The following is a 71,754-nucleotide window of genomic DNA, read 5'->3' on the forward strand; positions in this document are numbered from 1 at the left end:
TAAATACATTTCAGTTTAAACTTGGCATTTCTTGTGAGTATCAAAAACACAAGGCATTAATTAAAAAAAAGAGGAATACAAGTTTGTCATCTTGTTATAAAGGTATAATTTTATCCAACTGTGGTATCTCAGTCGGATCACTAGAGGGCACTATATAAGAATATCGTCAAAAAGAGGCAAGGAAAAGGACACGAAGAGGAATGTAGTCTCATGTCAAATAGATGCTAGCTGTGTGCTGATTGATAGAAGTACATAAAGTACAAGACTGATTCTTGACAACACTAAAGGAAACTGTAATGTACAGGAAGCCCATACAGCGCACGGTCGGCCCGGCGTGCTATTTGCGTGATCACTCACAAAGCTAGCTCCTAATGCTAACAACAACAAGCATACGTAACATCAGCCGTGCGGTTCCCACAATGCAATGTGGATGTTTGTTGTTGCAGTTTCTGTGTATGTTAACAGAGTTCTTGAAATATATACCTTATTTAGCTGTCACATCTATTGTTGATTTATGTTGGATTAATTTAGGTACCGTGTGGAAAAAAAATCACCTCTTGGCCAATTCCTCTACCAGAGTGTGCCCAACAGGGCATTAACTGTTAAAAGATAATAAGAACTACTTTCACATTAGCAATGATGGTGTGGGACACTTCAAAGTCTGAGCTGCTGTATGAGGCTCGCAGTCTTCAGGCTAAGCCAAATGCGTGCGCGTTTATATAGTCAGGCAGTGCTGGTTGTGGTTTCTGCCTGCGTCATCACAACATCATGTCTTGGATGGGAAGGTTATGTGATAAAAGAATCTCAGACCGACACTGAAAATGCAGTTTGGGGCCATTTTTGGCAGGGTAAAATCTTCAATGACTTAGACATTTGTGGGCCAGTGTCTATATTTAGGTGGTTGGCTCGACGCAGTGGCCTCGGGCCACCGTTAATGTGGGACCCTGTACATAAGACAGACTTATTAGTGCAAGGCAGTGATTCTCAAAGTGTGGTACTAGTACCACTACAGGTACGCAGGCTCTCGCTAGTGGTATGCAAAAAATCACTGCCCAAGTACAGTTCAGTTGTATTTAACTTTTTAGTACAACACATTGTCTTTGAGAATGGTTATTCAGGGGCAATTTGTATTTAACTTATGTGCAATATATTTTAATTGAATCAATATATACATTTTTTTATTTTCCTACAGTTAAGCGCAGTGTTGATATTCAAACTGTGCATAATGTTACAGTGGCTTATAATCATTTTAATATACTTTAAATTAAACCTTTGTCTCACTTTTGATGAACACTTAGGCCTACTATGCTACTACTGCATTTTAATGTTGGTCATGATGGCGGTACTTGGAGAGCTAAGTGTTTTTTTTGTTTTTTTTTTAGGTGATGGGGGGGGAACGAGAACCACAAGTTAATGCCATGACTCTTCAGCAAAGTTCAGCAAGGGGTCGTTTTCAAGCATGAACGCTCTTTCACGCATGAGCGCTCTTTCTAAAACATCTAAATCCCACCAACACAACGGCAAGAATATATTGATCTTGTGTCTCATAAGATTAGAGCTCTACCAAATGCTTGTGGGGAAAAAAAGACTAATAAATACTGTACTGTTTAATACTGTTAAGAACTGTTCTGCAAGATTTATAGAAAATTTGTCAAAGCAAAAAAATATTTGCAATAAAAAACACAAAAAAACAGCTACTTTTTGCAGATTTTATTTAAATCTTTAATGACTTTTGCAAGCGAATCAATGTGTAAATAATATGAAGATACAAGCATGTAACAAAACAATGCACAAATCACCAACAATTTAAGTCATAGAGGTTTACTGATGATGCACACAAGGCTTATACACAGACTATTAAAAAAAAAAGCCCTGTTATGCATTTCGAGGACATTCATTTTCACATTCACAGATCATCTAAAACTAGCGCATAACCAGAAGTTTCACAAGTACATGCAGTGAGTTGCCAGTCCTGGGTCAAAAACATCTTCACTGACTGATGAAGACTGCTGGAGAAGCAGAAGGAGTGCTAAAGTTCACCAAAAAACATTCTCAAATTGTTCATCTTCTACCACTAATTTATGTTGAATAGGAAAAAATGAAACTCCTGTGGTAAATAGGTACGCCTGAAAACCTACTTAGCCAGCTTGTGCCAGGCAACCATACTTGCTTGCTACGTTGCTGACACCTATTTCTCTCTCTCTTCATCCAGGCCAGGACAAGGGTGTCACTGCTCTGGCACAGCTGTGTCATCCCTCTCTACTGCCCCCGATCCTCCTGCCTCTAAAAACAGAAACAGGCGAGTGGAGTTTAAGCACTTCAGAACACAAACAGAATAACTGCTATTTGTTATTAACGAGGTCGAAGCCACCAATGGTTGTTTGGGAAAAACACAAGAACAGTAGAACCTCTAAAGTAAAATAAGTACATTCTGGCACCGTGGTTAACCTCAGATATTTTCAGATTCCCAAATATAGCCAAGCAAAAGTGGAGTAAACAGACATCCATAATTGGGGTGATTATGAGCATCCCCACACAGCAAAGTCAGATGTGCCTAAAAGATTATCCGGCGTGATTATCCTGGTGCTGGGTGTGTTAAAAGCAACTTCTCCTCCCCAATCTGGAAACAGTCGAGGCCAACAATCGCAAGTGTTGAACCTGTTCAATATTTACAACGACAAATCTTTATGTGAGTGGTTTACAATGAGTTCGGCCGAGCCATGGACTCAGTGATCGTGAGGCGAAATGTAAATATAACCAATTAGGAAGCTTGCGCTGTTGCCAAATAGAGGAGCAACTGAATTGTGGTGAGTGTTTGTCCAACCTGTCTTACAAGTCAGCAGTCCCCATAAAACTGACAAGGAGAAGAGTTTACAAACACAATGTAGATACTGGATTACAGTTAGCCTAGCTTCTTCTATTTCTTCTTCTACTCAGTGGCAGTTTCTGGCATGTGCTGACACAGAGTGGCATTTCTGGGGGGATGGCAACACAGCCCCCCAAAAATCTTCTATTGGCATGATGACATGTAAATCATTGGCATTTGTATGGGGAGACATCATAAGGGGTCTTCAAGGATTTTACTTTGCCGAGTGGTTAACTAGGCGACATGGTGGACGACCGGTTAGAGCGTCTGCCTCACAGTTCTGAGGAGCGGGGTTCAATCCCCGGCCCCGCCTGTGTGGAGTTTGCATGTTCTCCCCGTGCCTGCATGGGTTTTCTCCAGGTTTCTTCCTACATCCCAAAAACATGCATGATAGGTTAATTGAAGACTCTAAATTACTCATAGGTGTGAATGTGAGGGCGGATGGTTGTTTGTTTGTATGTGCCCTGCGATTGGCTGGCAACCAGTTCAGGGTGTACCCCGCCTCCTCCCCGATGATAGCTGGGTTAGGCTCCAGCACTCCCGCGACCCTCGTGTGGATAAGCGGCTCAGAAAATGGATGGATGGATGGAGTGGCCCAATGGTTAAGATCATCTCCTGCCACCGTGGGGGACCTCGGTTCAAGACCCCGACTGGACCATCCGCCAACATCCCCCAGCTGCCCCCTGCTCCAGTGTGTTCCACTAACATGTGTATGTGTTCACTGTGATGCATGCACACGAAACAAATTTCGTGTGCATGCATGTTCATGACAATAAAAGGTGATTATTGCTTGACAATCGACAATTGCAAGTTGTGGTGTTCTCCACAGATGTTGCCAATGAATGGGAGCCAAAGAGGATCTCGCACAGTGTGCCATTCCAGCTAGGCCTACCACTGCTTCTACTACTACTACTATTGCTCTTTCTTTGTATTTTGGGTGGGGGCAGTAACCAACTGGATCCAGCAGCTGGAGCTGCACTTACAGGGCTGGAGAAGAACAAGTTGAGATTTACGCTCAAATGAATTACATATATATATATTTTTTTCAATGAATATAATGTTAAGAGTCACTGGAGAACAGAATACATCCCACCGGGACACGCACTTATTGTGTATGACATATAATGATAACAAGTAAGTAAGGATTTGGGCCAAAAAATGCCAGACAAAAGACTAAACATGATCTGACTTCAACAAATAATCATAAATTATAAATATGCTTTGCAAATGTTGCCATGTACATAATGCATCATTTTCATGTCAACTTTGTTCAGGTTATGTAACTTATTTGTATAATAGATTACCTCTGTGCCACAAGTGAATCCATCATTGCATGCGTTTACTAATGCACCTTTAATGTATTATAATTATTACCACCAGCACATTTACACATGGAACATCCTCACTTGGAATGATGTCATGTAACTTTTGTTTTAAATTCCATGTTTTGTTGTTAATTTTGCATATCTTCAAGGAAACCTTACTGGACTGTCTGTGTGGTATTTTGACAACGATATTCAGCAAGGGGTGATTGTGAGAACAAAAAAATAAATAAATAAAAAAAATAAAACGTGTTGTGAAAAGGGGGTCTCCCCCAGTGGGAGGTGTTCAGCGGGCTCCGGATTCATTCTGACAGGTTCATTAATTCTGCTTGGCCCACTAAAGCGCATTCTCTGTCTGTTGCACCTGCAGTTATAAATACATAGCCCTACATAAAATAAAGGCAGCCAGCGAGTGGGTTAGATGCAACCACTGGTAGATCTATTGGCCCCAAGCCAGCTGCTATATACTTGATCAAGAGTGGGGCCATTTTTCCTACCCAGCCAATTAAGTTTTAGTCCTCAGAGAGCCATACTAAATGTATGAAAAAAAATATGATCCATGTTGTTTTTGCCAATTTCGGCCTGGCCCATCAGGGGTTTCCACAGTGAATCACTGGCATGATTTTCTTGGCATAGTTTTTACGCCGGATTTTGCTCACAGAATTTCCCCACTTATTAAAAGAATTTTACGGGTTAAAAAAAATAAAATAAAAAATTCTCCATCCAATTATAATGGGCATCAATTATCTGACGGTTTTGACTATTTGCGGTCTGGCCCAGTCACTATCCCCCGTGAATAGCGGGGGTCAGCTGTACAGACATACATGGAGATGGTCTCAACAAAGCTAGGTAAGCTGCAGTAATATTCATGGTTTTTCGCAAAGGATAAAGAAAGTATGCCCATGAATATTGTTATATGGTTTGTCTACATGTGTTGGTCCACCGTTTGTGTTTAAATGGCATCTATCCATCCATCCATTTTCTGCACCACTTATCCTCACAAGGGTCGCAGGCGTGCTGGAGTTTATCTCAGCTCACTTCGACCGAGAGGCGGGTTACAACCTGAACTGGTTGCCAGCCACTCGCAGTGTTTAAATATCAGTTGCTTAAAGCAGTGTTTCTCAACTAGGGGTCTGTGGACCCCTAGTGCTTTGTAGTGTCATTGCAAGGGATCCATGAAAATAAAATCTTTTTATAAAGATCCTATGACATTTATGGGAATAGGATTATTTCACTCAAATGTAAGACCTTTATGTACCTAAACTACAGAGGGCGACGTTAATTTTTTTTCTCTAATTCCATCTGTTTCACAAGTGTAATTCATTGTATTTTAATAAGAGAGCTCTCCCACATTTGCATTAAGTTACTGCATGACACTGTTAATACAAACTTAACATTATCTGCATTCTTTTGAAATTATGAGCCCCCTAGTGTTTCAGTGGGCATACACCATTCTTTTCTTAATGATGATTTTATTGTGAAACAGCTGTAAGAAGGTATTTTGTGATAACTGATTAATTTTACAGGCTTCAGGTAAAAATAAATAAATAAATATATAATTTTTTTTGTTACATAGTTTTGAAGTCTACTGCATAACAAATCTGTTTTGTTACATATTTCTGGAAACACTGCATATATACGGTGCTGTGTTATGCCAGTAAGCTACTGCATATGTATGCTGTTTTGTTATGGAAGTGCTGCTGTTTCTATCAAATTGCACCTCCACCCTTTAGATCGGGGGGTCCTCAGGGTCGATCAAAATACTCTATGCAGAACCCAAAAAGAGACACTGCGACACCGATGCTATTCGTTAGCTACTGTCTACGCTGTTTTGCATTGTTTGTTAGCATTAATCTTGGGGTACTATCCTAAGGCAACGTTATGTTGTTGTTTAAAATCCATGCGTACCGTACCTCTCTTTGTTTTGTGTAGTTCGACAGTTAACTTCAACTGGCATTAAACACTTTGATGCCTCTTTTTGGAAGACTTGTTCACTATTTGTCAAATTGCTGCTAGTTGTGAAGTGTGTTGAATTCACTGCTGCAATACAGTGCTCGTATCGCAAATTTGTGCTTACAAGTCCATCCATTTTCAACACCGCTTATCATGGTTAGTTAGGGTCACGGGGTGCTGGAGCCAATCCCAGCTGACTTCGGGCGAAAGGCAGACCACACCCTGAACTGGTCACCAGTCAATCGCGGGGCATGCTTGCAAGTCAAAGCACAAAATCAACCCAAGGACGGCTCGTATCTCGAGAAACTCACAAGGCGGGTCACTTGTATCTGTCACGGTTCCAATGTACAAAATATGATCCAGATGTTTCTGATTATGTGTTTCAAATGGCTCAGTGGGCTGAATTACATGCTCACACAGGCCGTATACGGTCCACGTTCTGTAGGTGGCCCAACCCGAGATTATTTTAGAGGCTGAAACAACTCTTCATAGCTTTGCTTGGCAATAAAACGACAAAAACAAGTGCAACCTTTTTGCATTTTTAACAATGTCTTTTGGATAGCAGCGATTTCTCTGACTTCCTGCTCGAATAACATTTCATTCTCTTGCTGGTGATTTAAATTTAATTGTTGAGAAGCAGGCTAATTTATAAGCACTTTTAGAGTGAGGATTCACTTGGCTGCTGCTGGAGTGCCCATGGTCACTCAGTTATGCATTACATTAATCACACATAACATAACGCAGGGTGGGCTTTAATTGGTGTAATTAATTATGTATGGCTTTTAAATTGTGTCATTGTCAATGATGTAACGTGAAATAAGGTTACATACAGTAACATCAGCAGGTATTTAAATTGAATGCCTTGAAAATGGATTCTTCCCAAAATATGCCAGACATATTGTCAAGTCTAATTGTTCCACTATGATTGTGTACTTTGAATGTAGCACCTCTCTAATAATAATAGTCTTCTGTTAGCATCATTAATGTCACCAAGAATAATATCCTTAGGAGCAATATGTGATCATAAGCCATAGGTCTTTACATCTTACCTCCTTTCCTTCTGCTTTGTCCTCTGGCTTCATCTTCTTACGGGTCATATGGCCACGGAAGCCAGCCTGGATCTTGGCGGCCGCCCTGTTGGCCTCAGGGTCATCCAGTGGGATGTCCATGATGTCCTCCTCCTCCTGGGGTCTGCTGCGTTCTTCCTGCTGAGAGGACCAAGGCATGATGGAACATTATACGCCTGATTTTAATTTTGATAGCAAGCGATACATGCTGAGTGGTTATACGCAAGAGGTCAGTAACCCACCACTCATTTTTCTCTCCATTTCTCCTTGTCATATTCTGTGTTACCGAGTCGGTCGATTTACAGTATAATGCATTGCAATTTTCTCAAGTTTTTAACATGCTTTGTTGTTACATTAATCAGAAACAACATTAATTACACATCATGGGGTGTAAGACTGCGACTTTACAGATCATAATCCCATAATATTAATTGTCACAGGTAGTGTTTGTAGTTGGTGTAGAAATGGACGACTGCATTCTGAGAGCTTTTCTTACGTTTGGCTTCGCTCACAGTAGCAATCCTCCATAACAAATAGATTCACGATAAAACAATTGATTACTGAAGCATATGACCTAGTCTACTGCCGACACTGCTTTTCTAACATATAATGTTCAGTTTGTGCTATTCAAGTCTCGTTTTTAGGACGCTGTTTGAAACGTCAACGTAATTGTGGCGCCCAGACGTCTTTCGAATTTCGGCCCGAGCTATTGGTGGCTATTTTCATCTGAAACTTGTCAGCCAATCGGAGAAGGGGTTCCCCAAGTTGCAGACAAAATGTAACGGTCGAAGAGATATGTTGAAAAGTTAGTTTTACTTGAATTTGATACTTTACACTTATGAATTTGATACTTACTTCAAAGTATTGGAACGGCAAGCTCAATTCCTTTGTTTTTGTTGTATACTGAAGACATTTGGGTTTCTGATCAAAAGATGAATATGAGACAAAAGGTCATAATTCTAGCTTTTATTTCATGGTATTTACATCTGGATGTGTTAAACAACTCATGACAAAGTACCTTTTGTTTGAACCCGCTCACTTTTAAAGAGAACAAAAGTATTGGAACATTAATTAATATAATATTAGGTGACATAACCCTTGCAATAAATGCATCAAATCTGCAACCCATTGATGTCACCAGACTGTACCATTCTTCATTCATTCATTTATATATACACGAACACACACACACACGATATCACATAAAAGTGTTTTTTTTCCTCCAACACAACAAAACTAAATTTCTCTGGAATCCATCATCCGCTTTTCTAAATTCTTGCTGCGTTGTACTCAGTTTGAAGAGGCCGTTCCAACCAGACTCCGCATTTTGACAGACTGTCATTTTTGGCAAAGCTTGTCATGTTGCTACTCACGGCTAAATAATATAACAAAAATACAGTGCCTCTCATAAGCCACAATACACTTCTTATTTTCTATTTTTTTCCATTTCAGACATCATTCGGACAGACGCGCGGCCATCAGCATTTGACAGTTTAGCTTTGCAGTTTCTGTCAGAATATTCATCCCTTGCCCATGGCTCACTGACTGACACTGGCGCAATGTTGAAAATGTGCCGCCAATACGTTTTTCTATCCACAACTGCAGTTCAGCGTCAGTTTGAGAAGCTTAATGGCTGTCACACTGCTCCAACATGTAGTACAATTTAGGCTATCCATGGCAAGTTTCTCCGCATCAACAAAAGCTCAATACAGCGGGTGCTTCGGATAGTGATTAAAGCTTGTCCCGTACCGACTTGATGTGGTTCAAAGACTTCAAGTGGAATGATGCTCAACAACCTAATGTTGGTAGGCGTAAAGCCACTCTACAAACGATCCGCCGAATCGAGCTTTTGTTTATGCCAAGATCCACTCGAGCCCTCCAGATATACTTTTCCTGGCTTTGTGCGAATGCCTACACTATACGTTCGGTGTTTTCATCTGTGGTGGAAGTACCAGACAATCTGCTTTGCGGTTTGTAAAAACATCCTGTTTTGAAAAACTTGCCAAGTACAACGTAAATTGCACTACATGTTGGAGCAATGTGACAGCCATAAAGCTTCTAAAATTGGCACTGACCGGGAGTCGGCAGTGCTGGTCCAATCTTCTCACAGGCAAGAGAATAACATGCAAAAACTGTATAGCCTAATCTGGCAAATGTTGATGGCCCCACACCCGGCCAAATGATACATGAAAGGAAATAGAAAAAAGGCAGTGGACCATGACGTTTGGGACCCCCTGTATTAGAAACAAACTTCCAGTTTAACACGACTGCAAACTGCAACCACAATAATAAACACATGCATTCAAAACATTTTTTATACATCTCTCTATTATGTAATGTATATTGCAATAACATCCTCATAACAATATTCAGTGAGTGAGAGTGTCTTACGTCATATCAGTTCATTTTTAATACAATGTAAGCATGCAACAAACCACAAGCACTTCACAGAGACCGGTAGAATTTTTGATACAGTTCATTTATGATGCAAATGTACCTGAAAGAGCAGATAATAAGTGCATCATTTTACTAGTTGATGAAAAGTGTACTTCTGTTGTTAAGAAAATATTTGTTTCGGAAAGTGAAAAAGGATTCAACTCTTGAGATTCAGCTAAGAACCTAAGGAAACACGAATTGCAAAACAAAGTTATGGCTCTGGACCATGGCATGGAAAAAGGATGACCCTGAAAAAATAACATCATCCTCGCCTTCAGCCAGCATCCAGCGTCCTGAAGGAGACGTGGTGGACAGAAGACTTATCAAAAAAAAAAAGTGGTAGCAGCATGTCGCCGGGGCTGTTGACAACTTATGTTAATAGCCATTCAAATTCTGCAACGCAAAAACCCAAGAGTATTGCTGGGGGAAGCAGATTGACATTTCACACAAATGGCAGCCCACGAAGCGAGCCTACTGTCGCCCCACTGCATCACGTCTCTGGTGTAACACCCTCCAGTGTGGGAGGGCGACCACCCACCTGTGCAGCCAGCCACCATTAGCCTCTGTGTCTGACTGCTCACTCAGCTGCCAGCTCTGGGAGAAGGAAACCACTGAGTGGGATTGTGCTGCTTATCCACCCCATTACAGAATGTTTCAAAATACTCTGACACATATCTCATGGAATACACTTTTGATGAAAACTGCATAATTGGGCAAGCTGTTTGATTACTTCTCTCAGAGTTCAACAAACAGTTAAGCCAGTAAATAGCACACAACTACTTCTGCATGCAAAGCTCGGCGGCAAACTAATATGTTCAAAAACTAAAAAAGTTACCGTGAAGATGTTACTTACATTGTGGCAGTCCATGTCTTAACTCTCAGATATGACCTCGGTCTTCAGGTGGCTGTAATGCGTCGCTGTCGCTTTCTATAAGTCACTCTCCGCTTTTATATAGATGCCTCACTGGCTCTTACTAACAATCATTGCATGCTCAGTAACACCCGCTCACACAGAGGAAGAGAGAGACACACACACCCGGAGGGAGGGAGTGAGGAAGGGAAGAGAGACCTCCTACAAACATGTCATCATGTGTTCTGTCTTTTCAGTCTCATTAAGTGTGCTGACCTACTGATACAAACTAAGTGTACATTCAACAATGTAAAGTTGGACAGATGTCGGGCATCGTGCACAGTTACAAGTGAACAGATGAGAAGAATAAATTAGAATGCAGAAATGCTCATCAAATAAATATTTCTATCTTCCAATTCCAGCTAGTAACAGTGCAAAAATAAAACCAGCGGAGTTGCGCTGAGTGGTGTTATAAATGTATTAAAGGCAGCGTGAGATAACAGCCTTCTCCATCCCCCTGATCCCAGCTGGTGAGGCCGCCCACACACCACTGCCAGCCTCATAGACAAGATGCAGGGGCAGAGGAACAGCCATTAATCTGAGTTCCATCTCTCCCAGTCATTCTTCCACTACTGCTTTGCTAAATGATTCCGCGTTAACTGAGCATCACGCTTCAGTTCTCGCTGGTGACTTCAATTGAGTTTACCGTCATCAATCTTGAGGCAGCCAATATGAAAAGACTTCTGTCGATGGTTAGTAGTTGTAAACAACGAGGTGTACAAACAGGTAGTTTTAGGAAAACAGCAGAAAGAGTGTGTTAGTGGGAGCTAAGCTGTCAAAAGCGCACAAAATACAGCAAACGTCAAACACATCCAAAGTTCTGGCGATTAAGGTCCGATTACTATTACAAACCATCCCCATCAACATCACCATGTCCTATTAATTTCATGAAGAGAACGCGGAGTGAGTAGTGAGGTGTTACCATGGCAACGTTCTCAGCAACTCTTCCTACTCCACCACTGCACTCGTTTGACGGCGCACTTGCTTTGTCCAGGCAAATCAGACGAGGGGGCCAAGTACGACGCCGGCGAAAATGCTAAAACGCCAAATTCAGATGATGATAGACGTCTCAATCAAGTTTCAATCTGTGGGCGCATCGGCGACGCCACTAAACTGGGAGCCATTTGGAACGAAGAGAATTACCATATGACAATGAGGAAGGGCCTCAAATGGCATGTTCTAATACTAAGGCACTTCAAAAGGATCCTTGATTCATCCATCCATCCATTTTCTGAGCCGCTTCTCCTCACTAGGGTCGCGGACGTGCTGGAGCCTATCCCAGCTATGATTGGGCAGGAGGCGGGGTACACCTTGAACTGGTTGCCAGCCAATCGCAGGGCACATACAAACAAACAACCATTTGCACTCACAGTCACACCTACGGGCAATTTTGAGTCTCCAATTAATGCATGTTTTTGGGAAACCGGAGTGCCCGGAGAAAACCCAAGCAGGCACGGGGAGAACATGCAAACTCCACACAGGTGGGGCCGGGGATTGAACCCGGGTCCTCAGAACTGTGAGGCTGACGCGCTAACCAGTCATCCACCGTGCCGCCGTATCCTTGATTGTTGCTGTATATTCACATTGTATTGAAATGAACTAACACTGTGAAAGTTGATGTAGCATGCACTCACTGAACACGTCATCTTCTCATAAGCTCCAATACAATAGCTTAATATTGCATATTTACTAAGATAATGATTACTCCTTCAGGCAGAAATAAATGTTTATCATTGCTTACGAACTACAAGCACAATAATAGACATTCTGTTGAATCAAAAAGGAGCATCTTTGTAAAGCAGGGGTGAGCAATGTTTGGCCCACAGGTTCTTTAATCTGACCTACTGAGCATTTACATTATCAAGAGAACTGTTATAGTTGTTGCATTCATTTTACTGTTTGTTCCTCAAATTGTTTTAGGGAAGGCCCTATCTAATTAAATTATTTGTTTATTGGTTCATTTTTAATAATGAAATGAAAAAAGTTAGTAAAAGAAACAATGTTACATATAGATTTAGCATTTTTTATTTTCTTAAATAATTGGTTCATTAGTTAGAATTGAATGTATTATAAATAATACGCAAGATAATTAGCATGATTATTTTATTATACAACCAAACTCTAATACATATTTTCCATACACATTTTGACAAAACAATTTTTACCTCATGACTTGGATGACAGGCTCATCTGCCCATTATAAAAAATCAAATGTGAACTTTTTTAGGTAAATTTGCCCAACCCTGGTGCAAAGAAATCATTTTTGACACAGCATAGGATGTTATGACAGAATATTGCATGTGCTAATGTTATGTCTGGTTAAAAAAAAAAATTATAAATTGAAAGCAATATGGGTTACTGACCTCTTGAGTGTAATCACTCAGCACACATCTCTCTCGATCAGAATAAAAGTATGCACATCCTATCATGTCCTCTCGGCAGGAGGAATGTGGCTGGCCACAGGAGGAAAAGGACACCATTAACACCTGGGCCTAGAGGACCAGATCCAGGCTTCAGTGGACAGATGGCCCGTAAGAAGATAAAGCTGGAGGACAAAGCAAAAAGAGAGGTGGTGAGTTAACATGCATCAGGGACAAGTCTGAAGTGTACAGGTTTTTTTGGGCTAAGCTCATGTAAGGCTATCAAAGAGGTCATTATAGCTGGTGACATTAATGACGGTAACAGACGTTAAAACTAAAGGTATTAGTGACTTGCAGTAATGAAACTAAATAAAACACCACTCCACTGACTTTAGTCTGTTTTGGGAAAAGGGCAGCATGGTGAGTTGTGGTTAGCATGCCTCACAGTTCTGAGGTTTGAGGTTCTAATCTTAGATGCAGCCTTCCTGTGTGGAGTTTGGATGTTCTTCCCATGCTTGCACAGGTTTTCTTTCAGATACTCCGGCATCCTCCCACATTAAAAAAACAAAACAAAAACAAATAGACGTGCTAGACTAATTCAAGTTATAAGAGGGTGTACACAACGTGCGCAACGACATTATTGTGTATTTTTAATTCCTCTATCAAACAAAACAAAAAATCCATTGATGTGTACAGGTTATAGGTCACACTAATGGTGGAAAACGTTTTGAAATGATTTATCTTGGTGTCATTAGTGATCACAAAAAGCTGGCCTGTGAACAGGAGTGTGTAGAGTTTTTATATCCTCTGTAAATACCTGACAATAATACATTATAGAAAATGAGACTATTTAAAAGCCATATATAATTCATGACACTAGAGCCCACCCTCTGAGCTGTTTTGTGTGATTATTCCAATGCATAACTGAGAGACTCTTTTAATTACCACACTGGCTCTCCAGCTACTGCTGATTGAATCCTCGCTCTCAAAGCGCTGATAAATGACACGTTAAACACATATTGTCAAATTAATACAACACCCCCGATAACAACTAATTAGCTTTTGAACAATCCTTCTAGCATATTAAGGCCCTTACCACAGACCACACTCATCTTAAATAACTACCTTAGAGAATATACAACTGTATGTTTTTATGTTGCTTTTATTCATACTGTCATTCATTTCACTTAGCTTTTACACTTCCAATAACTTTTGTTTCTTCTGACATTTGAACTCACTTGGTGACATGAGTTGCATTGCATTAGAATTAAGGTTTAATGAACTTCAAAAACAATTTAACAGAAATGTATTTTTGTAGTCTATGAAATTTCAGATTTTAACTATGATGCTTCTATTCATAATAATGTCAGTATAACAATGTTTTTTTTCAATTGTATTTAATGGTAAATTTTAATAATACATTTTGTTTTCTGATCGACTTGTAGAGATAACATAGTTCTACTGCCTTTAGTGCCATATAGTTATCCATTTTGACTCAAGTTTAAGTTCCTTGCCTAACACTATTGAATGTGAACCAGAGCCAATAAAAACTGAGCTTTATTATCTTTGTAAATCCAGAATCTTTAATAGCAACAGGTCTGGTATTGAATTTTATTAGACAGTGCAAGTGTACCTAATGTTGTGGTGATATCCATTGGCAATTATTAAAAATATGCATGAAACAGTACCTCGTCCCCTTCTAATCATTGGGCTCTGGTGCTTCCGCTGGCCCGGCCTCCTCTCGAGGGTCATCAGCTACTTTATCTGGAATTCAGAATGGAGCTGATTGTTTGTTCATTCTGCATTGACTCACTTTTTGCATTGTCATAAGGGACTCTATTTTTGTAGACGGCACATCTGTGGCGGAGCACAAAACTGGCGTATAAACTGCCGCATTGTAATTTTCGTGCAAGCGCAAGGCTCGCTGCACGTTTGACAGTTCGGCAGACCAGTCTATGCCATGCTGTGTGTTCAGGCGCATTGAGGGTGTGCCCTTTGACATGCACCCGGCGGAATGACAATTCGGTGGAGGTCTGTCTAAACAGACACCTGCTAAGATCATGTCTCAGTCTGGTGCAGTCGATAGACCGCTGTTCTAACGAAAATTTGGTTGATTTGATCGAGGCACAGGCAGACAGATACTGAGGACTGGGGACATGTGCGGTGGATGTCTTTTTTTTACATTCCAAAAGAATGATGAGAATGATGAGAACCATTATCCTCAAATGGAGAAAACATGGAACAGATGTGAACGTTACCAGGAGTGACCGGCCTATAAAAATTACCCTAAAAGCACCACGACTAGTCGTCCAGGAGGCCACAAAGGAACCCAGGACAACATCTAAAGAACTTCAGGCATTCCTTGCCTCAGTTGAAGTGATCAATAGAGAAGATACTGGGCAAAAATGGCGTCCATGGCAGAGTTCTACGGTGAAAACCACAGCTGACCAAAAAGGCTCGTCTTACTTATGCCACAAAAAAAAAAAAGAAAAAACACAAATGAGTGTGTAGAATATTCCAAGACTTTTGGGAGAATATTCTATTCTACTGTTTACTTGGGTTGTCGTTGTCTGATATTTACATTTGTTTGATGATCTTAAACATTAAAGTGGGAAAACTGTGCAAAAAATAAGAACTTGAGAAGAGGGCCAATACTATTTCACAGCACTATATGTGAGCGGGCATCAAATCCACTGACTCACTGCAGAAATCAATTCTTTCAACACTTTATTATTATTTTTATTATTATATTTTTTCAACTATCCATCCCACTGGGATGAACGATCACTCGAATGATCGAGGATGGGTGTGGGTTTCCAACTGCCCACTTTACAGCGCAGCTCTGTGATCTCCTCCCAAGCCAAATTTACATCAGCTGCCCGTGGAGGTCTGCATGCAGTTCTGTATAAATATACTTTGCCTGCTTCGCCCTCCAAGACTCAGTTTCTTCTTCCACCATGTCAAAGACTGTCAGTGCGCTTCTTGTGTGCTGCATTTAAAGGGAATAAGAGGAGCCACTTTGATCAGACAGGATTGAAGTCGCCTGTGATCGTGCGCACAGCAGCGCAGACGTCCCTCTTTTAAATGCGCTCAGGTCCACAAAATTACCAACGCCGGGTCTAACTCGGTTCCACGCAGAGTTATGCCACGCGCGGCGCTGGTTTCACACCAGTCACGAAAATAGAGCCCTATGACTGAAAGTTGCTTCATCCAACACATGATTCATTGTGTTCAAACCCTTGTTTGTACCTTCCATTTCCTCATTGTTGGCGTCATCTTGCTGTCCCTCTATTTCAAGCTCATCGTTGCCTTGCCCTTCCTGTCTCTCCATCTCTGAAACATCCTCTACACCTTCTTCTTCTGGTTGGTCCTCCGCATCAACACTTTGCTCAGCCGGTGGAATCTCCATGGAGTCAACCTCAACGTCTGTCGGTTCATCGGTGTTGTCCAGATTTACTTCTGCATTAGCTGATTCGTCATCTTCCTCATTAAGAGCCTCGGTTACTGCACCTTCCTCCTCATTTGACTTTTCGGCCTCAGCTTCACCTTCTTCTTCCTCATCGAGGGTTTCGCGTTGAGGCTGTGCTTCTTCAGTTTCTTCTGTCTGGGCTATGAGGCTCTCGTCATCAGCAGCCTGTGAATTATCAGCATCTTCATTATCAGCACCTGTGACTTTTGCTGTAGTTGTCTCTCCTTCTCCAAGCTCCTCAGCTTGCACCAAAGTACCTCCTTCAGCATCCTCCTCTGCGCCCGCCTCAACCTCCTCCTGAGCCTCCTTTTGAAGCACCTGCTGAGCCTCCTCCTGAGCCTCGTCCTGAGCCCCCTCCTGAGCCTCCTTCTGAGTCTCTTCCTGAGCCTCCTCCTGAGCCTCCTTCTGAGTCTCTTCCTGAGCCTCCTCCTGAGCCCCCTCCTGAGTCTCTTCCTGAGCCTCCTCCTGAGCCTCCTCCTGAGCCCCCTCCTGAGCCTCCTTCTGAGTCTCTTCCTGAGCCCCCTCCTGAGCCTCCTGAGTCTCTTCCTGAGCCTCCTCCTGAGCCTCCTGTGCCACCTCTATAGCCTCCTCCTGAGCTACTTGCTCAGCCTCCCCCATAGCCACTTCCTCAGTCTTTCCAGCTTCAGTGTTCTCTTCTCGCTCTAAGACTCCACTTTGTGTTTCAGACTGCGATACATCCTGATCTCTCTCGTTGAGAACCTCTGTCGGGTCAACTTGATCAGAGGTTGCTGCTGAGACTTGTTCTGTGGCTTCTGCTGACTGAGCAGGCGTTTCTTCAGTTTGTAGCTCAGCTCTTTTTTCTCTGAAATAAAAAGTTAACAAATGTAGGTTTACTTATTTTTTGTTGGATAGTGTTGCCTTGAGATACGCATAACCCAGCTTACAAGTTTTTTGAGATTTTAGCCGTCATTCGGCTGATTTGTTTGCTTTGACTTGAGAGCACAAACTTGATATACGGGCTCTGTATAGTGGCAGTGAACTCAAAGTCACTACACAACAAGCAGCAGTTTGGCAAAGATATAGTTTGCTGTCGAACTAAGCATAAACATAGAATTACATGTTGTGTATTTAAACGAAAGACTGCTTATCGTAATGCTAACAAACAATGCAAAATACAAATTAAATACTAACAGTTAGCATCAATAGTCACAGCAGAAGCAACTGATATTTGATCATAAACAGTGGAACAACATATGCAGAGAGATAATATAAGACTCACTACAGGCATACAGTGGGTACGGAAAGTATTCAGACCCCCATTTGCTAAAATCGTTTGTTAATTTTTTTTCTTCATTAATGTACACACTGCACCACATAATCACAGAAAGAAACAGAATTGTTGAAATGTTTGCTGTGATGACCCTGACAATGACCCTAAGCACACAGCTAAAACAAATTCAGAACAACTCCGTGACTGTTCTTGAATGGCCCAGCCAGAGCCCTGACATAAACCCAATTGATCATCTCTTGAGAGACGTGAAAATGGCTGTCCACCAACGTTCACCATCCAACCTGACAGAAATGGAGAGGATCTCCAAAATATAGGTGTAAAAACTTGTTGCATGATTCCCAAAAAGACTCATGGCTGTATTAGCTCAAAAGGGTGCTTCTACTAAATACTGAGCAAAGGGTTTGAATACTTATGGCTGTGGGATATTTCAGTTTTTCTTTTTTAACAAATATGCAAAAGTTTCAACAGTTAAATTTTTCTGTCAATATGGGGTACTGTGTGCACATTAATGAGGAAAAAAAACAACTTAAAAGGATTTTAGCAAATGGCTGCAATATAACAAAGAATGAAACGTTTAAGGGGTCTGAATACTTTCCGTACCCACTGTATATTCTAGTCTTTATATTTAATGACAAATAATACAGCCTCGTCGTTTGTGTCTGCATGACTGTATTAATTATACTGGTTCCCGCGGGCACACCAGAAAGCACAGCACAATGAACTGGATTGCAGCATTGAATCATGATGCACAAACTGTTTAATATGTTACATTTTATTTAATTATGTTATTACTGTTTTTATAAAGCACAATAGGAGTAGTTTTCCTTATTAAAACGCAAACACAACATTTTGTGTTTTTTAGGGCTAGGCTGGAATGGATTAATGGCATTTCCATTCATTTCAATTGGCAAAGATTGTTTGAGATATAAACGGTTTGATTGTTATCACGGAACAAATTAAACTTGTATCTCAAGGCACCGCTGTATTTTGTTATTATCAACTTCTCTTTATATATATATATATGACAGAATATTAAAATGTTACTTAAAACATTGCCGGTACAAAGACCGATGATGCCAATAGTTTGAGCATGAAATTAATAATAAAAAAAGTTCAGAAGACCAACAAACATTCAGTCACATTCATGGCAACGGGCAATTTAGTTTTCAATGCATCGAAAATGCATGTTTTATGAAACGTGAGAGAGAAGCTGGAGTACCCAGAGGAAATCCATGCAAGCAGTGCTGCCCTCCCCAAAAGCATGATTCTATTTATCCATACAGTATATATAAAGCAGCACAGTGGTTTAGTGGCAATCATGTGTCCCTCACAGTTCTAAAGTTTGGCTGGGTTCGATTCTCAGCACTGGCCTCCCTGTGTGGAGTTTGCATTTTCTGCTGGAGTGGGTTTGTGCAAGTGTGAATGGTCGTTTGTCTATATGTGCCCTGCGATTGACTGTCGAGGGTGTACCCCGCCTCTCGACCAAAGTCAGCTGGGATAGGATCCAGCGCTCCCGCAAACCCTCATGAGGAAAAACTCTACATGTATGAAAATAAGCAGACATGTTTACATAAAAACAACATTTTTAAGAAAAGGAGGACAGGGACACATATTGTAAATCCTATATTTTCTGACCTTTATTTCAGAGAGACATCTACATTTCACATTGAAATTTCCCTTTAGCCTCTCAATTTAAATAGATCCCCAGTCTTTTAAATGATTTTTAACTTATTCTGCACATCACTGTCTTAATTACCCATTCCATAATTATCTAAAACCTTGGATTTTATGAGCTTTCTCAATATTTTTGTTTCTTATTTTACTTCAAACTTCACAGGTTTAGCTACTATACTCATTCCCATCACTTTGGTTCTAAATGTTGGTATTTTAAAAACTTCTGTACCTTTCAAATTGTAGTTGCTTACTCTTTTTTTATTTTTTTTATTTGAATATTTATTAGTAAGATATGTTCATTAGCCTTGCATCTCGTTTGTAATATTTTAAAACCTACTAAATCGTGGAATTTCAATGCCTTATATTTCCTAAATAATGGGTTAGGGGGATCCCAGCGGCGAATATTATTAACGATTTTTAAAGCTCTTAATTCATTCAGTCATTAAACATGTTACAAGGAGAACAAGGCAACGAAAAGCAAAATAAATGCTGGACTGCTCCACAAAGTCAACTCACTCAGGTAAAGGGACTTCTGTCGCTGGCTCCTTTTCAGGAACAGCCTGCAGAAGAATAATACAACATCAGAGTGATTGTAAAGGACCAGCGGCGAGCAGTATAGGCACACGGAGAGAAGTCTAATAAGTAAGCTGGAAGGCGAGATCAGTCACGGCCGACGTTGATTGAGCACCAACTGGCCTGAAATGCACGGTCGTTGTCAAATCTATCTTCCAGGCTGGCAGCCCACTCGGTTGGGTCCACGCCACTGCCTGCAAGCCAGAACAGGCAAGTGACACACCACGGCAAATAACGCCAATGAACAAATCCGAAGCTGCTTACCATCTCGTTGGCTGAGAAGACGTTTGAAGTAGAGGGCGGCATATATGGGAATGTCTCGAGGTTGGTCACGAAGAATTTCTCGGACCAGGCCTTCCAGGAGGGCTCCGAACCCCCGTGGAATCCTCAGGTGGGTGTTGCAGAAAGGCACCGACATGTCGACTAACTCGCAGGTCGCTCGCTCTCTCTCTCTCTCTCTTTTTATTTTTTTTTATAATTATTATTGTTATTTTTTAAAAATTGTTTTTAGCTCGCCAACACGACGTCCATGAACCTCTGAAGCTAGCCGGCTGCCACTCTAAAGTCACAAGTTGCAATTGCAATGTCTGTCTCTATCGCTCTCATTCCACTAAAAATAGCCTTGTTTCAAATGTATTTATGTCCGAGTTTGACAGTTTAGAAGCACCTATCAAGCTGTCACTTACCTCGAGTGTCCGAACGTTTCAACAAACTGCGGGCTACGGTGGAGATTGTTGTTGTTGTATTGTTGTTGCTAGGCAACTTTGGTAACTACGGACCACGACCAGGCTCAAATCTAATAGTAGCAAAGTCAAAACGGGAAAATGTCAATATTTGGATACAGTTGTTGCATTTGGGGCATTCTACCGAATCGGAGGTATTTGCCTTTTGTAACGCTAACAACACGAGTCTTATATACTGTACGTATTTTTTGTTTTTTTTTGGTGAAACTATTAGCGAGGACAGAGCAACAATTACACATATTAAACTACTCAAAATGTGTATTGGCCCATCTTAGGCAACTTTATTGTTTATTTCATTGTTTTATTATACTGAACACCGAATTTATGACTCAAAGTTACACGAGTGACTTTTTAAGCATAGAATTACTGTAGCATACATATAGCCACATGGAATATATTCTGATGGAATGTTCACACTATTTCCAGTGATTCAGTAAAATAAATATACAAGTAAAGTACACATAGCTTGCCAAAAAAAATTACTTTGGTAGAGTATAGATCTATTTAAACCTGCTGGAACTGATACACACACGCACAAACTATCATCCATCTCTCCAGCTATTCATTTATCCATCCGCCTGCCCGTCTGTCTTTCTACTATAGCTGTATCCATCCATCCATCCATTCATTCATCTCATAGCAGGGACAGAATAATCAGAACTCGAGTCAACCGTACGTGATGACTGCGTACTCGGAGTTGGTGCTCATCTTGCGGCTGACCTCCCTGGTCTGCGGAAGGTGAAGCCTGTCAGCCGAGCGTGAGGCCTGCATGGGACCCCTCGATTCGCAGCCTTGCCACTGAAGCAGAACAAAAGCGGAAGTATTACAGTAAAATACAACAAAATGAAACCAGCCTGTGCACAAAACCGCAGTAATTCACACTTGACATTGGATTCAAAGTTGTCTGTCTGCCCTCTTTTTTGTGTGCAGAACGCAGGTCATTTTTATTTGGATCACGTTTAGATTTTGTGTGCAGTAACTCACGTCATTGCTCAAATGATTAAAACTGATTTAAATTTGTTTTAAACAAGACGGTTGAGCTGCTACAGTACTTTCGCAGCCCAAAACATTTAAGGCTTTTCATTTATTGGACTTTTACTCCAGGGATAGGACAATGTGAGATCATAGAAACGCAGTGATATCATGGCATTGCCTGAAACTTAAGCGTCCAGTCAGATTGCTCCGATGTCATTCCCTATGCTTTTCATAGCTTCCAGTGGGTTTATTTGCATTGCATCTCAGGATTGATTAGCTACCGTATGCTGTGATGTATTAACCAGTATGATAGCCATCACTTCATTCCTCCTTGTGGCATTTCAGCTTGGTGATGATATCGCTCAGCACTCACATGCAGTTGACGAAAGAAACCCCTCATTAAAAGAGTCCCTCCGAGCGTGCTGATCATCAGCAAGTAATCGGAGCATAACCTCAAGGTGGCCAACACTATTCTTACAGAGGCAAAATAATCCTATAGATGGTGATCGTGTGAAGTGATGCATTTCTCATGACATGTTTCTTGACTAAGTGCCTCAATGGTGATTGTTGCCCTTGTACATGAGATAAGACGCCGCACATATACCGTATAAACAGCGCGTTGAGTAAACGAGTTAATTCCTCATTCCCATAGCCAACGTGTCCTGTGTTTTTGTTGGATACAAGTTGTACATTAAATGTCGAAGGCAGATACAGTATATTAGACAGAGTCTCTTGGCTTACCTGTTGTAAGTTTTCTGTTGCCAAGTAGCTGACCTGAGTGAGTTCTGGTGTACTGACACCTCTGACTGAAATCATGATTTCGGCATATGGAACCTCACTTCGACTCTCAATGTCTGTACATAAAAAAATATATACATATTTTAGTAATGCATTAATATCCTTATGATAGTGTTGATCCAGGGGCGAGCTCACCTGGTGAGGAAACTCGTAAAGTCAGTTGTTCATTTTGGGTTGACCCTAGGTAAAATAAAGGAATGGTGAAGAGCAGTCTTTCAGTGGCTGCATTCACTTTTTCATATTAATTACACCGTTACCATTTACGGGTGAGACAACAACTTGGGAATGCACTGGTGAACTGAAATTGGAGAAAACAAAAAATAAGCAATCATTAAGTCCTGATTATGTTAATATAGTGTACAAATAAAAGCTAACCCTGATCTGGGCACATCACCATCATCATCATCATTATCCCCTGGAATGTGTGTAAACATAAAAGTTTAAGATTAAATTGTGTTTCAATTTCATATTTATTTTAAAAAAATTACAATTTTGATCATCACCCTTACCATTCCCGCTGCATCGGTTGTGGTTCACACATAAATAAACTACCAGTGTCATCATCGCCATGACCACAGCGAGGGAAAACATTGCCAACATTTTAGTTTCAGTTAATTGACCTGCTTCCCGGGGGAGGAAAAAAAAGATTATTATACATCATTGTTAAATGAAAATATTTGATATTGTGTGCTCACAGTAAGTGCTACAATGGTATCTCACCTCCGCTTGAATCCCTTGGCTGAACAGGAACCGGAGCTGTTAATGAAAATCACAGTTTGTGGTGACAAAAGCGATGTGTAATGTAAATAAGTGCATTTAATGAGTTACTCAGTATGTAAATTACAGATTGCCCAATTTACTACTTACTATTACTTGGGGCAACTTTCCAAGTCTGGGCACTTGTCTGAGCTATAAAAAAAATATATATATATATATTTTAAATTAGATCTGTATGATATGTTAAATATATTGTAGAATTTTGTACCTTTTACAAATAGAGATACAACACGGTGTGTTTTTTGTCGAAGCCATGGGTCATCTGTTGCTCGTGTGTAACAAGTGTAGTTGTACTTGAGATCTTCAGTGGAAACAGTGGGCAGATGAAGAGTTACTCTGCAAAATTCGCGGCTTATTTCCCCCAGGCAGACAGAGTTATCGGACACTTTGCTCCAACAGCCCCGAACAAATCCATCAGAGCAGTTATAATAGCATTTTAGTGCAAAAGATTCCCCCAATGTAACAGTCCTGAACTCAAAGGGCACCTTGATGTCCATGCAGCACACGGTGTCTGTAAAAAGAGAGATTTATTTGTAATATGAAAGAATTCGATTCTGAAAATACTATCCATGTTACCTTTGGTCATCCACAGATAAAGCAGTGTTAAATAAAATTTCTCGGCATTTTTCCTCACATTTATCCAGATGAGTTCTGCCTTTAAAGTGCAATTCAATATGACATGTTCATTTGCACCTATGCATACATATACTTACAAGCCCACACCCATTCAACCACAGGAAGCGGTGTATGCAAGATTGTAAAAAAAACAAAGAAAACCTTTCCGTTTGTTGCAGCTGTTGCATTGTAACGGAAAGTTCAGTTGAGAATGTTTAGCCAACAAGTTCATAGTCAAAATGATATACCCACACAATAAACCCACACATTGATATTTAAAGGCACTAGAGAACTGTTGTTCTAGTTTTTTTTTTTTTTTTTAAAAAAGCTCAAGATAAATGATAACAATGACAATGCAATAGATGGAGATGTGGTTTACATGTTGGAAGAAGCACGGCTGACTCAAACAACAGGATGCGTCTGATGTTAATCTTTAAATCATAAATGTGTGTGGTGAAAATGGGTATATCATCAGTTGCTCTGAAACGATCTTATGTATTGTATTGTATCTTTCCATGTTTTGTTCTCATTGTTACCACCAAATGAATAGCACAGGCCCCATGAATAATTACAAACACAGAAAAGTTCTTTTTAGCACATACTCATGCATTATGAATGTATGAAGAATCCAGTTACACACCATCACCAAACACCATTATCAACTTTGGCGGTCCCTCTGGAATCACATTGCATGTTCTCGTTTCACTTTTAGCAACTGAGTGCTTCTCACTTTCATACATTAAACAGTCATGCAGGCTCAGACCAAACAGTTCTGAATGAACATGGCCAATAACAGCAACTGTGTTGCCTAGATTGGAAAATTACTGACAATGCATCTGTTAAGGCTTTCAGATTTGTTGATTTCTCTGCTGTGGACCCAACTTGCACTGACATCTGGTAAGCACAATGACTATTAAAAGTATATTTGAAAGTATTTAATCTATTTTAGCAAAAAACGTGTCATGGTGAAATGTTTTTAATCATTTGAAGCCAGTGCAGCACTGTCCGCAGTCGAATTTGTTGAGTGTCCAGAGGGAACATACTTCACCAACCACCTGTGTTTGGAGTGCCCCTTGGGTCATTTGTAAGCCACCAACCAAATAAAAAGAAAATATGGCGGTCAAATGTTATTTGTGTAAATAGGGTAAAATTATTAATGCACGTGTTTCACAGTTGTCCTGGAAATGAATCTGCGGCTCAGAGATGCGCCTTGGGAACATTCAATCCCTATGCAGGGAAAAGCAGGATCAATGACTGCAAGGTACATCAGAAATCTAAAAATTCAATCTGGTATTTCATAGAGTGAACACATTCCAAAGATTCACAATGAGGTTTGGTCTTGCCAAGCTACAGTATATGTGATTTCTGTGTTTATCACTATTTGAGCCCCATTAATCCTAGCAATTGAAATAAAAACCCATAGAAGATTCATAATCCTTAGCGGTTCTGGCTTGAATGGGGCCGTGTGAGACACCACTTTGGTGCCCGTTGTTTAATTAGTTGTTGTTGTATGCTGTCATTTTGTTTGCACCATGAGTAAGGTGATACAGTCTTCTGTTTAGTGACCACCTTGTTGATTTTCATGAGTGGGTAGACATGGAAATAACAGAACTTGGAATTCTTGCGGATCAGTATACATTCAGTATAAAATGTTGATATGTACGTACTGTATAATTCGGTCTATGATTAAACCTCAGCTGTGGGATTCACACATACATGACATATACACGTACTGTAACCGTGTATCACAGTGCATCTCTCTTAACGTTCTTATGGAGGAGCCACCCTCCAATGTTTATCAGGTTGGGTCTTTCACAAGAGAAAATCATTGCTGTGGGGGAAAAAACAGCAAAAACAACTAAACTAGTATTGGCCTCAAAGCTTTGCACATATATGCACATATATACTGTAGCACAGTGATTCTCAACTGGTAGGTCGGGACTCACCAGGTCGCGCACCCATTTTGGGTGGGTTGCAGACAGGTAGTCAAAAATTACAGGGGGTCCACGGTTTACGACAGTACCAACGTATGACATTTTGAGGTTACAGACAAAGTAAGATTACTTCTTCATGTAATCATTTAGTTACGCGTGCTCACTTGGCACAGTATTTAACTGTTTTTCATTGGATTGTTTTACTGTATTATCAATTTCCTAAAAGTGTTTTTTTTTTTAAATAAAAATTTTACTGTAATTATGACTTTACTACTGCACAGGTTAGTAATAGATAATGGCGTATTCAGACTTGGGTACAAATTTGGGTTACGTCGCAGCCGGAGGAGCAATAAAATATTTATGCATCCCAGGTCGGGCTTGTCTTTTACTTGGAAAATACATTTGGACAGTAATGTGTTTGTGGGTGCGGGTGTGAACGCAAATGCCGGTGGCATTTAAACAGCGTCTCGTGTAAAAATTACCATTGGTCTTTTTATAGCATAATGATTCAGACTGTTAAAATTGTGACAATTGCGTTGGTCTGCAAAATTCATTTCCTAAAAAGAATTCAAACTATTGATGTTGCGCCTTCCTAAAAGAAAAGATCACTGCATGATCATTTTTGCACATCCAGTCGTCACGTTCATCTGCAGTTTCTTAATAAAGTGCTCTGAAAGGCACTCTGAACATGTGAGCATGTGTAAAAAAAAAAAAAATCATGGTTTCATAGGCTATTTTTGAAGAGCACGTTCTTTATTATGCTTCAGTACTGTAAAAGTGGGTCATGACTTAAAGACAATAGGAAAATGCGGGTCCCATGGTGACACCAGTTGAGAACCACTGCTGTAGCATACAGTATATATAGAAGATGTACGATAGAATACCAGTGGTGATTATGTGTTCTATTATGAATGAGAGATTGTATTATGTCATGACTTCCTGTGGTGTATTTCAGCCTTGTTTTCCAGGTCTGATCTCATCTGAGGACCGAGTGGACTGCAGGCTCTGCCCAGCAGGTTTCTCCTGCTTTCCAGCCAATGGAAGCATCTCAATGTGTCCTCCTGGGGAACATTCCCCTGAAGGGATTCTCCAGTGTCTAACATGTCCTATGGACTCTGTCTGCACCTTTGGATATGCGCACAAGGTAACAGAGATGATTACTGTGTCTTGTTAAATGCTTTATTCATTCACAGTGCTTTCATGTCTCACAGTGTGGGCCTGGAAAAGAGCCTAACTTTCATCACACTGAGTGTAATGACTGTCCCCCAGGTTTCTACTGCAGTGTGTGCACTATCCACTGCCTTCAGTGTCCTCCAGGTTTGTGAAAAATGACCACATGATACAATGGCTATGAGTACCTGTACTATGTAATAACCACACGCAAGAAAAGTGACCCTCTGACTTCAACAGGAAGTTACTGTCCAGACAGTGGGATGTCCCAGCCGCTCACTTGTCCACCTGGCTCAACTTCCACACTGGGCCAGACTTCATGCCATAGGTGTAATGACACCTCATCAATGTGTGGGGGAGCCATGCCCCCCAACTGGAGGCAGTCGGACCACAGGTCAAGTCAATCAGTCACGTGTGGACCAGGCACATACAAACGCTTAGAAGAGGATTCTGTCTGTCTTGTGTGTCCAGCAGGTTAGTGTTAATCATTGTCATAACACTCTGTTACAATGTCCATTATTTCTGGAAGGGAGTTGCTCAATCTATTCATACTGTTCACTGTATATATTTTTTCAACACAGGTCATTTCTGTGAAGGAGGTATAGCTATACCTTGTCCTGCAGGGAGCTATAGTCCCAAAGAGGGTCTTCAGAAGCTGACAGACTGCACAATCTGTCCTGCAGGTATCAGCTTGATAGGGTTGTTGATTGATTAAGGTCAGCCAATTGCATTTATCTCGGTATAATGAATACATAAATTATGTATTTTCACAAAAAAATAACGTTGGAGTACTGTGTATTGTTAAAAATAAAATGTACATTTGGGGTCCATATCCAGGATTTTTCGAATGTAGCATTTATCATCAACTACAGCATGATCCTTGGAAAACTGAGTCCTGAGCTGAGTGCTTTTTGCGTTTTGATCAAAATCCTCAACGTGTTCTCCTGAGAATATATAGTAGTAGTTGGAAATTACACAAAAGGTGAAGCACTATGTTCCATTGAAAGTACAAATCTTCCATTAACATGAGTGTTGCACTTGTCCCAGGCCTGTGTGAATAATAATAGAAAAAAGCATAAATCTCAAAATAATAATTCATTTTAATGCTCATAAACTTAGAAAACTTAAACTTAAAACTAGTAGTTAGCACGAGTACCTCATAGTCGAAAGGTTCTGAGTTTGAATCTTGGCTCAGGTCCTCCTGTGTGGAGTTTGCATTTTCTCCCCATGCTTGCGTGGGTTTTTATCTGGGCACTGTGGCTTCCTCCCACATTACCTGTTTGGTTCATTACAGACTCTCAATAGTCCATATGTGTGAATGTGAGTGTGAATGGTTGTTTGTCTATATGTGCCCTGAGATTAGCTGGTGACCAGTCCCGAGTGTACCCACCTCTCGCCCAAAGTCAGCTGGGTTAGACTTCATCTCATCCACGGCCCTAATGAAGACAAGAACTACAGAAAATCGATGGATGGAAAAACTTCCTTTGTTTAAATTCTGTATTCTAGAATATTTCATTTACCACTAATGACAGTGCATTATTTTTTAAACTCACACAATTTTTGTGTGGACACCAAATCCCATAATAATAGGAATGTAATTGGCATAGACATTTAACGTTTTATCCAGTGACATTGTTACTTGCAATATATTGTGTTCTGTTAAAAGTGTTCTTTCCCTATCTACAAATACAAACCCCAAATTCAAATGAAGTTGGGACGTTGTGTAAAATGTTTATAAAAACAGAATACAACGATTTGCAAATCGACCTATATTCAATTGAATACACTACAAAGACAACATATTTAATGTTAAAACTGATGAACATTATTGTTTTGTTTTTTTTGCAAATATTCATCCATCCTGAACACCGCTTATCCTGGTTAGGGTCACTGGAGGCTATACCAGCTGACTTCAGGTGAAAGGCGGACTACACCCTGAACTGGTCACCAGTCATTCGCAGGGCACATATAGAGACGGACAACCATTTGCACTCACATTCACTGAACCCACACTGCCCGCACCAAAGTCAGATGAGTGTACCACTACACCATCAATGACTGCAAACATTCACTCATTTTTAATTTGATACCTGTCACACGTTCCAAAAAAAGCTGGGACAATGGCAACAAAGACTGAAAGTTGCAGAATACTAAAAAAAAACACACCTGTTTGAAGCATTCCACAGGTCAACAAGTTAATTGGAAACAGGTGAGTATCATGAGTGGGTATAAAAGGAGCATGCCTGAAAGGCTCAGTTGTTCACAAGCAAGCATGGGGTGATGTTCACCACTTTGTGAACAATTGCGTGAGCAAATAGTCCAACAGTTTAAGAACGTTTGTCAACATACAATTGCATCCATCCATCCATTCATTTCCTTTACCGCTTATCTTAACTAGGGTCACGGGCTGGTGGAGCCCATCCCAGCTATCTCCGGGCGGGAGGTGGGGTACACCCTGAAGTGGTCGCCAGCCAATCGTAGGGCACATAGAAACCAACAACCATTCGCGCACACATTCCCACCTCAGGGCAATTTTAGAGTTTCCAATCAACCTACCATGCATTTTATTGGGATGTGGGAGGAAACCGGAGTGCCCGAAGAAAACCCACCCAGGCACAGGGAGAACATGCAAACTCCACACAGGCAGGGCCGGGATTTGAACCCCTGTCCCCAGAACTGTGAGGCAGATGTGCTAACCAGTCGCCCACCGTGCCGGCCATACAATTGCAAGGAATAAAAATTTTGGGATTTAATAATAATAAAATTATCAAAAGATTCAGAGAATCTGGAAAAAAATCTCTGCACGTAAGCAGCAAGGCCAAAAGCCAAAATTGAATGCCCGTGATCTTCGATCCCTCAGATGAAAGTGCATTAAAAACCGGCATCATCAGTTAAATATAAATATTTAACACGCCAGCTTTTTTCTCACTACTTATATTTCCATAAGTGCTATTGACATGAACATTTCACCAGATGTTGAGAACAACTCAAGTAACCCATACATATAAACAAAGTAGAACAAATTAGCTCAGAAATGAAGTTGTGTGTAATAATGTGAAATGACACAGGGGAAAAAGTATTGAAGTCACCAACTGGTATTTGTTTAATACGTTGTATGAAAGCCTTTGTTTGCAATGACAGGTTCAAGACGCCTCCTGTATGAAGAAACTAGTCACATGCATTGTTCTGGTGTGATTTTGGCCCATTCCTCCACACAAGCAGTCTTCAAATCCTGAAGGTTCCGTGGGCTTCTTTTATGGATCTTGAGTTTGAGTTCTTTCCATAGATTTTCGATTGGATTCAAGTCAGGTGATTGGCTGGGCCATTATAGCAGCTTTATTTTTGTCTTTGTAACCAGTTGAGAGTTTCCTTGGCAGTATGTTTTGGATCATTATCCTGCTGAACTGTCCACCCTCGTTACATTTTCATCATCCTCGTAGACGGCAGCAGATTTTTGTCAAGAAAGTATTGGTACATTTGTCCATTCATCCTTTCTTCAATAAGGTGAAGTTTACCAGTACCATTTGCTGTAAAGCAGCCCCAAACCATAATGTTCCTACCTCCGAACTTCACTGTTGCTATGGTGTTTTTAAGGTGATGTACAGTGCCATTTCTCCTCCAAACGTGGTGTGCATGATGTCATCCAAAGAGTTAAATTTTTCTCTCATCATACCAGACTATATTCTCCCAGTACTTAACTGGCTTGTCTAAATGTTGTTCAGCAAACTTTAAATGAGCTTTGACATGCTTTTTTTTTTTTCAGCAATGGGGTCTTGCTTGGTGAGTGACAGAGTGCATTACTCACTGTTTTCCTTGTGACAACAATACCTGCTAATTTCAGGTCTTTTTGAAGCTTTCCACAGATGGTCCTTGGCTCTTGGACAGCTCTTCTGATAATTATTTTCACTCCTCTGTCAGAAATCTTGAGAAGAGCACCTGATTGAGGCAAATCTATGGTGGTATTATTGGCTTTCCACTTACGTATTATGGCCCCAACTGTGCTCACTGGAATGTTCAGCAGCTTAGATATGTGGCTGTAACAAATGCCATCGTTATGTTTTGCAACAATTAGTTTGTGATGTTCTTGAGGCAGCTCCTTGCTCTGATCCATCATGAGTTGTGTCTTGACTCACACCTTGACAATGAGACCTTTTTGTAGGCCAACAATTAGCAATGAACCATCTGATATTAATTTGCATTGACAAGGGGCTGGATTGCTGTTTGATTGGTTGATAGATTTTAGGTGTTGTCCTGGCTTTCCATGTCTTTTTGCACCTCCCTTCATGTGTTCAGTACTTTTTCCCTGTGTCATTTCACATTATTACACACAACCTAATTTCTGATTTTATTTGTTCTACTTTCTTTGAATGTATGGATTACTTGGGTTGTTCCCAACATTTGGTGAAAATTTCATGTCAATTGCGCCTTTGGAAATATATTTAGTGAAAAAAAATGGTGACGTATTCAATACTTATTTCAGCTGCTGTGTGTATATATATATATATATATATATATATATATATATATATATATATATATAATATAATTGTCAGGTAACACAGTTCGTCATTTTATCTCCATATGCAAGTTAGAACTCTACCATGCAAAGCGAAAGCTACGTATCAACAACACTCAGAAACGCCGCCGGCTTCTTTGGGCTCGAGCTCATCTGAGATGCACTGACACAAATTGGAAGTGTGCTGTGGTCTGACAAGTCCACATTTCAAATTGTGTTTGAAAATCATGGACGTTGTGTCCTCCAGGTCAGAGAGAAAAAGGACCATCTGAATTGTAATCAGTGCAAAGTTAAAAAATCAGCACCTGTGTTGGTATGAGGGTACGTTAGTGTCCATGGCATGGGCAACTTTGACATCTGTGAAGGCACCATTAATGCTGAAAGGTACATACAGGTTTTAGAGCAACATACGCTGCCATCCAAGCAATATCTTTTTCGGGGACAACCCTGTTTATTTCAGCAAGACCATGCCAAGCCACATTCTCCTTCATAGTAAAGAGTGCGAGAATTAGACTGGGCTGCCAGCAGTCCAGAACCGTCTCCCATCGAAAATGTGTTGCATTTTATGAAGCTCAAAATATGAACATCCAGCATGAATAGGAAAGAATTCCACCGAAAGAATTCCACCGACAAAGGTTCACCAATTAGTGTTGTTGATAGGAAAGGTGATGCAACACAGTGGTAAACATGCCCCTGACCCAGCTTTTTGGGAGTGTGTAGCAGGCATCAAATTCAAAATGAGTGAATATATACAAAAAAACAAAACAAAGTTTATCAGTTTGAACATTAAATATATTGTATAGTAGGGCTGTCAACCCACTAATTTTTTAAAACAGAGTAATCACATTTTTTTATTTTGATTAATCACAATTAATCATAGGCGCCAAATACTGTATACAACACATAATACCACATTTTGCTTTGAGATGGTATTTTAAACTTGTGCTCCGATCAAAAAAAGTTCAGCGCTGCACTATATGCAAATTACCTTTGTTTTATCAAAAGTCCCATCGTTGTGACATTTGAAACAACATTTGCCATGTGTGGTCAAAATAAATTGTGAAATTAATAATTTATACATGTTTAATGCGATAATTTTGTGATTAATCACATGCCTTACCTCTTGACTTTTGACAGGTCTACTTTGTAGTGTATTCAATTTAATAAAGGTTTAAAAAGATTTGAAAATCATTGTATTGTGTTTTTATTTACATTTCACACAACGTTCTGACTTCAATGAAATTGGGGTTTGTACTTTTCTATAGGGTTTTATTGTCTGGAACGGACCTCTGCTCGACCCTCCCCTCAGTTCTTGTGCCCACCGGGTTTCTACTGTGAGGAGGGCACCGCCAGCCCTCACGGGTCACCTTGCCCTGCTGGAACAGCAGGAGAACAAGTGGGTCAGACAAGCAGGGCAGCTTGCAAAAGATGCAGCGAAGGACGATTCTGTCCTGCAGGTAAGTTCAGCATGAATACTGACCTCATTGGCAGGTGAAATACATAAAAGAAAACAGCAGTGTAATTAAAATGTACCCCTGTTGCAGGAAGAAAAGACAAACTGTTCTGACTTAAAATGCTCCAATGGGATGCTCTGTGTTTGTATTGACAGGCTCTTTAGCACCTGGCTTGCCATGCGCTCGAGGAAGGTTCTGTCCTGCTGGCACATTGGAGGAGCTCACGTGTACCCGAGGCACCTTCACCCCTCATCAAGGAGCAATAAGTTAGTTTTATATGCCATCATCTAACACTTCTACATAGACAGATAACTGAATTCCTTTTCATATTCGCAGAAATGAATTCCTTAAGCAGGAAGCTCATGTTTGCCCTTTAAGAATGTGTTGCAGACAGTTCCTTGAGATGTCAGCACAGTGATTATATAAAAATAAACCCATATATGCCTGTCCATATAGCTATGATGAATCATGAGGTAAATATGAATTGCAACAGATGGAAGGAAAAAGGGCAGAGGAGGGGATATATTCAACTAAAAGAAATGCTAGATGATATACCAGGAATAATATGCAAAAAAATAGATTGATAGCAAGTGGTTTTACTGTGTGTTCATTCGCAACTGTCACTTTCCATCTAGTATAAGAATTCATAATTCCACACCTAAATTTGTTTAAGTAGGACGATAGCGTGTATTTACACTGTAAATGTGTACCTCCTCCAGGTTTGAAGGACTGTCTGAAATGCCCGGCCGGTTTCTATTGCCCCGAGGGGACAAGTGACCCTGTGCCGTGTCTGCCGGGCTCCTTTAACCCCTTAGAGGGTCAGACTGAGTTGGCTAACTGCAGAGAGTGTCACGTGGGGAAGGCCTGCACTCAAGTTGCTCTGACAGCTCCAGATGTGGACTGCGTGCAAGGGTGAGGAGCCTCTGCACATACAAGAAAAAAATTTACCTTGACTACATCTGACAGGAGACATTCAATCAATGGCCACTTCTTTCGGTACATATCTGAGCAGACATGTAGGCCTTCACACAGATAATGCTGCTCAGTTTTGAGGTGGTATTAATTTAACCAGCTAAGTAGATTATTCTTATCAATGCACCTCTCAGTTATGATGCATTGCATACTCCCCAGCAAACGGTAACCACAATAATAAACATTATCGTATCCCACCAGCAGGATAAATGTGTACCTTCCCCCATAGAGGCAGAGTATTAACAAATGTATTCCACACCAAAAATGTAATAGTTTCTTACTTGGCCCATGTGAGATACAAATAATTTATTAGGCTTTAGTAGGTGAAGAAGAAAGCAAAACATTTATTTCAAAGCAGCAGTCATGGAAACTGTTAACCTTTTTTGGACTCTTTGTGACGTCTTATCAATAGAAAATGGATATAACCCATAAACAATAGGAAAATGCCCAGTTGGATACACTAGAGTGCACTAAAACTGAGTATTATAATCTTTTCAAGGCAGAGTTTCATAAAGTTCTGAATCTCATGATTGTACAGGTGTACCTAAGTAAATGTCCATTCATTTCATACATTATTGCAATTTGTTTATGTATCATTTTGATTTGTTTGCATTGCTCCTAATAGGTTTGTGTGTCCTCCTGGTTCATCTAAACCCAATGCCCCAACTAATGCATGTCCACCAGGGACACTGAGCAACCGCACAGATCTCACGGATCGTTCACAGTGTCAGCAGTGTCCGGCCCGATATGCTTGTCTTCGAGGTTCTCTACTCCTATTTATTGAAGTCAAAATGATTGAACTGCATCAAAGTGTGTTAATATTGTAACATTTGGCTTTATTATTGTTCTTCAATGACCTACATATATATAAAAAAGCTGTTTTATAGTTGAATTACTGGTAGGCACATTTCAATTACAGTGTTGCCTTGAGATACGAGGGATCCGATGTTTTTTCGAGATAAGAGCTGTCATTTCACCATTTTCTTTGCTTTGACCTGCAAGTAAAAACTCGAGATCTGAGAGCTGTATAGTGGCAGTGAACTCAACTCACTTCACAACAAGCAGCAATTTGGCAAGGTGAACAAGTCTTAAAAAAAGCAGTTTCAAGCTGTTTAATGCCACGCCCTGTTAATTTTATTGTCAAAGTAAACGTAAAACAATGAGAACTATGCATTGTGTATTTAAAAACAACCACACAACTTTGCTTTGAAGTCCACTAAATTAATGCAAACACACAGTGGAAAATGCCATAGATGGGCTAGTGAATAGCATCGATGTGGTGAAAGGGCAACATTATACAATGGTATTTTCTTTATTAAAAACACATTGCAACTATTTATGTTGGGTTTTTTTTTGGGGGGGGGGGGGGGGCTGGACAGATTCGTGGAATTTCCTTTCATTTCAATGAGGGAAGATGATTAGCGATACGAGTGTTTAGATTTACAAGCATGGTCATAGAATGAATTCAACTGGTATGTCAAGACACCACTGTATTTGCAAGTGATCTCTATTTAATGGAAAGAAAAATAATTCTGCATTCTTGTTTATTCATCCTCGAAATCCTTAGGAACAGGTGGTATCCACAGACCACCTCTCTCCTGCTCTGTAGGCCATTATTGTCCACCTGGGACCAAGTTCCCCACCCAGTACAAATGTCCCGTGGGCACTTGGAGTGGTCAGAGTGGATTGGAAGCTGAAAGTGAGTGCCAGCCGTGCCCACAGGGTTGGTACTGTTTGGTTGGCTCAGGAGCGCCCTCGGGCCGATGCAGCTCTGGACACTTCTGTCCTGAAGGTACACAGATGTGGAAGTCATTGTAATAATATGCCAAGGCTGTAAAAATAAAAAAAAATTAACATGTGAAATATAAAACTTTCTGAGAACTAAATCCAAGAGTCATTTATAACTCTGTTGATGCTGTATCCTTAGGGACCGCATATGGCGCCCAGTTTCCTTGCCCTGCAGGTACATACAGCATCCACATGGGCAACAGGCAGAGTGAAGACTGCCTGCCTTGCCCTGAAGGCTCATTCTGTCTAGAAGGCAGCTCCAAACCTGCCCCCTGCCCCCCGTAAGCACCGACTCTACATTAAGTTCCCGAGAGATTTGTGAAAGTTTGTATTTACACTCCCGTCCCGTCATTCTCCAGCTCAACATTTCGCCGTCTAAAAGGAGGTCTGACACTGGAGGACTGCTCTACTTGCCCCGCTGGTTATTTTTGTTCCCACTCAGCAACTATTAACCCCAGAGTGTGCAGAGCCGGGAGCTACTCTGTAAGGCCCATCGCCCACTATCTGTTGTGACTGGTCAAATGATCAGTAAGCCAGATAATGTTTGTAGTCTCATCCCGACTGTGCATTTTTTCTTTACATTTTCCACCCCCACAGTGATGCATCTCATATTAGTCACCTCCTATTTGCAAATGTCAGATGAGAGGAGCAGTTTAAGTTTTATTATATGGTTGAATTTCGACAAGCCTTTCTATGACGCTCGTTGCCTTCCAATTTCTAATTTAAAAAGAAACTTTCCCAAAGGAAATAGTATCAGTCAATTAAATTGTTCCAATGTTCAAACTGTCGCCATCATACCATCTTTTTTAACTGTGCAGGCAATGTTGTGTTGTCAATGTATATATCATTGATATATGCTGCCCGTCTGCCAGCAAAGAGGAGCCCCGGAAGTCTCACATGCAAGCTGATGGCTACCGCCTATTGTCATGGCTTGGAAAGCCCCACGACAACCCAGTGGGGTGTAATTCCAGCCATTGGAGGCTTTCAGCGGATATACAGTGGGTACGGAAAGTATTCAGAACCCCTTAAATGTTTCCCTCTTTGTTATATTGCAGCCATTTGCTAAAATAATTGAAGTTCATTTTTTTCTCATTAATGTACACGCAGCACCCCATATTGACAGAAACAAAACTGAGTTATTGAAATGTTTGCAGATTTATAAAAAAACAAAAACAAAACTGAAATATCATACAGCCATAAGTATTCAGACCCTTTGCTCAGTATTTAGTAGAAGCTCCCTTTTGAGCTAATACAGCCATGAGTCTTTTTGGGAATCATGCAACAAGTTTTCACACCTATATTTGGAGATCCTCTCCATTTCTGTCAGGTTGGATGGTGAACGTTGGTGGACAGCCATTTTCAGGTCTCTCAAGAGATACTCAATTGGGTTTAAGTTAGGGCTCTGGCTGCGCCATTCAAGAACACTCACGGAGTTGTTCTGAAGCCACTCCTTCGTTATTTTAGCTGTGTGCTTAGGGTCATTGTCTTGCTGGAAGGTGAATCTTCGGACCAGTCTGAGGTCCTGAGCACTCTGGAGAAGGTTTTCGTCCAGGATATCCCTGTACTTGGCCGCATTCATCTTTCCTTCGATTGCAACCAATCGCCCTGTCCCTGCAGCTGAAAAGCACCCCCACAGCATGATGCTTCCACCACCATTCTTCGCTGTTGGGACTGTATTGGACAGGTGATGAGCAGTGCCTGGTTTTCTCCACACATACCGCTTGGAATTAAGACCAAAAGGTTCTATCTTTGTTCTCAGCAGACCAGAGAATCTTATTTCTCATCATCTTGGAGTCCTTCAGGTGTTTTTTTAGCAAACTCCATGCAGGCTTTCATGTGCCTTGAACTAAGGAGAGGCTTCCGTCGGGCCACTCTGCCATAAAGCCCCGACTGGTGGAGGACTGCAGTGATGGTTGACTTTCTAGAACCTTCTCCCATCTCCTGACTGCATCTCTGGAGCTCAGCCACAGTGATCTTTGGGTTCTTCTTTACCTCTTTCACCGAGGCTCTTCTCCCCCAATTGCTCGGTTTGGCCGGACGGCCAGCTCTAGGAAGGGTTCTGGTCGTCCCAAACGTCTTCCATGTAAGGATTATGGAGGCCACTGTGCTCTTAGGAACTTTAAGTGCCACAGAATTTTTTTTGTAACCTTGACCAGATCTGCGCCTTGCCACAATTATTTCTCTGAGCTCTTCAGACAGTCCCTTTGACCTCATGATTCTCATTTGCTGTGACATGCACTGTGAGCTGTAAGGTCTTATATAGGCAGGTGTGTGGCTTTCCTAATCCAGTCCAATCAGTATAATCAGACACAGCTGGACTCCAATGAAGGTATAGAACCATCTCAAGGATAATCAGAAGAAATGGACAGCACCCAAGTTAAATATATTAGTGTCACAGCAAAGGGTCTGAATACTTATGGCTATGTGATATTTCAGTTTTTCCTTTTTAATAGATCTGCAAAAACTTCAACAATTCTGTTTTTTTTCTGTCAATATGGGGTGCTGTGTGGACATTAATGAGGAAAAAATTAACTTGAATGATTTTAGCAAATGGCTGCAATATAACAAAGAGTGAAACATTTAAGGGGGTCTGAATACTTTCCGTACCCACTGTATTTTCACACAGTAGCGGAAATTGGCACGTGCGAAGTATGCGACCACACAGGACAGCACTCAATCTTCCATTTTTCTCTCCTCCCTTCGTCTTTTGCATTTGCATCATGTCTTGTTCCTCCCCCATACTGGTGGATATCTTTAACATCAATTCCTCCCCTCAACCCTCTTCCATAACCTTCTATGTGTGCGTGTGTACATGTGCGTGCGTGTGTGTGTGTGTGTTTGTGTGTAGGACAAAGGTGCTGCTGACTGTTCTCCATGCTTGCCTGGCCACTTCTGCAGTAACGAGACCACAAGTGAGGAAGCCATGCTCAGTGTCATGGTGTGCCCCCCGGGCTTTCTCTGCACTCAGGGCCTGGCTCGAGACCCTCGCCGCTCGGCCACCCTCTGTCCTCGTGGCTTCTACTGCCCCGGAGGAGGGATTGTGAGTTTGAAAAGTATACATTCAGCCTTATTATTGTTGCTAGCTCATGACCTATTGGCACATTTCCTCGCAGGATCCCAACCCCATCCCATGCCCTAATGGTACCTACAGTGAACGTCCTGGTCTAAGTGAGGTCAGTGAGTGTGTCCCGTGTCCAGAGGCGAAGTACTGTTACTCTCAGCAGCCTGAAGAGCACCCCATCACCGCACCTGTAAGACTGCAGTGATCATACATAACTACACGGTTCAGTATACACTGCATGAACAAACGTATTGGGGCACTTTTCCATAAATCCAACAGGTCAGTTCTAGTTAATTCCAAAGATGTTTGATGAATTTAAGGATTCACTAAATGTTTTCCATGATGCCTTTATGGACATTACTTTTACACAAAGGCATTCCGGAACAGAAAATGTACATCCCCAAACTGTTCCCACTAAATTGGAAACATTGTATTGTCCAAACTGTCATGGTAAGATTATGGATCCTACCATGACGGGGAGGGGTTGGGGACCACCCCAACCCATCCACTGATCAATTTTCTTTACGATTTGTCCTCATTTTATGGTCATGGGTGAGCTGGAGCCTATCGTAGCCTATCGAGCCTACCTTTGAGCAAAAAGCGGGGTACCCTCCCCAACCACTGTCACCAGTTAAATGCGGGGCACATATAGGGAAACAATTATTCATTCACACTTTCACACCAAATGGACAGTTTAGAGTCTTCAATTAAGCTAAGGCCAGCTGCATACCTTATCATTACCATACATTATCTGGCTTACTGATGGGGCTGAACGCAAAGTGGACCATCGCAAAAGTCATAGAAAAACCAAGCGATTGAGTACCACACAACCATCACACTACTATGGCAGAACTCCGACCCTGTAACCATTTTATAGGCTGCACAAACAGTATACTCTAGTGTATTTTTTTATTATTATACTAGTGAGGATAAGCGGTAGAGAAAATGGATGGATGGATACTATTATTATTTTCAATTGAACCACAAAAACATGGTGCAAGAGAGGAAACGGGTGACAATAAAGGAAAGATTGGATATTTTGAGAGGCTTTTGGCAGTGATCAAGTGCCCCATTGACTGACTGCACCTGTGTATTTTTACACATTATTAACATAAACCTATTGCTGCTGTATATTGCAGACTGGGCTTTGTCCTGATGGGCATTACTGCCCCACTGGGACTGGGTACCTGTATTCCAACCCCTGCCAAGCTGGACAATACAGGAGCACTGCATCTGGTCACAATGGAGTGGTGTGTGTCTCTTGCCCATCCAGGCACTACTGTGACAGATCAGGAGTCCACACACCCTCTGTCTGCCCTCAGGTGGGAATACATACTATTTTATCGACTGACACAAGATTTCCAAAAGTACATTAAGCTTCTCTTTATGATTACCTTTATAGGGTTTTTACTGTCCTGAGGGATCGTCCTTTGCCCAACCTTGTCCTGAAGGAAGCTTTGGCTCACGCGCCGCTCTCAGCGAAGAGTCTGACTGTACTCCTTGTGGCGCAGGTTGGCACTGCAGTGGTGTGGGCCTGGCAGAGCCCTCTGGCATCTGCAAAGGCGGATTCTACTGCAGAGAGGGAGCCAAGTCCGCAGTATGTTATGATAATGTAATGTGCTATAAGGACTACAAAACGCACAATGAATCCCAATGTGGCACTGAAACTCAATGCCTCTTTTTGTTACCATTTACAGTATTGGAAATAGACTATACAGTAGTTAAGATAATAGATTACTTCTGGCTTGCCTTGTTGAAAATATTGAGACACACTTAATAAATTATTTAATCAATCGGGGGTTTTGCTAGTCCCTGTAAAATAAAAACAAATGTCTTCTAAATTTGACACATCACAGAGAATTGTTGTTAATACTAAATTTGAATAATAAAAAAAAAAAATCGCCAGGTATATAAAATTAGCATCATTGGCTTCAAGTATCTTTTTTTGTTTTTTTTTGTTTGTGTGCCTAAAATAGCCACCACAACGCAACACAAAATGTAATGGCCATTTGGTGCTAGCAGTAACCACAGTGAACGCACACATTTATGCACCTGAAAAGGCTAAGGCACTGTAGTGATTTACAAGCAAATCCAGTGCTATTTCATCAACAGAAATTTCATCAGTAGAAATTGTGTTTTCTCCTATTTCCAAATTGCACAGTATTTATTTTTAACCAAACGATCAAAATAAGCTAAATATAACAGCTTTTCTGCAGCTGTCACAGATTAATTGCATTACCATTCGTTTCAATGGGAAACATTACCTCGGTTTGCAAATGTTTCAATGGGTCTTTAATTTTCAGTTTGACATCTTATATCTTTTGATGTTTTGGACAATTACATTCTACTAAGTTTGTGGGAACAGTCCCAGGGGTGACATCCCTTCTTTGTTGCAGCATGCACAAATCAAGGTCTATAAAGGCATATTCGGGAGAGTTCGGTATGGAAATACTCACGATTACTGACCTCAACACCTCAGTCGAACTCCTTCAAGACCTCAGATCCATCATCACTGACCTGGCAAATGTTTTTTTTTTTTTTGGATGAATGGATAAAAATTTTGGCAGACACACTCTAAAATCTTGTAGAACGTCTTTCCAGAAGAGTGGAATCTTTCAAAGCTACTTTCACTTGCTGTTCGTTTCATTTACACATATCCAAACACTTGTTGTCCATGTTGTCCACTTGGGCATCTTTTATTGTGTTTATATCTAGACTCCAGTAGATGGCCGGACAGGTGGTTTGTGTCCTCCAGGAAGTTACTGCCCACCAGGTTCCTTCACTCCCATTCCATGCCCCGCTGGCACATTCAGCAGCAGCTCTGGTCTCGGCAGGCCTCAGGATTGTGTCAGCTGTCCACCGGGGTAACATTGCCTTACAGCGAATAACACCGGTCTTAATACCTTGTCCCTCACATGACATTGTGCCCCTCTCCCTGTAAGGTTGTATTGTTTAGGTTCCAACAACACCCACCCTTCAGCCCCATGCACTCCGGGATATTACTGCACTGGTGGTTCGGATACTCCTATTCAGCATGAAACGGCGCAGGGTCACTATACATTGGAAGGAGCAGTCAAACCAGAGCCATGTACTCTTGGAACTTTCCAGCCAGTATGTGCAAAAGATGAAGGTGTGCTGATGTAGACTTAATATAATTACTTTATTCAAGGTTGTTGTCTCTTATCCTCCAAAGCGTCGAGGTGCACAATCATGTTTGCAGTGTCAAGGAGGTCGACTCTGCAACCAGACAGGCTTGTCCAAGCCACCACTGTGCCCAAAAGGATACTACTGTCCTCCAGCATCTTCTGTTGCCCACCCGTGTCCTCCAGTTAGTTTAGTGCCTAATGTTTACAGTGCATATAAAAAGTCTACACCCCTCTGTTCTAATGCCAGGTTTTGTGATGTAAAACCAAGGTTGACCTATTTTGGCCATAATCCCAAAAGTTATGATTGGCGCGAAGCTGTAGCACAACATACCTACAATGAAGCATGGTGGTGGCAACATCATGCTTTGTCCCTGATTTTGTCCAGCTGCAACTGGGCCCTTTGACAAAGTGGACGGAATTATTAACAGTTCGAAATAACAGTCAGTGTTCGGACAAAACCTTCAGGCTTCTGCTCGAAAGCAAAAATATATCAGGAAAAGACTACTTGAACATATAAACTTGGGGTTTTATGAAAGGCCTTTTAAATAGTGGCAGTGTGTGCTGACTCCCATTTAACATGAGTGTTACTGGTTAATTCCAGACACAGCCACATCCAAGTTATGAGAGGGTGCGCACACTGTTGCAACCACATTATTTCATTTTTTTATAAATGAGTTGTACAGATTATAGGTAACATTAGTGGTGGAAATTATTTAAAACTGTTAGTCTTGGTCTTTTTTTTTGGCATTTGAAGAGGGAAGTATAGACTTTATATCCAGTGTGTGTGTGTGTGTGTGTGTGTGAAAGGGGCAGCTAATAATAATTACAAAGGGCGGTAATGAGCCCAATTTAATTTAACCTACCAAAACAGATTTATTTTTTTCTGAAATTTTCAGTTTGCAGTTTAAATACTTGTGTGAAAGTTTATTTAAAAAAAAACAAAGTTGTTTAAGACTGTCCTCTTCCTGTCAGCCATTTTGGAAATTACATCATTGTTGGATGCCTGCCAAAAGCAGAGAGCTGTGATTGAATGCCTTGCTTTGGAAGGGGAATCACTACTAAACATTTTAATTTTCTTGGCCTTTGATCCTGGACACCCACTTATTGACTGTGCTATAGCCTATTGCAGCTTCCCCATATACAGTTTGCAACCTTTTGAAAATGTTAATTGGTGGTTCCCTTCCAAAGCAAGACATTCACTTACAGATCTCTGCTTCTGGTGGACATCCAGCAATAATGTCATTTCCACAATGGCTGACTGGAAGGCTTAAACAAAACTTTTTCTTTTTTTAATAGACCTTCAAACAAGTATTTAAACTTCAAACCGTGAACGTTTCTGAAATTAAACAAATCAATTACTAGTAGGTTAAATTAAATTGGGCTCATTACTTTTTGACTGCCCCTCGAATATATAATGTAATAATTCAGGGGTGGTACTCCGATGAGCCCGGTGGTGAAGAAGTGCAGCACTGTCAGCCATGTGAGGCAGGACGGTTTTGCAGTAAAGCTGGCCTCTCTGAACCAGAGGGCCTCTGTGATCCTGGGCATTACTGCACCTCGGCAGCCTCTACAGCCTCTCCAGTAAGACTCAAACAGTCGGCATACTTTTATCGTCACATTATTATTATCATGTGGTCATTTCTGGGTGGTATTCTATGATGTTTGAATTGCTGTTTTCCATGTGTTTGAAGATGATAATGTATGATACAGAGTAACAGTCGTGATAATTAACAAAGTGAAGAGTTTAATAAGACATTGTCACAATTTAAATGATTTATATCCAAAATTGTGAATGACATATTGTCTATACATTGAAGATAACTTATTAGTCCCACAATGAAAATTTGCATTGTTTCAGCAGCAATAGTAGATAAAGGAAATACATTTTAAAAAAATCAATAATCAAAAATAGCAAGCAAAGATAACACAGAAAATATACGTACCTATTGTGTGGGGTCCCCCACATGCTTTTGCTTTGTCTTTAAAATCCAATCAAATGAGAAAAACACACACATATTAGAATCCAATCTCAGGGTGATCTCGTCCAGAGGTTTACATTACTTGATTCTGTTTATGTCCAGACAATGATCGACTAGTTTGAGTTGATAAGGCTGATGTTTCTGTCAGGTTTCTGTGGACTCTGGGGGTGTGTGTCCCGCAGGCTATGTGTGCCCCATGGGGACCAAACACCCTCAGCAACACCCCTGTCCTGTTGGAACCTGGAGTAATACTGTGGGCGCCCAAAACCTGTCCTTCTGCCTCCTCTGCCCACCTGGACTGTACTGTAACACGACTGGAATCACCCAACCTTCAGGGACATGTGACAAAGGTGAGGTAATCACGGCAGCATCTTTAAAATATTCATGCAAAAATCATACTTGGGTACAGTATATAAAAATATCCAATTACACTAGTATATTATTGCATTTGCATCTATTTATTGGGCCATATTTGGGAACTACAGTGAGTATTCAGAGTGGACTCACACACTATGAGGCAGAACAAGCCAATAATAGGACAAGCTTACATACATCATCAAAATATAAGTCTTTGTAATTATAGATCATTAAAATTGAAGTACAGTGATAATGAAAAGTCAGAATTACAGGTAAAAGCTCTCCCAAATAACAATCTTCCTTTTGTTCCCCGAGAAAGATATTTTGTAACAACCCTCTATATATTATGCTTGGTTCAAAACAAAATGAAACATCATTGCTGATTTAGTTTTTCAAATCCCTAATACTCTAATATTCTGTTTTTTTAGGGTTTTACTGTTCAGGGGGCGGAGTGTCTCCAAAGCCACTTGATGGTTTGACTGGGGACATTTGTCCCGTTGGACACTACTGCCTCATTGGTTCAGCCTCCCCTACACCATGCCCTGATGGGACCTACACTAACATAACAGGTTCTGAGCAAGTCTGGTTAAAAGGGATATAATAAAATATGGAATATGTATTTTTCAGACAATTATTTTTCTATTCAAAGGTGCAGAAACATGCATTGATTGCCCCCCTGGGAGCTACTGTCTTTCAGGGGAGAGCATCCAGCCTTGCCCGTTAGGTCACTATTGTCTTGCACCGGGTGTCGAGGGCATCCTACCTTGCCTTCCTGGCACATACAACCCTCACTTGGGCTTCAGCCAGGTGGACCAGTGCCTCATTTGTCCACCAGGTGTGAGCATTGTCTCATGCTTCACATCACTTTACTTCACTACATTAGAGAGAAATCACATGTGAATCAAGAGCAATACTGTGTGTTGTATTTCAGTTAATTACATACGTAATGATTCTTTAAAATTATATTTTTTATTTTATTTTGACTTCCTTATGTTTTTAAAAACATTTTTATGGTTGTTAACAGGATTCTATTGTGATGACTGGGGTCTGTCTGAACCCACTGGGCCTTGCCAGGCTGGTTATTACTGCAAAGCTGGTAATTCAAGTTTGGCAATATCACGCCTGTCATAATGATGAATTGGATCACATATATCTAAACTTACAACCTTTCAAGGTGTAAACTTCCCAAATCCAGATGGAAACTACAGCACTGGAGTCGGAGGAGCGTGTCCAAAGGGAAGGTACTGCCCCGAGGGGACCAGTCTCCCTCTCCCCTGCCCCCCAGGAACCTACTCAGACCGGTTAGGAGACAAGAATGTAATACATTTCTTAGAAACTCAACATTTTGAGTTACCAAATTAATTTGTGTGTGTTTTTAGTCTTTACATGACAGATGTCACTGGCTGCAGTTCGTGTCCGGCAGGTCATTTCTGTGCTACTGAAGGTCTGAGTCGACCGTCGGGAAAATGTCAGACAGGGTTTTACTGTCCGGGTGGAGACTCAGCAGCCACAGGTAGCAAAAAAATCAAAATAATAATAATAAAATAATTACTGCTATATGCCTACACCAAGGCCAAACATTTCTGGTGCAGTGATTAATCAGTTATGAAATGAATGGCTAAAGATTTTTTTTTTTATATTCGATTAATCCTTTAGACACCTTGTTTAACTTAAAATTGTCCAAATCTTCAGAATTTTAGCCTTTGAACAGTGAATATTAATAATTATATTTATTATAATAATAAAGAAGTAAATATTAATAGTTAAGCAACCATCCATTCTCTGAACCGCTTATCCTCACTACGGTCGTGGGTGTACTAGTACCTATCCCAGGTGACTTTGAGCAAGAGGCAGGGTACACAGGAAAGGGAGCGTTCGTAGTCAAATATAGACAAAGGGGATACAAAACACACTCGTATGACAAAACCAGGGTGTTTTTAAAAAATGAAATTGACACTTTCATACTAAGTCACTTGAGAGTCACTCAATGGAGGTCTAAATTGCCAAAATATGGGGTGTTTAATAATTATATTTATTATAATAATAAAGCAGACTGATAGTCTTTGTGGTTCATCAAAATAAGACATTTCATCTTTTACTTTGTAAAACAATTAGCAATATGTTTGCCTATTTTCTGACATGTTACGGACCAAACCAGTAAACTGAATCATAATCAATGTATGTTTGTGTATTTTCTGCACTGTCAATTTAAAAATAATGTCCTGTTTTTAATTAAAGGGATGGAAAGTTTTTCAAATCCGATTCGTAAAAAAAATAACAGATTAATCATTAGTTGTGGCCCTATATTTCTTTTCATATATTAATGTCAGGTTTCTTTCCAAAATGTAATTTGGGACAAGCTTGGAAGAATACGTACTCATCATTAAAACTCATTCACTACCATTGACGGCTATACAAATCAAATATCCATTGTAACTGGGAGGGTCTGGCAGTGAATGAGTTTTAAAAAACACTGTGCCACATACACCATCTGGAACAGTTCACAATCAATATTTAGATAATAAAATGACAAAACATAAAACCTTTAAAATATACTGTATATATCCGAATCACCAGAGATGTCGAGTTTTAAATGTATTAATATGTGCAGATCGCGTCACACAGTGTTTTGCTAGTTGAAGTTGGCTGAAACAAGTTTTGCTCTGACCAACCAGTCAGAAGACAGAAAAATGATGACCTCATCAAGGGCCAGCACTTTGGCCAGTGAGGACGAATCTGAAATCTGCGTGGTTAAAGAACCAGTCCATTTGCTAATATAGTTGAAGTTACATGGGCCAGCCCTACTTATTCTAAAGGCTCTGGGCAGATGAGATTGTCAAAGCACCACACAGAGGCTGAAATCTGATTGGACAAAAAAAATAATAATAATAAATCCAACATCCACAACAATTCAGCCAGAAAGATGCAGATGAATGAAGGGAATAGACTGTTTGGAATAAAATAATACAATTTAATTGAACAAATATTAGAATTTAAATAAAATAAATGTGGGTAAGTGCTTCTGAGTTCAGTGTTGAGGTCAGCAGAGAAGGCCTTGCTTATGGAAAGACAGTTTGATGACAAAGAGTACAGCCAGGAAGTTGCACATAATCAAACCCATGGTGTTGATAATTTTTCCATATGTATTAATTCATATTCGCAGCACTCTATACACAAATTGAATATAACCACGTAGAACTAATTTATACTCTGTGTGGAGAAAAAGATCTCATATAGGCGTTACAAAAACAGATGCTGACAAATGCAGGCAATGCGAATGTGTGAGGGTGTTTTATTGACTGTGATACATGAATTAATCAGTGTTTATTGCAAGATTCATCATAATAACAGCTTAAGAGTCACGATCGCAGCAATTGGCCACATCTAATTGCTCTTCCCTCCCCAGGCTCAGAGGGACGTTTTTGCCCACCCGCTCATTACTGCCTAGAAGGTAGTGCAGGCCCAGCATCCTGCCCAGCTGGTTCCTACACAAACCTCACAGGCCAGTCGATGTGTTTGGCCTGTCCTGGTGGCTACTACTGCCCAGAGAAGACGAGCAACTTCACCAAGTTTCCCTGCCCGCCAGGGTTCTATTGTCCTGATGGTAGGCTCACCAAAAAAAAAAAAAAACACTTAAAGACTACTTAATGTTCCTCCTGCTTGGCATATTGGCTCACTTCATTAGGAACGTCTGTACATCAAATGAGAGCCAATACAAGACCGGTATTACAAATTGTGCCTTTCCAGAGGTAATAATTAGGGAATCAAACCAAAACCACCTTTTTCAGACTGACAAGTACTTACGTTTGAGTATTCGCCAATACTGAGTACCAATACTTAATAATGCCATTATGTCTCTCAATTTTGATAAGGAATTTTCATTTTGTTGTATTTAACATAGCAAATATAACACTTCTTATACACACTGAATAATCCTATTCCACTTGCCTGGAAGGTATACTTTATGTGCTGCTTCTGTTTGTTCGCGCCTTGGGCTCCAAGTGGGCAGTGTGGTGCACACATGCAGATAACATACGTAGATTTGATGAAAAGACACAAAGTGGAACAGTGTGGCAAAGTTACAATAATGTCATTTTTCGGAGTGTAGAAATAATCGTCAAATGTCAACAAACAGTTTGAAGCAAGCACTCTTTTTGAAAAACGTATTCTCTATTAGCCAAACTGCAAACCACATGCTCAGGAAGTACAGAGTACGAGTACAAGCATAGACATACAGTATCGGCACCTTTGAGTTTAACAATATGTTTATTATGATTATTATTGTTTGCAATTAGCAGTGGCGCAGAAATGCCCTTTGGTTACCTCATTTACTGTAGCTACAAGAGAGGGCCAAAGTACCTCTCAGTATGGTACCATGTATTTCTACACCATTATAAACGACCACAATAATAAATATTATATCAAATGTCGAAATTTACTATTACTACCTCTGTCAAGAATATCAGGTCAAGCACATCTTCTGCTTGGACTCCCCTTTGAATTTTCATAACTTAAAATATGTATCATTTGCTAATTTGTTGCACACCCATCCATCCATCCATTTTGTGAGCCGCTTCTCCTCACTAGGGTCGCGGGCGTGCTGGAGCCTATCCCAGCTGTCATCGGGCAGGAGGCGGGGTACACCCTGAACTGGTTGCCAGCCAATCGCAGGGCACATAGAAACAAACAACCATTCGCACTCACAATCATGCCTACGGGCAATTTAGAATCTCCGATTAATGCATGTTTTTGGGATGTGGGAGGAAACCGGAGTGCCCGGAGAAAACCCACGCAGGCACGGGGAGAACATGCAAACTCCATTACTTTTATTTGCACGTCTTTGTGTTTTATGTGGTTTTATGAGATGCATTTTGTTGTTTTTGAAATTATAATTATTTTTGGTTCTGATTCTTAGGGAAGAAACCGTTTAAACTTAGTGTAAATCCAGATAAAGGTGTGAGTCAGACAGTTGCCAAATTGATATTTTTCAAAAATTACCTTAATTTCTCAGTCAATAATGAGTGAACCTTAACAACACAAATAGTTTGGTGCTGAGCCAAATTTGGATTGTTTACCTTGATGGGATTCTGGATTTACTACGTCCCATTCTAGTTATCTTTTTAAAGGCAGAATTTTTGATACAGCTCTTGTATTAGATACGAGTTACATTATCAAGTGGTGCTTAATGTTGCGCCCGGTGGGTGGAAATGGAGAATACCACAATTAAACAGTCTTAACTTTATCGTATGCATACCATAGGAACAAGGCATGCCACCCAGTACCCTTGTCCTCGTGGCTATTACAATCCCGAGCCCATGACTCAGAGTCTGGACAGCTGCCTGCCTTGCCCCCCTGGACACTACTGTGAAAAGGAGAGGCTGACTAATGTGTCTGGAAAATGCAAAGCTGGTCAGTAATTAGTTTTTTTCCTGTTGTTAAGCCCCCCCGCCCCATCCCCCCCCAAAAAAGACTCATTTATCATTGTCAGTACACTTTCTTCTATTTCTTAGGCCCAGCTAAAGTAGCTGGCAGACTAAGCAGTACGACACAAAGAGCCTAATTCAAGAGTGTGAAGTCAGGTCAAAGTCGATTTTACTTCTATAGTCCCAATTCATAACAAATCTTATCTCCAAGCACTTTATGGAACAGGTCAAGAACCACGCTTTTCACACATTAGAGAAAACCAACTGAATATTAGCAAGCACTCAGAGCAACAGAGGCGAGGACAAACTCCCTCTAAGAAAAAAACCTCGAACGGACACAGATGCTTGTTTAGCTTCAGAAAGAAAGATTGAGGACAGCGACAGAGATGAGAGAAATAAAGAGGATAGTGGGATTTGGGAAGGGATAAAGAAGCAATGTTTTTAACATTAATTGTACTAGCAATAATAATGGTATGGTAATTTATTAGCATTAGTAATGGTATGACTACTACTACTACATTAATGATAGCAGATGTAAAAGTGTTCCACCTCTGGCAGCACAGTAACCTACTGCAAGGACAAGGGGAACAATGGCCAATGAATGTACAGTAGTAGCTGTGTTACTGTCTGGAGCCCTATAAGCAAGAGTACATATTTGGCATCTTATCTAAGTAATGGGTCCTCACAGTAAGACAGAAAAACGCGGGTGGGGGCTTGTTTAGTGTGACTGTGTTTTTTTTTTTTTTAAAGCTTCATTTGTACTATATGTTCTTGCTCCAGATGCAATTTTTTTTTTCTTTCCCACTGTATCTCTCCATGCATTTGTTCCTCTCAAGGTTGGTTTTGCGTCTCAGCAGCATGGAACTCGCAGCCATTTGACCTGGATAATTATACAAACGCCAATTGTCTATGCCCCGCTACTGCCACAGGAGGTCGCTGCCAGCCGGGTTTTTACTGCCCTGCAGGTAGCTCCGAGCCACTTCCTTGTCTGCCTGGAGCGTTTTGTAATACATCAGGTAATTCGAATATGATGAACCTAAGCTACTCAGTTACTTACAAGCTGTCACGTTAAAAATCAGTGTTTATCATAGTATATCTGGAAAGTGTTTCACTCTCCATAATAATAGAGGTATTAGAGCTTATTAGATTGTACATGTGTACCATACAAAGACACCTCTGGGTCCAGTATTGGGATCTGACATACAAATCTGCTGTTGTTGATCAACAGGTTTGGCTTCGCCGATGGGTGCCTGTTCTCCAGGTTATTATTGTGAAGGAGGAGCCATTGAAGCAAAGCCAACAGATGGAGAAACAGGCCGCATCTGTCCAAGTGGGACATACTGTGGTAAGTCCCGCTTCACTGCCGCGGAAAAGTTGCCTTGCTAATTGCCAATGAACATTTTAAGTGAGCTTATGAAAAGGCTATTTAGTAAAAAAAACAAAAAACAAAAAAACAAAAGTAGCAGGGGAAGGAGACAGCAGGTAGACTCCAAATCTTCTTGAATAAAATGTACATGACAGGAACATAGAAAAATACCTACACATTTTTACGTTTATGCAAATCTGTATGTGGATAGATGAATGTATTTATATTTTTACTTTACTCAAACACTGTCCTCAAATACACCCTATACTACCAAATGAACCAATGAATTCTCGTCAAACTACTATATTTGCCACCCTACAGTTGAAGGCTCGAGAGAACCACAATTATGTCCCGCTGGTACATTTTCTCCAGTGCCCGGTCTGACCAACAAGGCCGACTGTCAACCTTGTACAGCAGGGTTCTACTGCAGTGGACAGGGCCTCAGTTCACCAACGGGGCCCTGTGATCAAGGTCGGTGTCAGGAATTATGACAAGTGGAACCTCCGAAGTCAAACGTGCCCATAGTGGTACAATTTGGAGTTCAGTCAAATTTGTCTTTAAAAATGTGCCCCAAAATTCAAACAATACTTCAAACCATCATCATGTGTGATGTTAGCTAAATGAGCATCTAAAATATTAACTCAAATGGATGGATGGAAATCATTTTGAAATTGTAACAACCAGTGTCACATGACGGAACAGATTGCTTTTGACTTTGGACGTTCCATTGTATCATAGTACCTCAATATGCTAATTGGACTTTTCATATTTACTGCCGTGTAATGATTTTGTAACAATACCTCATCAGTAATGGGTCGCTTGTTGGCTTCACAGGTTATTGGTGCCCCCCTGGTCAGACTGTAGCAAAAGCGCTGCCATGCCCACCTGGTCATTTTTGCCTAAAGGGTAGTGCAACCCCCGAGTCTTGTCCATCGGGAACTTACCAGGATAGAGAGAGGCAGACTTTCTGCACCATATGTGAGGCAGGTGGGTCCCCTTTAGACTCGCTCCGATAACACAATGCAGTTCTTTAACAGAATACTTGAGAAAGCATGCCTGAAAATGTTTTATTCATTATGTTCACAACATGATCCACACGTTGACATTAATTCAATTAATTAGCCTAATCTGTGGCAGTGGTGTTATTTAAAGAATATTCCCATCTGGGCAATGATTATTTAAATGTATGCGCTTCTCTTCTCACAAGGTTACTACTGTGATCTCAGGCTGAGTCCAGCCAATGGCTCTTTTCTGAGGCTCTGCCCGAAAGGACATTACTGCCCTGCAGGCGCAAGCATGTCCAAGGAGCACCCTTGCCCCGTTGGCTCATTCAACCCAAGAGAGCACGCAGACAGCCTTGCGGGCTGCATGCCATGTCCGAGTGGACAGTACTGTCCTTCGCTGGGACTTTCAGAGCCGGCAGGTTCGATCAAGGAGTCTTGATTGATATATCTGCATTGGTGTATGGTTGTGATGTTTTTTCACCACCCATAGGACCATGCCTTCCTGGCTTTTGGTGCAAAGCAGGAGCATCCTCTCCGACACCGTTGGACGGACTCTCTGGTTCAAAATGTCCTCGTGGTCATTACTGCCCCGCAGGTAACTGTCTTCTTCTCGATTAATAAGCTAAACAATAATCTGGGTCAATGCTACTGTAATAGGTAATACTGTATATACAATATATAAGCCCTAGTTCCAACACAACTCAACTTTATTTAAAGAGCATTTTGAAAACAACCACAGCTGAAACAAAGTGCTGTAACAAACATATGTAAAACAATTAAACATAAAACAAATAAAGGCAATAAAGCAAGTCCAAATAAAATCAAACAATCTTAAACAAGAGCAGAGTCTCATGCCATGTTGAAACTGGCTTTAAGACGAGACAGTCTAATGTGCAGAGCGAGGTCCTTTCGAAGGATGGGACCTGCAACAAATAGATCACTATCACCTCTGAGCTCCCGCTTAGACCTTAGTACCTCCAGAAGCAGCTGTTCAGATGACCTGTAGTAGCAGGTGGGAGTGTTGGAATAGAGCAGCTCAGAAAGGTAAAGCAGGGAGGGACCATTTCAAGATTTGAAAACAAAACAAATAATATTAACATGGACTAAAGTGAACAGGCACCCCGTGGAGGGAAGCCAGAATCTGGTTCTCTCTATTTTCTCTCTATTTTGCGTGACAATTAATAGGGAAGCAGCAGCATTTTGAGCTAATTGGAGACATTTAAAGCAGTACTGGCTGACTCCAAAATAAAGTGTATCACATGATAAAGGCATGGATTACTGTTTCAAAGTGCTATAAAATTTTGTACCAAATTATTTGGTCAAAATCTATGGTGGCTACCAAAATAAATGCAGCATACCACGTTTCTGTTTAAGTCTCAGTCCTTAAATATTTGAAGCCATGAATTTTGATTTTCAATTAAATTCCACTACAGCCAGTATACAATATAACGCAAATGCAGCTTGTTTTACAGGCTAATGTAACAAGATGTATGCTGCATGCAGTTGTTAACATTCTGCTCTGTTCTAATTTAAGGGTACAACTGTTTTATTCATCCTAATTATCATCTGGTGGCCTAAAGGATTTTCTGACAAATAACTCTTAACAGTGCTTTCCTCAGATTAATGTGTTTGCTCAGAGCGGAGGCACTGACCCTTTCCTTTAAAATGAGGACATTCTTTGTCCTGAGGTACTGATTGTGGCATGGAAGTCAGTTATTTTGTTGCACTTTTTATTTTAACTGATGGAGTGAAAAAACGTACCAAATGTACATTTATGACATTTATGGTGCACTTAGCACAATGACCAGTGAAACCAAGTTCTGTTTTGATTCAGTTTTGTGCAACTCTAGTCATCTTCTAATCTTCTTTTACAGGCACTACTGCTCCTCTGGCATGTTCCATAGGCAGCTGGTCAAACAGCACAGGTTTGCACACACAGGAGGACTGTCAAACCTGTCTTGGGGGATTTTATTGTGACAGAGCTGGGCTAACTTCACCCACCGGACGCTGCATTGGAGGGTACTCCCTTATACAGAATATCCCAAAAGTCACATTGCACTTCCTTTTTTCTATTTCGTTTCAGGTATCATTCGAACAGATGTGAGGTCGTCGTCAGCATTTGACAGCTTAGACTTTGGAGTTTTTGTAAGCATATCAGTCCCTTGCTCATGGGTCACCAATTGATATTGGAGCAGCGCTGCAAAATTGCCGCCCGGCAAGATTTTTTTCTGTCCCGACTGCAGTTCAGCGCCAGTTCGAGAAGCTTTATGGCGGTCACAATACTCCAATGCATAGTACAATCTACGCTATCCATGGCAGGTTTCTCGAAATGTGAGCTGTTCTGGAGAAACCAAGCAGCGGAAGACGTACTAGTACAATGATTGATGAAAATATCAAACTCTAGAGCAGGCTTTCACACAAAGCCAGGAAAAGTCTATCCGGTGGGCTACACTGGAACTCAGAGTCCACAAAAGCTTGATTCAGCAGATGCTTGGGTGAGTGATAAAGCTTTACCCATACAAACTTCAGGTTGTTGGGCATCATAACATTCTGCTTGAAGCCTTTGAACAACCCTCGGGACAATTTTACAATGCTGCTCCATTTTCATTTGGTGAGCCAAAGCCTAAGCTGCCAAATTCTGATGGCCTCACGTCTGTCTGAATGCTACCTGAAACAAACTAGAAAAAGGAAGTGTATAGTGACTTTTGCTACACAATGTATAATGCACGTCCTTTTTCTCATTTTATGATTTTATGTAGGTATTATTGTCTTGGAGGTGCTGTCACTCCCTCTCCTACCGATGGAATGACAGGAGGACCTTGTCCTGCAGGTTCCCACTGCTCTGAAGGAACTGCCGAACCAATACCTTGTGATCCGGGGACATATGTTGCCGTTACACATGCCACTCAGTGTGAGCCCTGTCCTCCAGGCTGGTACTGCTTGACTGGCACCTTGCATCTGTGCCCTCCAGGTTTGAAATTGTTGCCCTATTAACAGACCTTAATGGACAATGACTGTTTCAAGACTAGAATATGGTAGACCTCCAGTCCTTAAGGTGTCCGCCTGACTTTTTTAATTGAAAAATCACTTGGTGCCACGTGATGGTGTTCCATTACAAGGTGTCAATAAACTGCATTATAAAGCAGGTGCCAACTGTCACATTCTGTAGAGTTTCTTTTTATTTTTATTTTTTATTTTTATTTTTTTTACCACAGCTCTATCTGGATCTAGTGGGTCACAGCATCACTTGGCCACAAAAAATTGACTAAACTGACTGATTAACTAACTAACTAACTACAGTAACTAACTAACTAACTCAATGCTATCAAATCATAGCATTTCCCCTCAAGTTTTTCATCCTTGGTGAAGGTAAAAAAAAGACCACTACTTGTGAAATTCGGTCTTTCCATGAGCCAAATAACCATTGTTTTGCAATTATTTGAGAAAGTTCACATGAATGTCTTGAGATGTTGCTTAGCTGGAATGACATACTCTCCAGATACCGTGGAAATATATGGAAATATCTATTCTACTGGTTACCACATAGCTGTCCAGAGGACGTTAGCGCTGACTCCGATCTGATTTGATGCTCATACTGTAAATGCTTTAAGGCAATGCCATGGCCTCATTGCCGTATGTTCTGTCTTTCATCTCCACAGCAAAATAAATAAATAGGGTTAATAGCGTTGACAGATGGTGGACATGAGTTGTTGTGACAGACCAGAGCAATCTGCTTAAAACCTACATTGTCCCCGATGACAACATATTACATATTAGCTGATGAGCTATGCAGTTCCCTGGGCTAAGGGTTAAATGGTGACACAGGACCGCTTTGCAATCAATAGCTGAACTCTGTTTTTGTTTCCCCCGGCTGAATGATCAGGGATCGTCAGCACTGGTACACTCGCCTATTACATTTCTCCCTTTTAAAAGTTTGAATCCCACTCCATCAATATACACGGATTTGTGTGGAACTGAAGTTGTGTCTAGCTCAAGAACCACTGGAACCTAACAAAAGCAGCTCAAGCTTGCTTGGATCGAACAATAACTTGTTACTCGTTTTTGTTTAGCATACGGAACGTTTGTTGATTTTTCTTTGGCTCTTTAACCCTTAAATTATAGAATGCTTCCAGTTCCAGTAAATATGAAAAGGTTTGTGTAGAACAGTAGTATGCAAAGCTTTCTGACACAGTGGAGTCACTGAAGTCACTGAATGCCTCTGGATACGTCATTTGAATCCTAAAAATGCTTAGGAAAGCTGCTTCGATTCAACTTTAAGCCACCTTTAGCAAAGATTACTCTATGCTAACATTTTACAAAAGGAAAGGAGATACAGTATGTTACCCACAAACCTTTAGCGGCAGCATGATTTAAAGCAACAAGCCACCAACAAAGTTTACAGACTATGCAAAGACGCTTGAGAGTTTCACGCTATAGACTTTAAAAATAATAAAAAGAAACTTTTATTTTCATTAAAAAAAGTGGTAGAGAACAGTATATAAATTATAAACGTACATTGCGTAAATAATTCTATCTCACAGAACATGTTCTGAAGTAGCAGTATGAACATAAAACAAAGAGAATTACACGTGTATTTAAAACAACCACAGAACTTAGCCTTGAGTACACTATTTGAATGCTCATGCTAACACATAATAGGAAACACCAGCGGCACCCAAACAAATAACATCTATGTGGTGGTGTTATAACCCTTCAAGCAACAGTTATTTGAACACAAACAGTGCAGCAACACACGTAGACAGACAATGTAACAGTACTCACAGTCATATGTACAGCATTTTATCCTCTGCGAAGAATGGCTAATAATACTGCTGAAGAGTTGTGATGCCTCCTTTAGGCTTCTATAACCTGCGCGGACGGCGACCGCGCTGACGTCATTGCGGCTGTCCTTCGCATAGTTTGCCTTTATACTCGAGCGTAACCCACGTACGCACACTGTTTTGAAAGTGTGCTGCAGTTCTCCTCCAAGTAGGGGGTGTCGCTACGCCTGGTATTGGATAGGACACCACAGTGTGGAGATTCCTCTGCATTTTTTTTCCCCCCCATTTCCGGTAGCCGTTTTTACTCTCCTTTCAGTAACAAGGAAAAAAGCAACAACAATGGCGACAGCGACAGAACAAATGCACCGAGATGACCAGATGAAACGTTTATTTATGCTGCAAAATCGATCGAGAAGGCGGCGACGTAGATGGTATGTAGAACCCAGGGTCACGCTGGTACGTCATCACAGCATGTGACTAAAACGAACCAATCACGAGAGATGATCTCCGCGGCGTTCGACGCGCAGCAACTATTTTTGTCGGGGCAGTTCGTCGGTCACGTGATGCAATGCGGGCGTTGTCGGCCGCGCGACCGTGGGAGTATAAAGAGGCCTTTTGTCTCCATGTGTATTTGTATGTCTGTCTTATACTGCCCCCAGGTGACCAAGGCAAGCACGGCAGAATGAGTAGCACAAAATGCATTAAATTGAATGAGAAAATGTGACAGTAACTATTTAATTCATTTTAATTACCAGATTTATTCAATGATGTAATTACTGTATTTTTTTTTAAATATAAAATATAACATACCGTATTATGTTTCTAAATAAAAAGCACATTTTCTTGTTTTTTGGTTAGGCTGTCATGGATTAATAGCATTTCCATTCATTTCAGTAAGGAAAGATAATAATAGCAAAGATAATAATGGTCAAGGAGCAAACTAAACTCGTATCTCAAGGCACCATTGTACAGTTAGTTGTTCTGCATTGTTATGTTTTCATGAAGTGTACAGTAAGCCCTCATTTAACACGGGGGTGAGGTTCCAGACCACCCCCGCAATAGGTGAAATCTGCAAAATAGCATCCACATATTTTTGGGGATTATTAATACATATTTTAAACTTGTATGAACCTCCCCAGACTTTTATATTCTCCACACTCCTATTAACCTCTACCATACTCTTATAAACATTTTCTATATTCTTCAACACCTTTTAAACTCTTAAACATAGTAAGGCACAGCAGTACTGTACACTATGTAATATGGTATTATTATTTTTTGGGGTACTTTTACCACAAACAAATTCAGCATACACTAAAAATCCAATGCGCGGTATGAATATGGAAAAAAAAAAAAAAAAAAAAAATCAAAGCAAGGCACTGAACCTGCAGTAAGTGAACTGCGATATAGCGAGGGAATACTGTTCTTTCTGGTATTTGCTTTGCAGGCTTCTACTGCCCTGAAAGAACTGGCTTTGACTTGAGAAGTTGTCCAGAGGGAACGTATGGTCCTGACCCGGGTTACTGGTCCGTCTCTCAGTGCAAGCAGTGTGATGGTGGCCATTTTTGCTCCTCCACAAATGGCACAGCTGTCACCGGAGCGTGTCAGGAAGGATATTACTGCTCACGTGGAAACACCGTTCCTCGTCCTCTCTCGCAGGCTGCAGGTAAACAAGCACGCATGCGGTTACAGGATATGCTGATCGTTTATAATCTGGCCACACGCCTGACACTTATATGACAAAGACTTTTCATCAATGGGCCTCTTTTGAGATGCTTGTCAAATGGCAACCCTGTTTTTCTCTGTGTGCCTCACCAGGGGAGGGGGGGCCCTGTCCTGTCGGCCATTATTGCCCCCAGGCCAGTGTTCATCCTCTGCCATGTCCTCGTGGTACTTTCTCTAACCTCACCAAATTGGCCTCCCAGGTGACTTTCATTAAAGATTCCTCTCTGATGTCAGCAGCAGATTCTCCTAAAGATTTAGTAGGATTGATTACAAAAGCCAGTGTAGTTTGTAGAAAATCAACTTTTTTTTGTTACTCGAAAAAGTATTTTTTAATGATTGCAGTTTTTGACCTGACCCTAAAGCGTGTTGCTTTAGGTTTGGTAATTTTTCAAGTGTTTTGCTGCAAAGATATTGCTGGAAATACAGTCAATTATGATACAAAAATGTGTAGGATTTCCTCATGAATTGTCAGAAGACTGATTAAAAAAGCTGTATGTATACTCCGTCCCAGAGGAGGAGCCAATGTTGTTTGTGTCAGCTAAATGATATTGAAAATGAACTGCATTTTGTGTTTTATTGTCCTTTGTATCATGATTTGAGGAGGCAATTATTTTGTCTGATGTAGCTGTATATGGTTTTGTAATGTCAGATGAAGAAAGACTTGAGCATTTGTTCAAATATAAGCCATTTTATTTGGCTCAGTTTTTGTTAAGTGCTTGGGTGCAACGCAAGAGGACATTCATTGTTTGGGCTATTTGTGGATATCTGCCTACTGTTCATATCTGTTTTATAAGCCCATGTAGGCTGGTCACCTTTAATGGTGCATGATACTAAATGAGTAAATAAACTAAGCTAAATTAAACTAAACTATTTCCCATTTCGATAAAATGTTCTGTTTGCAGTTCAGCGGTGTCCCATTCATCATACAGTGGCAATAAAAAGTCTACACACTCAAAGATATTTATGATTTAAAAAAATTAGACCAAGAGAAAACTTTTTCCATTTCCTAAGTAACTGGCATCACTTGAATTGACCAGTCATATTCGTGAATATTGATTATTTAAGTATTACTGGAGATGAGATTAGACAATCAGCTTGGTGGTCAGACTTCCTACATCATTCCAAAAACATGCATGTTAGGTTAATTGAAGACTTCAAACTGTCCATAGTTGAGAATATGAGTGCGAATGGTTGTTTGTGTATAATGACAGACAATGGTTAGATTAGAACACAGATTAGAACAGATTTTTCATGATGACAGCCAATCAATAGTTAATCCTTTATCAATGGTACAATGAGACACACTCACCTTTTCTTTTGGTCCTCATTCTTCATCCTTTGCTTCTTGTGGCCCTCTCATCTCCTCTCAGGTGGATTGTGAGCCGTGTCTCCCTGGTTACTACTGTGAGGCTGCGGGTCTCTCGGCACCTTCTGGAAAATGCTTGGAAGGTTTCTTCTGTGCAGGGGGTGCGGTTCAGCCGAACCCACTTTCGGACGGTGGAGGACTGTGCCCAAAAGGTGAGCAACACAAATGAAACATTTGTATCTAATTTCCTGAAGCGGAGCATAATGTGCTCACAAAAAAAAAAGACAATTTCACGTAAAGCTGGGTACACACATGCTGTAAATTGGAAAAAATATGAGCATTTTCCCACCCTTGCAATCAAAGTCGGCAAAGGCTCGATTTCTCGGGAAGATTATCCTGGGTGATTCCCCCCATACGCCAAAAAAAACTAATACTTATCTGGAAAGTAATTTGATTTTATTCAGTTGAGTTGTTGGTGTATAGGCCACTGGACGTTTTTGTTTTGCCAGCCGGTGTTGTGCTTGCAAGTCTGGAGAGGCTGGAAGCTGCGAGAGCTAGCGGCAAGAGTCAGCGGCAGGAGCTAGCTTCCGTACCAATGCGGAGGAGAGATTCAAGGGAAAGTTTCCTAAATCAAAACGTTTGAAGGCAGCATTGCCCGAAGATAGCTGGGATAGGCTCCAGCACGCCTATAAGATATGATATGATAACAGATAAATGAAGATTCCGGTGACGCCCGCAAGACCGCTCAGTAAGCAGTGAAAATCATGTTAGTACTGTATATCAAAATGTGTAACATTAGACATTACATATCATTTTAGAATGAAAGTACACCTTTTTCCACAACCCCTTGGTACTGGTATACGTCTATACAATGTGACATTTTTAAAAATCATTTTCCTTGTACCTACTGTACGTCTTTCTGGTCTTCGTAAGCAGACGCACAGCTGAAATCTGCAACTGCAGAGGTGAAATGCTCTTTTTTAGGTGGGGTGGGGGGGGAGAGAAGAGCGTTACAGTAGTCAATTCTGCAAGTAATGAAAGTGTGAATTAGTGTTTCAGTATTTGTTTTAGAGCGAATCGCCGCACTGCTGCAATGGTTTTAAGGTATAAAATCCAACTTTTGTTCTGTGTTTGAGCTGGATTATAAAACTTAAACTAGAGTCGAATAAAACACCATGATTCGTCAATATTCTGGGTCTAAGAGACAATGCTTCAAGTTTAACATGCAGCTTTTCTCTCGGTGCCTCATGACAGATAACCAGTACTTCAGTCTTATCCCGGTTGAGGGTCAGAAATGTTTCTGCCATTCACGATTTAATATCTAAAATACAATTTAAAGGGCCTGTATTTTGCCAAAACAACTTTTTCTAGTATTTGGACTGTAATATTGCAGGTGTGAGTGCAGGTGTCTCAATCAAACATTGATTGTCGCTGATGTCAACTCTGGAGCCGGTCTCAAACGTGCTCCATAGCTGCCCGATATCAATGTTTCTTTCGTACTTAGGCTTGACAGAACATGAGAAACCGTGGTAAACCGTGGGCCGAACCATATTGCGCCTTTGAGACTCTGGGACTCAGCAGCTCCCCACGCTCCCCACTCAAATACCCGCCCTAGATACCATCATAGACTGAGAGAATTTAGCAAAAATTGAATACGGAGAAAACAAATCCCTTGGCGCACACCTTTTTGGGCTAACGGGGCCTGATATCATTATGTGTGTGGTATGCTGAGTAAATGGTGTCCTGTGTGGGCTCGCTCCCATTTTAAAATCAGTTAAGATGTTAAAAATCAGTATGTGTGTATCCCGCTTAAGTCAATTAGGGATAATGTTGTTACGTGGACAATAGATGACTAGAAACTACAAGTCACACCATTTCATTGGGAATTTAGATTCTCCCCACTACACCACTAGCCTGCTGACGTGTAAACAAAGCTCTTCTTCAAAGTTACTAGGCCTAAACATGAGCAACTGCTGCGTTGACAATGGAAATCGAAGCACATCCGCTGTGGATTGTGAGCATTTGCGCTTGTGTGCTTAAGTGTGCGTCTTTTTCATGACTGTGGTGGACACACAACTACTGTAGGTTATTACTGTTCTGCGGGCTCTGCGGCTCCTCTGCTCTGCCCCCTGGGAACTGTCAGCACAGAGGACGGCCAAGCCAGCTGCAGCGCCTGTCCTCAGGGGTAAACCTGCTAATGCAAGCCACACACAGTCACTATCAACACAAATACTGTATATTTGGACAATCAATTATGGGAGTGCCGTTAATGATGTAAGAAAACTATGCTTCACATTACTTTGACACAATTTCCAATATGACAACAGTTCAATATTTTATTTTGATAGGTTCTATTGTCCAGGAAGCAGTAACGGATCATTCTATGAATGTCCGTTGGGCCATTACTGCCCTACTGGGAGCTCGTCCAAATACCTCTACCCATGTCCAGCAGGGTCCATCAATCCCTTCACTCGAATGGCAAAGGCCCACGACTGCCAACCATGTCCACCAGGTCAAACATATTCTTTGCTGAGCTTTATTTTTTCTTGGTTTTCCATGTTGAAATCAACTTTATTAAATAGATGGATGGATAGATACAAACTTCAATTCCAATGAAGTTGAGACATTGTGTAAAAGGTAAATAAACACGGAATACTATGATTTGCAAATCCTTTTCAGCTTATATTCATTTGAATACCTTACATAGATAGTTTTACACTTGAGACCGTGAGTCTTGGGATGCACATGTCATGGAAACAATGAGTCCCAACCTGGGAACAATGAGTCCCTGCAACTTATCATCACGAAATACAGATACAGTAATCCTCTGCTATATCACGGTTCTGGCTTTGCGGTCCCGCAATATTGCATATTTTTAATTACAGTTGTTACTCTATTTTTTATACTGTTTGGACAATATTTTTGTGTTATCCGTTGCTCTTGCTCTCTCTCAGTATATTACAGTACATGTGTTTAAGCCTGTCATGATAGCAACTTTTTTAGGATGATATATTTTCCCAAAAACTCTCACGACAAACGATAGTATCTTTGTTTTTTATGCCACTGAAATAATTATCTATCCATCCATCCATTTTTTGTACCGCTTATCCTCACTAGGGTTGAAATAATTATACTTGAAGTAGAGCATAATAATTCAAGTACATCTTTTTAAGAAGAATTCACTTTTAATTCTAATTCTAAGAATAATGGACATTAACATTGTAATGTAGAACAATAGATAAAATATCTTAGATAAAAAGTATAAATAAAACAGACTCAGGCTCTGTTCACAAAAATTGCACTTCAACAGATTTTTAAATTTGACACAGAGGTATAAACAGTCACTAATGCCTTAACAGGCAATATACTGCCAATCAAGTTTGAATTTGGTAAAAAAAAAAGTGCCAAGTAGCAACATTATTAACATCACAACAAGTAGATCAACTCAACCTGTTTTGATTCAAGATTTGTACAACTTTTTAAAAGTCTTCAGCTTTTAACGCTGCTTCGTCAACATGTTCAATGGCTGCATGTCTTACAATCGTAACACTACACTGTGTATAATGTGAGCATACGTGGGGCATATTCACATTTGTATTTACACTGTTGTTCCCAGCGGAATAAATTGGGTGCGATAGTTGTGTTTAAAATGGATATGGTCACTTTGAGGTTTTAAGTTGTGGTGCCTTTGTTGCGATTTCATTTGCAATGCAAAATTTTTAATGCAGCTTTTGCAGGTGTACCTAATGGTAAGTGTTTTGAGTTTATGCATCTACTGTATATGTTTGGACTTTTTTGCTCATGTAGGTTTGTTCTGTCCGTCACGTGGGATGGCTGTTGCATCAGAAAAGTGTGAGGCTGGTTATTACTGCTCTTCCGGTGCTTGGTCTCCCACACCAGCAGATGATGGTTTGACAGGTGACCGCTGTCCTGAGGGCCATTATTGTCCCCAGGGTTCCTCGGCCCCATTACCTTGCCCCATAGGACATTACAGCAACCAAACCAGGAACAGTCAAATATCTGACTGCCTGCCCTGTCTACCAGGTCAGCACAAGTTAAGTCACATTGTGCAACAATTAGTAATTTAGTTGACACACAATACATTGCGTTTCCTCTCCTTTCAGGGTTCCTCTGCACCATCAGGGGGCTCTTTTTTCCTTCTCTCATGTGCTCAGCAGGATCCTATTGTCCAAGCCTAAATACTTCAATACCTTGCCCTGACGGACACAGGTGTCCACCAGGATCTCATAGACCAGTACCTTGCTTGCCAGGGACCTTCCAAAATCTACCAGGGCAAGTAAGAAAAATGTTGATGATTGATAAATGTCTTATGGTCACCTCCAGGGACAAAATGCTGTCCATAGTTGTACTTTAGACATCATATAATATGGGATTCACAATATTAGGTACACCTGCAAAATCTAATGCAGTGGTTCTAACCTGGGGCCCACAAGTCAAGACCCTCCCTAATAGAAATCAAACCAAGGTCATTTATTTTACATAACCTTCTGTAACCCATCATCTTTTTCAAATACATTTACATATTTATAGGTGAAAGGTGCATTTTTATTTGCTCACATTATGAAGGCAAATTGAATAGAGACAATTATATGTTTAAAGAGTAAAAAAAACAAAAACGGCTTGAACTCAAGATGTGACTGGAAAATGTCAGGAAAACCCTACTAGAACATTTGAACTTAATATTATTATCCTATTATAGACATTCATAAGTTGTTATTTTTCAGTCAACCCAACCAATTTTTTGGTTCTGAGATATTTGATTTTGTATTAGAGAAAACAGGACCGTAATGGTAATGAACATCATGGCACCAATTACATATCTAATCAGAATACTCTGCCTCTAACAACACATACGGGAAAAGTTAGCATCGTATCTGGGGATTGTTTTGATATGCCTTGGTGCATTTCTTTCTTCTTCTTTTTTTTCGCACAATTTGCCTGAAGGAATTGCAACTTTCTTAAACAATATGTACACTGTTGCAGTTATAGTTTGCAGCGATGTATTACATGCAATACATCACAGTGCTAGTAATTTTATTATTGAATGTATCCACATAACAAGACTTAATTATAATAAAAATATTTTGTTAAATTAATAATTTCCTGACAAATTCAATAACTGGCCGAAGGCGGCATTCTCTTTGCATTAAATTTTGCTGTATTCTGCAGGTGCGTGCATGCAACCTTTTAAACTCCTTAGTTTCGTTAGCTGTTTTAATTGCCTACTCAGATCAGTTCCCTTGAAGTCAAAAGAGATCGTGTTAGAGCATCTGCACGTGCACCACAATGTTTGTAGTTCACACTCAGCCTCTGAAACAAGCAGCTCAAGGGTTCTCACGTCTGTCGTTTGTAGTAAACATCTGCTCCTTGTTGTAATATTTTCCCCAAATACGCATTTGCAAATTGCCTCTCCACAGGCCGAATGTGTTACATGCCCAGCAGGATTTTACTGTGCCGGCTTCATGGATGTCGACACAGGAAATATGTCCTGGATTGACACTCCCACCTTGTGTCCGAAAGGACACTATTGCACACCAGGTAGGACACGAGCCATAGTGACAAATATACTGGATTATCAGACGATGCGGGACACAAGTCATGGCCTCCGACTCAATTATAACAATATAAAGTAGTTGTAATGCCTGGGATAAAGTGGTTAAATTTGTATTTTGTTGTTACCCTGCTAACATGCGTATCAGTAAACGGCTCATTATGAGGCAAATGGTTATACCGGAGTATAATCAAGATAAGGATGGTCTTTTCAAATTATTCTGTGAGTTGTGTTGCCTGACCATCTGCACATATGATTTTTCATTTATGTACAGGGTCACAGTCTGGTGTTGCATTCCCATGCCCAGCTGGCACCTTCAGTGGCCAGATGGGCTTGTCCACTGAGTGGGGCTGTGAACTCTGTCCTCCCGGAGCGTACTGTGCCTCCTCTGGACTGGGAGCCCCCACTGGGCTCTGCTCACCTGGGTACGACTCAGTACACATTCTACATAAAGGCTCATCACAGTTTAACTCATTCATTACAAAAGCAAACATATCTTTGGAAATTATTCCAAATAGAGGAGTAGATTTTTTAAAAATTTGTTTGTTCGGTCGTTTGTTAAATTTGATTGTCCAGACTTACCTTTATCCAACACTGTTCCTGTCACCATACATTTCTTGTGCCATGGACATATTGCTGGATGTCAAAGGGGATGTTTCTATGCTTAATCCTGCAGTTTTGCTGAGTCTGCGTGTCCGATTTTGTTGTTAAACTGATTTTTTTGGAATCAATCAGTCGGAGAATTACACTGTTTTTAAAACAACCACATACCTTTGCCTTAAAGTCAGATGGCTTATTGCTAAAACATAATGGGAAATGCCATAGACAGGCTAACAAATAAAATCTATGCAGCAGTCTTCTAAAACTTTTTAACACATTAATGGCATTTCCATTTATTTCAAAGGAGAAAGCTGATTTGAGATATCAGTGTTTTGAATTGCGAGAATGTTCATGTAATGAATTAAACTCATATCTCAAGGCACCACTGTATCCTTTTGTGTCATAAAACATCTCATTTGTGATGAACACTTGGCCTACAACCTTCTGCGCTACTGTCAATTAATTTGGGCATGATGATGGTACTTGTAGAGCTAAATATTTCTTTTAGGTTGTATTTGGTGTAAAGGGTTTGAGAACCACCGATTTAATTGAACCTATTTCATTAACAGTACATAACTTTGATAACCACTGAGTTAATGCTGGGCGATATATTGAGAAACTTTATATGATCAATATTTTATTAATGCTCGACATGGAAGACAGGGCTCATCGATTTTATTTTTCACGAGATTTAGTTGCCTCGCGGCAGCTCATGTTGCGCGGGGACAACATGGAGGACATGCTAGCGACTAGCGAGCAAAAATAGTCCCAGGGCATGTAACATCTATCATTTGTAAACAACAGTAGTCTGCAAAATGTGTATGAAAGAAGACGATCGTGGTGGCAGTTGAAGCGATTGTGTTTTTGTGTTCGCTCCGTGAATGAGGCAGAAAGACAACGAGATAGTAGTTTGTTAGTTCAGGGACGAGATAGAAAGTACTTGTTGTTTACATTGGCATTGAGCAGCTAGCTTCGTTGCATGAGTGATGACTGATAGTTTCACAGTAGGCCGCCATCGCTGTCGAAGCTACCTGTTCCGGACAGTGGTGTTGGCTCAATGTGGCATTCTCAAGAATCGGTTTTGTATTTCTTTTTTCATTCACTTTATTTACAGCTTGTATTCATTTGGCATGACGTCACGGTTCTTCTTTCTTCTTCTTTTTGTGATGTTTAAAATTGTTCAATTAACCTGCTTTGTAATGTAAATAAATTTGGTCTGGTCTGGTTTTCCATCCATCCATCCATTTTCCGAGCCGCTTCTCCTCACGAGGGTCGCGGGCGTGCTGGAGCCTATCCCAGCTATCATCGGGCAGGAGGCGGGGTACACCCTGAACTGCTTGCCAGCCAATCGCAGGGCACATACAAACAAACAAACAACCATTCGCACTCACATTCATTGATAATCTTTAATACAATAAATATCAATTCATATCACCCAGCACAACGCAGAGTACATAGAACAAATCGGATTAACATACAGTACCTCATCAGTTGCTTCCACAATGAATTGTCTAAATTGTAAAGAGACTTTGTGGTCACCCCGTATAATTAAACGTCTTGTTTGCTAACTATCATTTCCCGCATCGCCCTCCCCATCTCCTGATGTCCTCATCACCCCCCTTCTGCTTTAGTTACCTCTGCATCCGCAGGTCTGTCTCTGCCCAGCCTGAGGATGACCCGACTGGACGGCGCTGCCCTGCAGGGTCCTACTGCCCACAGGGCACCAGCATTATGGTTCCATGTCCTGCAGGCACTTTCAGCTCAATAGAAGGTGACCCATTATTCCCAATTATTGTAATGGAAATGTACCTGAATAGGCTGCTACCTATGATTAGATAATTGTCCGGTGAGGGATAGACTCCGCCAAGGCTGCCCTTTGTCACCGATTCTGTTCATAACTTTTATGGACAGATTTTCTAGGCGCAGCCCAGGTGTAGAGGGGGTCCGGTTTGGTGGCCTCAGTATTGCATCTCTGCTTTTTGCAGATGTTGTGGTTCTGTTGGCTCTGATCGCCAACTCTCACTGGAGCGGTTCGCAGCCGAGTGTTAAGCGGCTGGGATGAGAATCAGCACCTCCAAATCTGAGACCATGGTCCTCAGTCGGAAAAGGGTGGCTTGCCCTCTCCGGGTCGGGGATGAGATCCTGCCCCAAGCGGAGGAGTTCAAGTATCTTGGGGTCTTGTTCACGAGTGAGGGAAGAATGCAACGGGAGATCGGCAGGCAGATCGGTGCAGCGTCTGCAGTGATGCGGACTTTGTATCGATCTAAGCTAAGCCGAAAGGCGAAGCTCTCGATTTACCGGTTGATCGACGTTCCTACCCTCACCTATGGTCACGAGCTGTGGGTCGTGACCGAAAGAACAAGATCCCGGATGCAAGCGCCCGAAAGGAGTTTCCTCCGCAGGGTGTCCGGGCTCTCCCTTTGAGAAAGAGTGAGAAGCTCAGTCACCCGGGAGGATCTCAGAGTAGAGCCGCTGCTCCTCCACATTGAGACGAGCCAGATGAGGTGGCTGGGGCATCTGATTCCGATGCCTCCCGGACGCCTCCCTGGTGAGGTGTTCCGGGCACGTCCCACCCGGGAAGACCCCGGGAACGACCCAGGACACGCTGAAGAGACTACGTCTCTCGGCTGGCCTGGGAGCGCCTCGGGATCTCCCCGGAAGAGCTGGATGAAGTGGCTAGGGAGAGGGAAGTCTGGGCATCCCTGCTAAAGCTACTTCCCCCGCGACCCGACCTCGGATAAGCGGTACAAAATGGATCGATGGAGGGCTATTATTGTACACTGTGTTCTACTGTAAGTAACTATAAACAATCAGATCTTATGAGCACAAGGCAGCTCATGTTTTGTTTTGTGACAACCGTTGCCATGTTAATCAGAGAACCTTCTATGCTGCATTTTGTGTGTGTGTTCTGTTTAACTCTTCTGAACAAGTTTTCCAGGTTGTATTATAGTGATATAGGATATTGCCACAGCAAATATAATGCAGACTATTTGGCTGACTTCATATTGATATCGTGTTCGGGAGATTTACATATTCATAAAACAGTTATACTGTATTTTCCCTTATTCTTTGTCGTTTCTATATGAATCACGTTACCAACAACTCAGCATGTAAAACGACTAATTAATATATGTCCATTTTACTCTTTCAGTAGTAATGTAAAAAATCACAATGACCTGTTTTATACATCCATCCATTTTCTGAGCCGCTTCTCCTTACTAGGGTCGCGGGCGTGCTGGAGCCTATCCCAGCTGTCATCGGGCAGGAGGCGGGGTACACCCTGAACTGGTTGCCAGCCAATCGCAGGGCACATACAAACAGACAACCATTTGCACTCACAGTCACACTTACGGGCAATTTAGAGTCTCCAATTTATGCATGTTTTTGGGATGTGGGAGGAAACCGGAGTGCCCGAAGAAAACCCACGCAGGCACGGGGAGAACATGCAAACTCCACACAGGCGGGGCCGGGGATTGAACCCGGGTCCTCAGAACTGTGAGGCTGACGATCTAACCAGTCGGCCACCGTGCCGCCACTACTATACAGTGAATATAAAAAAATTTGCAATATAAAAAAATAGCCTCTTATCCCTAGTGAGGATAAGCGGCTCAGAAAATGGATGGATGGATGGATGTATAGTAGTTTCAAAGTTGAAGACCAAATTAGTGACTAATAGCACATGGACAGAGAGGCAACAGGAACTCAGACAAACTAACAAAATTACTCAGCTCAATTATTTTAAAGTACAAAAAGCTCTAAAAACAATACAAAATAATAAAAAATAAACTTATTTTTAAAAATGAAGTAATTGTAATTATAAATGTATTCATCCATATTCGTTTTGCAACTGAATCATTACTCCATGTTAAATACAAAATACATTTTCAAAAAGCAAAAAAAAAAAACCCAAAACAGCTCAATTCCCAAATGCTCTTACGGTAATCACGGCCAATAATTTGATCGTTACAATTTTGGTTGTTCTAGGGGCAATGTCTGTGGATGACTGTCAGCTTTGTTTGCCCGGCCATTACTGTGCCCAAGCTGGCCTCTCGTCCCCATCTGGACCCTGCAAACCTGGATTCTACTGCACGGCAGGGTGCAGAACTGCCACGCCTTCTGCTAATATCACAGGTAAGGTCGACGTGTATGTGAAAACATTTTTAACATACCCAGATAAAATACTTCTACTATACTCTTTAAACATTTTGCCTTTATAATAGACCTCATGTTGTTTTCAGATGACATTTAATTTTCAATCAAAGCAAGCGTATATGATCGTAAACAAATCAAAATATTCATTACATTACAAATAACAAATAATAATTACATGCTATTTTTATACCTCTATTTAAATGTGACTGTGGTGTTACGAGTCAAATTGTGTCTTAATTTGTAATTCTTTGTATAGTCCCGGTCAAGTGAAAATAAATGTGAATTTGACTTCCCACAAAGAAGAGTGTTGTTAACCCTGTCAAATTGAAAAAAATGTCAAGTATATAAAATGAGGTTTCAAAATTGTGACAAATCAAGTCGTTCTCACTGCTGTGGGCTTGTCCGCTAAATGCGCTGATGCCGCGCCTTGCTCAACTGTCAATCAAATAACACTACTATGACTTGGCGTAATGGATGCTACATCATCAAGAGTCTTTCTTATGCCTAAACGTGACAACATGTTTGAGCCACGACAATATATACGATCCGGTGGCTGGAACATTTATTTATTTTTTATTTGGATAAGGACAGCTACAAAAACATAGACAACTGAGAACAGGCATCACATGTAAGTATCATAGTGTCACATACATCATATCATGGTGTTTATAGCGAATGCTAATTTGCAACACTTTGTCCCTAGAATTTCCGGGTTGTTGTTGTTGTTGTTGTGTTCCAAACTGTGACAACGAGGCACTCGAAAGTGGTCATGCCATCCTGAAGCCGTAGTCCACATGGTGGCTGTCATGTCAGACTTTTTTCTTCCCTCTCGCTCTTCCACCTTCTCTTCATTGCCGGCAACGAGGTGCCCTAAGCTGGCTGATGTGAACAAAGTCGTAGAAGGTCTTGTAGCGTGGACGAGGCGTGACTCTTGCCGGATGCCGAGGTGCGTCATTGAGCACCATCCTTAGCCACACCCAAAAAAATCAGGAAAACTAAAATGGTGAAAAACAGTTTGGTATAGCTCCACAAATGAGTAGTACCGAGAGCTCAGTCTTTGCAAGTTTTCAGTAATTATCTTCAACCATGTATAATGTATTTAGAAACAAATTTCAGTTTTTACTTTAGATTGTCTTGCAGTGTATGTATGTGAACCATTGTTAAACAGACAAATGCGCGCGGTACGTACACTAAATAATAAGGGCTATGGATCTGAAGCATACTTAGCAGATGCAGGATTTTTTTCATTCTGAACATTTTTAAAAACTTTTTACCAATGGAACAATGAATGATTTTGACTCGATTGCACCAGGGAAAACTCCATGGTGCATTGACCAGTCCACACTACTTCCTCTAATTTGGGCGTTTCCCCTTGGAATTTCTGAGAAGGGCTTTCACTTTTCAGTTAATCTAATGAGGAAAGACATCTGACAAATATTTATTGTCTCGGGTACAGGAGGCAGTGTGTCTCCATCTGCACTTCCTGGTGAGTCAACCGTGCGTCAGTTCCATGGAGACGTGTGTCCTACCGGCCACTATTGTGTTGAAGGGAGCATGAAACCAAGCGCTTGTCCCCCAGGTACCAAACCAACATCACCTGCGTGAATATGAAATCTAATTATTCTGGACTGGTATCAGAAAGCTGCCGCCAAATTAAT

General features: G+C 40.9%; 4 protein-coding genes across 5 annotated transcripts; 1 reads left to right on the top strand and 3 right to left on the bottom strand.

Annotated features, from left to right (window-relative positions):
• Positions 1-1,695: 1,695 nt before the first annotated feature.
• On the bottom strand, positions 1,696-12,900 carry nrgna (neurogranin (protein kinase C substrate, RC3) a). Of its 2 annotated transcripts, none has more exons than XM_061681223.1 (3): positions 10,498-12,900; positions 7,191-7,346; positions 1,696-2,283 (listed from the first exon to the last, which is right to left on the bottom strand). In XM_061681223.1, exons 1-3 carry the CDS (start codon positions 10,510-10,512, stop codon positions 2,260-2,262), a joined length of 195 nt encoding a protein of 64 aa, XP_061537207.1. In that variant the 5' UTR covers positions 10,513-12,900; the 3' UTR covers positions 1,696-2,259. The 2 variants fall into 2 exon arrangements, with proteins under 2 accessions (XP_061537207.1, XP_061537206.1); XM_061681222.1 differs by having other exon boundaries at positions 7,191-7,349; positions 10,498-12,897.
• A 109-nt stretch (positions 12,901-13,009) lies between these two features.
• Positions 13,010-20,715, bottom strand: spa17 (sperm autoantigenic protein 17). The gene is made up of 6 exons (XM_061681221.1): positions 20,147-20,715; positions 20,006-20,076; positions 19,826-19,869; positions 16,164-17,206; positions 14,603-14,678; positions 13,010-13,099 (listed from the first exon to the last, which is right to left on the bottom strand). The coding sequence occupies exons 1-5, from the start codon at positions 20,298-20,300 to the stop codon at positions 14,614-14,616; spliced, it is 1,377 nt and encodes a 458-aa protein (XP_061537205.1). The 5' UTR covers positions 20,301-20,715; the 3' UTR covers positions 13,010-13,099; positions 14,603-14,613.
• Positions 20,716-20,882: 167 nt separating this feature from the next.
• On the bottom strand, positions 20,883-23,811 carry LOC133404838 (uncharacterized). The gene is made up of 11 exons (XM_061681224.1): positions 23,752-23,811; positions 23,661-23,686; positions 23,384-23,476; positions 23,266-23,307; positions 23,119-23,154; positions 22,908-23,018; positions 22,774-22,813; positions 22,656-22,696; positions 22,534-22,578; positions 22,342-22,454; positions 20,883-21,423 (listed from the first exon to the last, which is right to left on the bottom strand). The coding sequence occupies exons 6-11, from the start codon at positions 22,996-22,998 to the stop codon at positions 21,292-21,294; spliced, it is 462 nt and encodes a 153-aa protein (XP_061537208.1). The 5' UTR covers positions 22,999-23,018; positions 23,119-23,154; positions 23,266-23,307; positions 23,384-23,476; positions 23,661-23,686; positions 23,752-23,811; the 3' UTR covers positions 20,883-21,291.
• Positions 23,812-24,671: 860 nt separating this feature from the next.
• si:ch211-286b4.4 (zonadhesin) lies at positions 24,672-48,198 on the top strand. Its single transcript, XM_061682166.1, has 30 exons — positions 24,672-24,687; positions 24,781-24,874; positions 24,964-25,051; positions 26,680-26,868; positions 26,936-27,041; positions 27,135-27,368; positions 27,476-27,577; positions 32,676-32,867; positions 33,020-33,130; positions 33,584-33,776; positions 34,462-34,598; positions 35,404-35,628; positions 35,764-35,905; positions 35,984-36,107; positions 38,473-38,664; positions 38,738-38,875; positions 39,825-40,007; positions 40,088-40,282; positions 41,401-41,549; positions 41,628-41,796; positions 41,879-42,013; positions 43,260-43,412; positions 43,959-44,160; positions 44,596-44,736; positions 44,817-45,002; positions 45,192-45,263; positions 45,342-45,468; positions 45,547-45,680; positions 47,574-47,771; positions 48,170-48,198. The coding sequence occupies exons 4-30, from the start codon at positions 26,776-26,778 to the stop codon at positions 48,196-48,198; spliced, it is 4,062 nt and encodes a 1,353-aa protein (XP_061538150.1). The 5' UTR covers positions 24,672-24,687; positions 24,781-24,874; positions 24,964-25,051; positions 26,680-26,775.
• Positions 48,199-71,754: the final 23,556 nt, after the last annotated feature.

This window comes from Phycodurus eques, chromosome 7 (assembly GCF_024500275.1).
Source record: "Phycodurus eques isolate BA_2022a chromosome 7, UOR_Pequ_1.1, whole genome shotgun sequence".
Classification (NCBI taxonomy): domain Eukaryota; kingdom Metazoa; phylum Chordata; class Actinopteri; order Syngnathiformes; family Syngnathidae; genus Phycodurus; species Phycodurus eques.

Excerpts from the sequence above, each read along its gene's own strand:
- spa17 (XM_061681221.1), bottom strand. The coding sequence starts at position 20,300 with ATGTCGGTGCCTTTCTGCAACACCCACCTGAGGATTCCACGGGGGTTC. Across the intron at positions 20,077-20,146 it reads TCTTCTCAGCCAACGAGATG|GCAGTGGCGTGGACCCAACC; the intron begins GTAAGCAGCTTC and ends TCTGGCTTGCAG. Across the intron at positions 17,207-19,825 it reads ACAGAAGTCCCTTTACCTGA|AGAAAAAAGAGCTGAGCTAC; the intron begins GTGAGTTGACTT and ends TTTTTATTTCAG.
- LOC133404838 (XM_061681224.1), bottom strand. The coding sequence starts at position 22,998 with ATGTTGGCAATGTTTTCCCTCGCTGTGGTCATGGCGATGATGACACTG. Across the intron at positions 22,814-22,907 it reads CAACCGATGCAGCGGGAATG|GGGATAATGATGATGATGAT; the intron begins GTAAGGGTGATG and ends CACACATTCCAG. Across the intron at positions 22,579-22,655 it reads TGTTGTCTCACCCGTAAATG|GGTCAACCCAAAATGAACAA; the intron begins GTAACGGTGTAA and ends TATTTTACCTAG.
- nrgna (XM_061681222.1), bottom strand. Across the intron at positions 2,284-7,190 it reads ACAAAGCAGAAGGAAAGGAG|AGGCAGGAGGATCGGGGGCA; the intron begins GTAAGATGTAAA and ends TTCTGTTTTTAG.
- si:ch211-286b4.4 (XM_061682166.1), top strand. The coding sequence starts at position 26,776 with ATGTGTCCTCCTGGGGAACATTCCCCTGAAGGGATTCTCCAGTGTCTA. Across the intron at positions 27,578-32,675 it reads CTGCACAATCTGTCCTGCAG|GGTTTTATTGTCTGGAACGG; the intron begins GTATCAGCTTGA and ends ACTTTTCTATAG. Across the intron at positions 35,629-35,763 it reads TGGACACTTCTGTCCTGAAG|GGACCGCATATGGCGCCCAG; the intron begins GTACACAGATGT and ends CTGTATCCTTAG.